Genomic DNA, 72,089 nt, shown 5'->3' on the forward strand with positions numbered 1-72,089 from the left:
ATTACCCATCTTGGTACTGCACAAGTTACCTCCTCATCAATATTCAATCGTTAAGTCCCAATAGCATTTGCCATATACCACTAAGTCAACTGCCCATAGACTTCCTTCCTCATTCATAAATATCACTTCTACACCTATTTGAATGATATAATATAATGTCACCATAACCCGATAATAAGATGCCTTTATCTTAATTCTTCAGCTTCCATATTCCATTAAAAAATTACTTTTATTATTATCAATCAAACATGACTCAAACCCAGTTGTGGGGTGGATCGACATATCATACATCTTTTGCAACAGCTAAGTCAATCATAGAGGTAGTAGTAAAACACAATCTTGTGCATCTGAAAGTTTTCCTTTCCTCACTTGAACCTTAAAACTAATCATTCCTTTAAGCTAAACGCATCACATATATAATACCCATATTTCTTCTCCAAATTAGGTGTAACAGCTAACTCTTTAAGTAATTAAATTATCACACCCATACATTGCTAGAGTCATTTCTACTAGTTGGTCACTATTTCCCTTAGAAGTCTACAACGTAGTCAAACTTACCGATCAATTCATGTTCCTTTAGCATTCACTTCATAAACAGAGTAGTCTCACAAAATCAACAAGCTTATAGCTCAAAATGACTCTTTATTATCCCCCTACCCCGATATATCAAGTGAACCTGCAAACACAACCTTTACAAAAAAAACAACTTATGATATTCCCACAAGATTCAATCATCCATAATAATGTTTTGCTCGATGAGCACATCCACCACTTGTGCTCGTCCTATAACTTAGGTTGATTCATTTGAATTCCCTTCATTCCACCATTGTTCTGTCGAGAAACTAAAGACTCTTCACACGTGCCCCAATACGAAGTCCTACTTCCTTATACCTTATCACAAAAGGTTATCTTTCATGCATATATACTTTCCAAACTTCTCTTCATAGCCTCATCAAGATTTTTCTTGCCTGATCAACTAATTCATCCAATATTTCCTTTGTTTCCAGAATATTTGTACATGTCTTATCTCATTGCATCTCAAGGACTCTTTATGTTATGCCTAAAGCTCTCAAGTGTATTCTTTAAAAACACAATACTTATCACTTGGTTAATTCGCTAACCATACCATTTAGAATCGTAAAATCTTTTCTCATCATTTGCTATACGTAATGCACTTCCTCAGCTTCCGCACAACTAAGTACTAAAACGTGGCTATCATGTAGTCATTTGCACCATCACTCCCATTTTCTAGGGGTATCACTGAACTAGAGAATCTGAATCACAACCCCACTCAATTGAATCTTAAAGTCATATCTACAATCTTGATCTCGCATACTTATCACAGTGACAAATCTCACACCAGACCGCGCGATGTTGCATACAGCTAGTTGTGTGCGAACCCGAGAACTTGACCTCACCATCAATGAGAGATTGTAACAATGGAGTTTAGACCTTAGCCGAATAACATACGCATGATAAGGAATGAAAGAATGAAATTTTCTAAGTGTCTCATAGACTATGAAGATAAGTACAGGCATCTCCGTATCGATCAGCAAGACTCTACTAGAAAATTCTCTTATACTTGTGAGACCGGTGAACCTAAAACTCTGATAGCAATTTGTCACAGCCAAATCCCAAAGCCGTAAAGGCACCTACACTCACTCGGTAGGCGAACCATCCACAACCGATTAAGTCAATTTTAACAAGTATATTATGCGGAAAGAATTAAATTAAAGTAATTTAAGAGTCATAAACTAAGTCTTATAATTATAAATATGCAGAATAAGTACAACCACCCAAAACCTGGTGTCACTATTACAAGAACCACTAAGAAACTGATACAATTCTGAGATAATAGTTAATACACTGTTTGAAACAAGGAGACAGGAATAAGTAAATGAATAAGAAGAAGAAGAAGAAGAAGAAGAACTCGGTGCCACGGATCAGCTAGCAGCTCACCCCGGATCCTCCAAGACAGGCTCCTCAACAATCGACGAAGCCTCAACCACATTAGTGCTAGGGACAGACTCTATACACCAAAAAATGTGCAGCAAGTGTAGAGTGAGTATGGGAAATCAACGTGCACTCAGCAGCATCATCGATCGATCCTAAACTAAAACGGAGACGAAGGTTGGTCTTCGAATACTACTTCCACACTTTGCCGCTGTTAGTCCACAATAATCTCAAGTTACAAGCCTAGGTAAAAGCTTCTATATCCTCAAGTCTTTTGAAATATCCAAATGAGCATTTAGAGGCAACAAACAACAATTCAAGTAAGTCATACAACAAGGAACCATTGAGATATCATGATATGAAAATTCTATGCAATGCAAGGCCTTTTCCATTTTCGGTACACACACGTTCAAACATCAATGAATCGTGACCCATGGGGACTCGTGAGGTCCATATACCTACCTGGAATTTCTAGATCTCCCAGATCACATCGGGTTTTAGCAATTTTAGGCTTCCACTCGGAATAGTTGGCCTCGTAAGCTCCAAATCACAATACTCAACCCTTAGGCTCACATTACCTATTATCTAGCCAATCTGGCTTATATCATCAACATCACTCAGTCCGGAACCATTTCCCATCGGACTTTACAGATGTATCCTCAAATGCACATGAGATACTATATAAAGCATGAATATGACATGCACAACCAGAAGAAATTAAGATATGCAATAAAGACTCAAATAAAAGACTTCATATCCCAATCACAAACATAAATCAATCTATGTTATTAACTAATGCCCAAAGCATGGCATTCAGACTGGACTATACAATTGAAATTACGCAAATACTCATCACATAGCGCTGATATCCGGTACAAATGCTAGTCACCTCACAAGTATCAGGTACCCCTTTTAGTTACCCTATTATACCTTCTCATTAGTACAATTTTAATCAACCATGTTGCTTTAATTAGAGTAAAAAAGGTCTCAACTTGCTTGATTTGAAGTCCCAAGCTCAAGCGATGACCACATATCCTTGCCCTTCTTCAAAGCCTCCTAACGATCTTAAACTATTCAAGTATGTAATCTACGTAAGTATACAAGTCCGTAGATACCCATATTGCTGTGATAATAATCCAGGTCCAAAAATGTTACCCAAAAAGTCAGTTTCGAGCCTCGAATGTCAAAACTGTAATTTCATTGAAAAAATCATGTTCAATATAGTTAAAATAGTACTCTAAGAGTTTAAACGAGTCCAATGGTACCCATATTACTATACTTTAATTTGGAACACATAAACAAAACCCAAAAAGGTAACCCTGAGCCCCCAAGGGCAAAACTTTAATTTTATTGCAAAATTGGTTTACCCATATCTTAATTAGTCTAAATCCAGAAAATCTATTGAAAAGCCATCATCTTGATCCTCAAATTCATGATTTACCACTTTACAACTTTTTGGTTCAAAACCCTAATTTCTACAATCCAAACACGGATATAAATGATAATTAACAAAAATAATCGTGTAAAAACACCAAAATAAAGGTTAGATCCTTATCCCCTTGTTGAGACGAGAACAACACCGTTAAAATCGCCTCAAAGGGAGCTCTAGAACTCAAAATATGCTCAAAATACTAAATATTCCAGACTACTCGATTTATACACTATCACGGCATTTTCCTTCATCGCGATCATGACTGACGCCAAGGGTCACGATCGGGAAGGCCAATCTTTTTTTTTTACACACCAGAAAACCAGTAGTGCATTTTTTTTAGTAAAATGGTCATATCTCCCTCATACGATGGCGAAACACGACGATTCTTATTGCTATAGTACCGAAATTATGATACGGCTCTAACGGTTCAATCGAACTACAAATAAAAGGTCGTTTGCTAAATATGATACTCTTTTTGCTCAAAACGACATCGAAACCAAAAACAAACACCATATAGCCCAAACCCATCCGAAACTCATCGAAATCTAACCAACATTTGTGGAAAGTCCAAAATCATCATACGAACCTACTCGAACTCTCAAAACATCCAAACGGGACTGTATTGACCTGATCTTGATCATGGTCACTCCCGAACCTCTCGGGAACTGAACTAATGACTGGACTAAGTTATAAATCACATTTCGGACCTAATAGAATCGATGAAACTTCGAAAAAGACTCATTTAACCCTGGTGTTGACTTTGGTCAAACTTCTTCATTTCTTAACTTAAGGATTTTCAAAATATCCTTTTCCTTACTAAAACACATCTGAAAGCGTTGAAAATCATGCCACCCATCCCCGCAAGTCATAAACATCAATAAGAAGCTAATGGAACCGACAAATTTACAATCCAGGTCTTATTTCTTTCCTTGACCATCTTTTCACCATAAGTAGGCATATTAAATACTAAAACTGACTTATTTGTCAAAAGCCAACCAAACGAACTCTAAAATTAGGTCTTTCAATTTCTACAGGTCACTAATAATAGTACAAATCTAGCGGAATCTTCATATTGCCAATCAGAGCACGTTTTCCGCAAACAATCAATTAATCCAAATAATTAATTATCGGGATTTTAAAAAATGAAACTTTTTCCTAAAGTGAACCAAATGACATCCGTTTGACTTCGAATTTTGCAAGCAGGTCAAAATATTTATTATAGAGCTTCTGGAATAGACAACACGCAAAACAAAGCATCAGTTCTCAAAACGACCGACCGGGTCGTTACATACCTACACCTAATCTGGTAGGCGAACAATAAACAAATTTTAAATCCTTTATTCAGTTAGTAAGCAGAAGGTAGAGTGAAGACGTCAAATAAGTCATAAATGTAGCTCATACTCATAAACTTCATAAAATAGCAAGTACACCCCCAAAATTAACTGGCATAGGTACAAGAGCCTCTAAGACATATATACAAAGTCTGAAAATATTTCAATACAACTGTCTTGGAATAGTAAGGACATAATGAAAGTAAAGATAGAATGGAGTCAGGTATTATGGATTAGCAAGGCAGGTCACCCCAAAATCTCCAACAAGAAACTCCTGAGATCAAGCGGTTCTGAATGCCCCATTGGTTCACACACGAATCTAAATCTGCATAGTAAAAGTGCACAAGTGTATCATGAGTATGGGGATCAATATGTACTAAGTTATATTGTTGACCGACCCTAATTGAAGTAATGACGAGGTTTGGTTCATGAAATACTTGTTGTCCACACTTCCATAATTATAAGCCTCTTCAAAAAAGTAATAAATGACCAATGATAGGATAACTCGACTGAAATAGTAAAATCTTAATTGACATATAAGAGAAAATATACACAAGATCATCTCAAGGTATGGTATGATGTTCAAACAAGATTCAACACGATAATATGGGAATACAATGCAATGAATCAATCACATCTACTCATAACCTTGAGCGCACACTCCAGGGGAGTAGGGTGCGTGATCCATTAGGGACAATCACGTTGTCCATGCGCCGCAGGGATGATCTCTACGTGCCAGTATAGACTGTCTCAACGTATCAAACTCACAACTACTAATTTAATCTCTGCATGTATGGTCTGAACGTGCTCATCTCCTGATCTTTCTCAATGCATACTCAATTACATTCCCATGTATGACATATCAACATCAATAAAAATACCATTAGCTAAACATGTCACCCTTTATATATTTAATTGTATATGAAGTCCATCATGGCAAAATTCATCATATCATATCTCCCACCATGTAAATTCGTTACATCATATTCTTTATGTATGAATGTCCGTATAGAAGCATGAATGCTAATCAATCATCTCAACTGGATCGTCAGGCCATAACCTTAGGAATCATCACAAAAGGTAAGACTTAATGCCATATAAAAGCATGAACGCCAAATACATGCACGGAGCATATACACTGTAAAAAAAACGCATTTAAGAAGCTTATTAATATAAATATTACGAGATATCCGGAGTGATATATAAACATGTGATCAATTATCATGAAATTCATCTTTCACTTCAATTAAAGCATGCTTCAGAATTTGACGATATCATCAAAATAGTCACATAAGTCATAACATAATTGACTAAGTACCCATAACATGGCATCAGTACCTTCATAAGTGTTCATCATCGTACGAATGTGGGATCCCACTGACTCTTACACTTGCTATCATTTAATTATAAAAAAACACCCTCCAATTAGAGTCTAAAAAGTCTTAAGTTGCCTTGATCCGAAGTACCAAAACAAACGAAATGACCTTCCTTTTCCTTAGTGCCTTTGAACGCTACCATTATGTTCAAATATGAGATCTACATGAGTATACGAGTCTATCAATATCCATATTATTATACAAAAGAATCATACTAAAAAGTCAACCCCGTGCCCCAGAGGTCAAATTTGGAAATTTATTTCCAAATTAAGTTACTCATACCCCAAGGATCTCATATATCGAATTTCAATCCAAAATGACGTCAAATCGACCTCCAAATTCATAAATTCCAATCTCTTAGATTTTAGGGCTAAAACCCCCCAAATCCCCAACCAAAACACGAATTAATTTACTAATAAATTAGTGTAATTAAGTGTAAATCCCAAAAGGTTAAATTCTTACCCCCGCGTTGAAATGAGAAGAACTCGGCGAATCAAATTCGAGCTCTATAACTCCAAATATGTTAAAATACCAAACAAAACACAGTCTGAAATTTTATATCAGCGATTTTCGCACCTGCGACCCATTTTTCGCACCTGTTTTCCTTGTTCCATTCCCACGGTACACCAACACCAATAATCATTTCCAACTTTAAAATGGACATAATTAGAAAATTCATTAGTACTCTCTTCTCATGCTCTCAATGTGTGATAGTTTTCCATGCGTTGTTGTGTCAATCATCATAAGAAAAGGGTGAGGAGCTCGGGGCTACCCTCAAAATCAACCTATGGAGAGACGTGGAAGTTCTATAAGTGGTAGCAAAGAAACAAGTTTACTCTGGAGCAACTAGGTGGTGGTGCTAATGACAGCAACCACCACTCCCAAGAATCAATTTTTGTGAACTAGTGGTATTAGACATGTGCAGGCAGCAAGTGGAAATCTCAAAGGGAAAGGGAAGGACAATGATGTGTAGAAAAGTTCCAAAACCCGAAGTTCAACTTCAATAGAACAGTGCCAAATTATGGGGTCGTCCAAATTAGTAGAACAAGGCCAGTTGAGCGTACATCAGGGGACCAAGGAGACTATATTGGTGAACCCTAGTCTAACTTTGGGAAAAAATGTAGAAAAAAATGGAACTGTTATAAGTCCATATCCCTACACTTGAGTAGGAGCCTTCAAGAATTGTATAGCAGCCATAGCCAGTACTAGTAAGTGTGAAGAATGAGACTAGAGTGGACAAGCTAGTTGAAGTTCATTGGGTAGATTTGTTTAAGAAGAGTCGATTGACAACAAATGGTATGTCTCTTTATTATTTTCCTCCTAATTTGGTGAATGGAAAAGCTCTAGTACAACATGATAAGACTGAAGTGGATAAATAAACAGAGAAATAGAATTGTGTTGCGATTGCATATGTCATTGGTGAGCTACCTTGTTATAACTATATCCACATAACAACAACATACCGGTGACATCTCACAAGTGAGGTCTGGGGAAGGTAGAGCATACACAGACCTTACCCCTACATTGGGAGGTAGAGAGCCTTTTTTCGATAGACCTTGTTATAACTACATGTGGAGGTATATTGATCGAACATGGACTGATATTGCTCAACCATATTTATACCTACATTGTTATACGCCGTATTTTATACGATGAGTTTCGTCATAAGATAGCCGACGTGAAGTTAGTAAGTGAGGTTGTTGTCAAGGTTATAAGAGATTCTACATAATTATTCTACATATGCGGGAGTTTAAGATATGCACAACAAGTATTGGGAAGTTTAGACCCAGAATGAACCAGAAAAACTGAGTGTAGCAGTTGAGCAACTTGACGGCTGCAAGTCGAAGAACCACGACAGACCGTCAACCTGCACCATCGAAAACTATCTGAGAATCAGAGGCTGCCGCCATTCGATGGTTGCGAGTCAACGGACCGTCGACTTTGCCGTCGAATTGCAGGCGGTGGAAATTTTTCTCTCTCCTATAAAAAAAGGGCCACCACTTGGTCATTTATTTTCACCCAAAAACAGAATCCTACAGACTATTCAAGGTCTCTCCACCTCCTCTACTCATCCATACACCTCCTAAGCAAATTTCAAGTGGAAGTCAAGCTTTGGAACCCTAAGTTAGTTCATGGATGATGATTATCCTTGCTCTTAGTTAAATTTTATGGTGGTTTTCGTTTGGAACAAGGTGGGCGAGTTAGGGTTCTTCAAGATTAAGGTATGTCCTATCTTTATTTCTTATATTGAGTTGATTTGGAGGTTAGTAAGTCATAAAGGTGAAGGAAATTGTGGTAGGAAAAGTTATGAGACATTGTGTTGTAGTTGCTGATTATGAATGAAATTTGGAAGGAAGTTATGGATTGTTTTAGGTGTAAATTGTATATAATTTCTTAAATATGGAATTGTTGACATTGTTGTTGGTATTGTAGATGTTGTTATTGTTGTTGGGAGTTGATTTGGAATTTAGTGGAAGTAGATGGAATAGGGGAAGTGCTGCCCAAATTTCATTAGCTCATTAGGTACACTAGTTTGAACTTAGGAGTGTTTCCAAGACTTAACCTTAGTATGAATCCTCTTGAATGTAGATTTGCGAGCATGGGAGAAGAACGTTAAGTAGTTAAAGAGGCGAAAAGGTATGTTAAGGCTAACCCTTTATTCCTTAAGGTATGATTCCTTTGTTGTGAACCTACACACGATATCCATAATATCCTTATTCCTAAAAATGCTAGAAGTTCATGATTCTCAAGGTTCTTATGATATTATTGATAAATGTTCTTCATGATGATGATGCGTTCATTTCTAGAGATACCGAAGCTTATAGTTCTTGATGTTCTCATGATATTACTGAGCTTGTTCCATGATTATTAATTTTATTCATCGTTGTTGATCTCACCTTGTGGTAGTTGTTCTTTCAAGGTGAGATATAGCGATGATGATGATTCCATAATAGAAATTGGAGATTTACTGACCTTACGTCACTCTGATAGATTTATAGCTTTTATTTGGGCTCTCATGCATGCTTTATATATATATATATATATATATATATATATATATATATATATATCTATTTTCTCACACCTAGCCGCGCTATAGTCGGCCGGGTATGACACGTAGATGTGCACACCACAGTAGTGGGTACGTTATGATGTTACCCCTGACACTGGATGCCCCAGATGTGGGATGATATGATATATGGATCGGGCTGCACGTTCCGTAGCACTAACACTTATATTATATATGTATGAAATATATATATATATATATATATATATATATATATATATATATATATATATATTTTAAAAAGCTAAGCATGAATGATATCCTCTTTAAGAGGCAATCAGATGTACAGGTTATTTCTCCTATCTCATGCTTCTTTCATACTTTTATTATGTTGTTATTCATGCCTTACATAATCAGTACATTATTCGTACTGACGTATTTTTTATTTATAGATACTACGTTCATGCCCGCAGGTAGGCAGGGAGACGGACCAGACCCCTAGGTTGCTTCATCAGCATTCGCACAGGAGTGCTCCATTTGTTTTGGAGCTACAGTTTAGCCGGTACTATTATTTTATGTACATATAGGCATGGTGGGGTCTTATCCCATCCCTATGATTCTATGCCTTTTGTGTAGAGGCTTGTAGTCGGATGTATATAGTTAGATGTTCTGTAGCCTCATCGGTTCATATTTTGTATATCATTTTTGGCAGCCTTGTCGGCTTGTACATATGGGCATAGTTGATGATGTTTATATAGACGCGCATATATTTAATGAACTTTTGTCTCTTCAGTTTGTGGTAACTATGAGTTAGCCATGTGGCCCACCTAGATATGATTATGAGAAGTATACCGAGAGGTGCTTGGTAGGTTAGCTCCGGGTGCCCGTCATGGCCCTCTGATTGGGTCGTGACAAAAGCGGTATCAGAGCAGTTTATCCTAGGGTATGTCTGCGAGCCGTGTCCAGTAGAGTATTTTTTATGGGTCTGAAGCGCGCCACATTTATAAACAGGAGGTTGTGGGGTATTTAGGAATAACTGACTGTTCCTTCTTATCTTAGATCATGCGATAGAGCCATGTTATCAAGATTCCCTTTTTCCAAACCGTGTGTTATGATTTTAGCTATGCTTGTGAAGAGGAAAGCTACAATGGCCCTGAAGGGAAAGTCAGCGGCAGGTAGGAGGACTGAGCGTGTACCGCCTACAGATATAGAAGAGGGTGAGTCCCAGAATGAGGTTCCAACTCGGTCCTCTCATACTCTGCCCACTCTAGAAGAGTTCTAGAGGGTTAAATGCACCTCCACCTGTATGGCAAGACTTTGTAGATGCTTTTCTCTGACACTATTTACCGCTAGAGGTTCGACGGGCTAGAGCTGATAGATTCTTGAACCTCAGACAAGGGAATATGAGTGCTTGGGAGTATAGCTTTTATTTTAATTCTTTGGCTAGGTATGCTCCCGCTATGGTAGCTGATATGGGAGTTCGCGTCTACTGGTTTGTGAATGGTTTGGGGCCACATTTGATTGATGATTGTTTAACGGCCTCACTTCAGTAAGGTATGTATATTTCTCGTATTCAGGCCCATGCCCAGAATCTTGAGGAGCGACAGCAGCAGCGGAAGAGTGAGCGTGAACATGATAGGGGTTATAGTAAGAGGGCTAGATCCTCAGGTGCTGTTAGTGAGTTTAGAGGAGGTCAGAGGTAGTAGTATTCCAGGCACTCAGGTCATTCAGCAGCTAGTGCACCTCCACGGTTTGCAGGAAAGATGTTTGATCGTCCTATTCATTCCGGACCAGGTCAGAGTTTCAGAGCCTCGGGTTCCCAGTTTAGAGGTGATTCAGGTCAGGTGAGACCACCCTTACCACGATATACTCAGTGTGGTAAGTTGCATACTGGACAGTGCCATTTAGGTATGGATGCTTGTTATGCCTGCGGTCAGCCAGGCCATATGATGTGTGATTGTCCCTCGAGAGGTGGTAGAGGTATAGTTTAGCCTACAGGGTCCCTAGTCGGTTCTTCGTCATCCGTACGCCCTCTGGGGCAGAGTTCACAGACACCGGCAGGCCGTGGTAGAGGTAGAGGGGGAGCATCTAGTTCAAGCGGTCCTCAGAACAGTATTTATGCACTGGCTGGGTGACAGGATCTTGAGTCTTCTCCCGATGTTTTTACAGGTATATTATCAGTATCTTCTCATGACGTATATACATTAATTAATCCAGGGTCTACATTATTGTGTGTTACTCCTTATATTGCCGGTCGGATTGGGGTTAAACCTGAGTCGATTAAACCTTTTGATGTATCTACACTCGTTGGTGACCCGGTTGTAGGTAGTAGGGTATATAGAAATTGTGTGGTTATAGTTTGTGATCGTCGTATCATGGCAGATCTGATTGAGCTGAATATGATAGATTTTGATGTCATCATGGGTATGGATTGGTTGGCTTCCTGTTATGGAAATGTTGATTGTAGGAGAAAAATGGTTCGTTTCCAGTTTCCAGGAGAATCGGTTCTAGAATAGAAAGGTAATACAGCGTCTCCGAGTGGTAGGTTTATTTCCTATCCCAAGGCAAGAAAGATGATTTCTAAGGGGTGTATTTATCATCTAGTCCGGGTTCAGGATACGGAAGCGAAGCCACACACTCTTCAATCTGTTCTAGCTGTGAATAGGTTTCCAGATGTGTTTTCGGACGAACTTCCAGGTCTTTCACCAGAACGGGAGATTGATTTTACCATTGATGTGTTACCGGATACTAAGCCAATATTTATTCCTCCTTATAGAATGGCTCCTGCAGAATTAAGGGAGTTGAAGGAGCAGTTGAAGGATTTGCTCGAGAAAGGCTTTATCAGGCCTAGTTCGTCGCCGTGGGGAGCACCGGTGTTGTTTGTAACAACGAAAGTTGGATCCTTTCGAATGTGTATCGATTACAGACAGTTGAATAAGGTGACGATCAAGAACAAGAATCCACTTCCAAGAATCGATGATTTATTTGATCAGTTGCAGGGTGCCAAATGGTTCTCAAAGATAGATTTGAGATCAGGGTACCACCAGGTGAGAGTCAGGGAGAAAGACATTCCGAAGACGGCCTTTAGAACCAGATATGGTTAGTTTGAATTCTGTATGATGTCGTTCGGGTTAACGAATGCTCCAGCGGTATTTATGGATTTTATGAACAGTGTATTCAGGCCTTTCTTAGATTCATTTGTGATTGTATTCATCGATGATATTCTGGTGTAATCTCGATCCGAGGCAGAGCATGCAGATAATTTACATGTTGTCCTTAGAATTCTTCAGGCTCGGAAGCTATATGCAAAGTTCTCAAAATGTGAGTTTTGGTTGAATTCGATAACTTTTCTAAGGAATATTATTTCAGCTGACCGTATTCGGGTGGATACCCAGACGATTGAAGCAGTGAAGACTTGGCGAAGACCTACAACACCTACTGAAGTTCGTAGTTTTCTGGGTTTGGCAGGTTATTACAAAAGATTTGTAGAAGGCTTTTCTTCCATTTCAACACCACTGACGAAGTTGACTCAGAAAGCAGCTAAGTTTCAGTGGACAGACGCTTGCGAGTGCAGTTTCCAGGAGTTGAAGAATAGATTGACTTCGGCCCCGGTTCTGACACTTCCAAAAGGATCGGAGGGCTATGTTATTTATTGTGATGCCTCAGGCGTTGGACTAGGTTGTGTATTGATGCAACACGGTAAGGTCATTGCTTATGCTTCAAGACAATTGCAGAAATATAAGAAAAACTACCCAACCCATGATCTAGAGTTGGCTGCAGTGATTCATGCATTAAAGATGTTGAGGCACTATTTGTATGGCGTCCATGTTGACATCTATACAGACCATAAGAGTCTCCAGTATATTTTCAAGCAGAAGGAGTTGAATTTGTAGTAAAGGCAATGGTTGGAGCTATTGAAAGATTATGATGTTAGTATCTTATATTATCCTGGAAAGGCGAATGTGGTAGTTGATGCTCTTAGCCGCAAATTCATGGGTAGTTATGTGATGTACAGCTAGAGAAAAGGGAGCTAGCTCATGAGCTCTAGCAGTTAGCTAGCCTAGGAGTCCGATTATTGGATTCGGGCGATACAGGAGTCACTATCCAGGATTCAACTGTCTCGTCTTTATTAGTTGAGGTGAAAAAACGCCAGTATGAGGATCCCATGTTAGTTCATTATCGAGATACAATCCCTCAGAAGAAGAAGTCATCATATGAGATTTCTGCAGATGGATTTCTCAGGTACCAAGGCAGGCTGTGTATCCCTGATGTCGCCGGGTTACGCCGCCAGATTTGGGAGAAACCCGTTGTTCCCGTTATTCTGTTCATTCGGGAGCGACGAAGATGTATCATGATATTAAGTCAATTTATTGGTGGGATGGAATGGAAAAAGACATAGCAGAGTTCGTAGCTCAATGTCCTAACTGTCAGCAGGTCAAGATTGAACATCAGAAGCTTAGTGGATTGTTACAAGCTATAGAGATTCCGACTTAGCAATGGGAAGTGATTAATATGGATTTCATTATAGGCTTGCCTCGTTCTCAGCGTAAGTATGATTCTGTACGGGTAATTGTGGATAGACTTACAAAGTCAGCTCATTTTCTGCCTGTTAGAACTACGTACTCAGCTGAAGATTCTGCAAAGTTTTATATCAAGGAGATAGTACGACTCCATGCTATTCTGGTAGCCATTATCTCCGATAGATGTGCGCAGTTTAGAGCTAACTTTTGGAAGTCCTTTCAATAGGGTTTGGGGACTCAAGTGAGTCTTAGGACAACATTTCACCCCAGACTGATGGACAAGCTGAGTGTACTATTCAGACCCTCAAAGATTTGTTAAGAGCTTGTGTGTTAGACTTCGGAGGCAACTGGGATGATCATTTACCACTTATTGAGTTTGCATACAACAATAGTTATCATTCCAGTATTCAGATAGCCCCGTATGAAGCTTTATATGCGCGAAAGTGTAGATCACCAATTGGATGGTTCGAAGTGGGGGGAGACTAAATTAGTAGGGCCAGATTTGATCCAGTAAGCAGTGGAGAAAGTTAAGCTTATTTAGGACCGATTGTTGACATCCCAAAGTCGGCAAAAGTCTTATGCAGACAATCGCTAACGAGATTTAGAATTCCAAGTCAATGACGGGGTATTCTTAAAGGTGTCACCGATAAAAGGCGTTATGAGATTTGGTAGGAAGCGTAAGCTTATCCCTCGATACATTGGACCCTACAGGATTGTACGAAAATCGGGTTAGGTAGCCTATGAGTTAGATCTACCTCCAGACTTAGATACAGTTCACCCAGTTTTCCATGTATCAATGCTCCGCAAGTGTATTTGAGATCCTTCCAGAGTTGTACCTGTAGATGATGTTTAGGTTACCGAGCAATTATCTTATGAAAAGGTTCCCATTCCTATCCTAGATAGATTAGCTTGGAGATTAAGGACCTAAGATGTAGCTTCAGTTAAAGTTTTATGGAGAAACAGGAATAAGGAAGAAATGACTTGGGAAGCTAAAGAAAATATGAAGTCCAGGTATCCACACTTGTTTCCACTGCTAGAGGAGGTTCAGACAGAGACACCATTGTCTTCAGGTACGTAATGCTTTCTTTTTTTGTGATTTCTTGGTCGTGTGTGTCACGATCCAAACCGACGAGTCATGACGAGTGTCTGAACTTTAGCGACCAAACACCCTAAACAAGTATCTGAACCATACTGAACGTCAAGGGCCCATAAATGGCATAAACTGATCTAAAACAAAGGGGAACATCAAAACTCTGTACAATCTATATAGACACATACATACTGAAGAATAGTGCCAGCCAGCTGGCCGCTACATATACTGTACACAAAAGAATGGGAGCCGACAAGGCTACATCATCTAACTAATATATACAACTGTCTACAGACCTTTACTGGAATGAAAGCTGTAGAAAGGACGGGATAGGGCCCCATCATACCCATATGCATGTATATCCAAAAAGGCTAGCATACCAAAATAAATTGCAACTCCGGATCAATGGAGCGCACTGACCACTGCTAGATAGAAGTCCTACTAAGCTGGACCACCTGTCGGTCTGCCTGAACCTGCGAGCATGAACGCAGCCCCCCAAGCAACGGGGATTCAGTACGGATAATGTACTGTGTACGAAAGGCGTAAGAACAATCATGCACATATAAGAATCATGAATAAAATATGAACTCATAAGCTGATGTAACTGTCTGTATGTATTTGTATGAACTAGTAGCTGTATATATCAGCATAAACCTGTATAGCTGACTATGCCTCTGTGGGCGCACAATATGCGTTCTCTCAATGATAATCATGCTCATATATATAAATATAGGTCATAGCGCTGAGGAACGTTCAGCCCAATCCATATCCCATATAATAGTAATGCCGAGGAACGTACGACCCGATCCATATATCATATAATAATAATGCCAAGGAACGTACAGCCCTATCCATATATCATATAATAATAATGTCGAGGAACGTACGACCCGATCCATATATCATATAATAATGTCGAGGAGTGTACGGCCAGATCCATACATCATATAATAGTAATGCCGAGGAACGTACGGCCCGATCCATATATCATCATTAAGGTGCACCAGCTGATCAGGTGGTAAATGCGTATATAACGCCTATCTATTTTCCATACCCCATATACACATAATACTTGCGTATATAATGCCTTCTGGTCACGGGTCTATATATACATACATGAATGTAATGCATGAATAACTGTATACATAAAACTGGACCCATGAACAGAAGGAGCAATCATAAACGGGGTACATGAATCATCAAAGACTGAAGTACTCCTAATGATTCTAAGAGTAGAGTAATATGGAAGCTCGCTTACTCATTTGTCGGTTCATATTGTAAGATCATACCAAAAGAAGGAAATGATAGCCTTAACATACCTTGAAGTATACCCAATTGTCCAACTTCTACCTCTCGAACTTGCAAGTCTATAATTAAGATAACATAGGCCTTAATTAGACTATTTTCCTCGCTTACTAACCATTTTTTAATACATATAGAGCTTAACGAATTATGGACAACATTTCCCTTGTAAGCTCACCAGCCCTTCGACTTCCCATTCAATCGAACATCAACCACAATACCCACAACACAATGACAACACATACATATATATCCAAATATACTTAAACCCCTTTCCAGTCATTTCTCAAATTAACCCCAAATCACTATATTACCCTTCATCAACTTACCACCTCCATACGTATCCTCTCTTTACTTAAAATCACTAAAACTATTGATAATAAACTCAAATACAAGGGTACAAATCATTTACATACCTTGAGGGGTCTAATATTCCAAGGATAAACTTCAACTCCAACTCCCGAAGCTTCACAACCTTGAAGAAACCTTAGAATCAACCTTCTTCTTTACAAGCTTGGGTTTACGAGGGTTCGGATCTTGCCAAAACTCCACTAATATGGTATAAAATGTTGGGAGAGAAAATATTAGAGTTTTCTATGACTTTGAATGGAGGAAAATGAGAAATAAGTAGTGGGTCTTATATTTATACTAGGATATAAAAAGGCTACAGCAGTGCGGTTCGACGACCTGTACCTGCAGATGCAAGGCTATGGAACCCTGTCGACGCTGCACAACGACGGTTCATCGACCATGTCGATGACCCGTCAACGATGACTGGTGTCTGCAGCTTTTCTCAAGGTCAGCTCAGATCGCGTCGATTCGATTCGTTCAACTTCTAAATCTGTAAATTGCCAGGAATACCTACTGGTACCTTTGTACACGGGGTAAGACACTTTATATCTCCAAAACTCGGACACGAGTTTCAATTCCGAGGGTATACCCGACTATGAAACCGTAGGTTCAGCTATGATGAGAACGGGAGGCGTAACAGTGTGGGGCGATTATTATTGTTGTTGTTATTGTAGCCCTGTGAGACATTATATATTTTGGGTTGTTGTGACAGGATGGCAGTGGTACAGTAACGGGGGAAACTCTGGCAAATTTTTTGTAAAATCCCTAAGATTTTAACATTCGAGGACGAATGTTCTTAAGGGGGGAGAACGTTATACCCCGTATTTTGTACGCTGAGTTTAGTCGTAAGATAGCCAACGTGAAGTTAGTAAGTGAGGCTATGGTCAAGGTTATAATATATTCTACATGACTATTCCACGTATGCGGGAGTTTAGGTTATGCACAACAAGTATCGAGAAGATTAGAGGCAGAACGAACCAGAAAATCTTAGTATAGTAACTGAGCAACTCAACAGCTACGAGTCAATAGACCGTCGACAGGTTGACGAACCGTCAACCTGCACTGTCGAACAACTCTCTGAGAATCAGAGGCTGCCATCATTCGACGGTTGCTAGTCAACGAACCGTCGACCTTGCCGTCGAATTGCAGGCGGTGAAATTTTTTCTCTCTCCTAAAAATAAAATAGCCCACGACTTGGGTCATTTATTTTCATCCAAAAACAAAATCCTCTAGACTCTTCAAGGTCTCTCCACCTCCTCTACTCATCCATACACATCCTAAGCAAATTTCAAGTGGAAATCAAGCTTTGGAACCCTAAGTTAGTTCATGGATGATGATGATCCTTGCTCTTAGTTAAATTTATGGTGGTTTTGGTTTGGAACAAGGCGGGTGAGTTAGGGTTCTTCAAGATTAAGATATGTCCTCTCTTTATTTCTTATATTGAGTTGATTTGGTGTTTAGTATGTTATAAAGATGAAGGAAATTGTGGTAGGAAAAGTTATGAGACATATGTTATAGTTGTTGATTATGAATGAAATTTGGAAGGAAGTTATGGATTGTTTTAGGTGTAAATTGTATATAATTTCTTAAATATGGAATTGTTGACATTTTTGTTGGTATTGTAGATGCTGTTATTGTTGTTGGGAGTTGATTTAGAATTTTGTGGAAGTAGATGGAATAGGGGAAGTGTTGCCCAAATTTCGTTAGCTCATTAGTTACTCTAGTTTGAACTTAGGAGTGTTTCCAAGACTTAACCTCAGTATGAATCCTCTTGAATGTAGATTTGCGAGCATGGGAGCAAAACGTTAAGTAGTTAAGGAGGCTAAAAGGTATGTTAAGGCTAACCCTTTCTTTCTTAAGGCATGATTCCTTTGTTGTGAACCTACACACGATATCCATAATATCCTTATTCCTAAAAATGCTAGAAGTTCATGATTCTCAAGGTTCTTATGATATTATTGATAAATGTTCTTCATGATGATGATGCGTTTATTTCTAGAGATACCGAAGCTTATAGTTCTTGATGTTCTCATGATATTACTGAGCTTGTTCCATGATTATTGATTTTATTCATTGTTGTTGATCTCACCTTATGGCAGTTGTTCTTCCAAGGTGAGATATAGCGATGATGATGATTCCATAATAGAAATCAGAGATTTACCTACCTTACGTCACTTTGAGCCGCGCTATAGTCGACCGGGTACGACACGTAGATATGCACACCACTGCAGTGGGTACGTTATGATGTTACCCCGGACACAGGATGCCCCAGACACGGGATGATATGATTTATGGATTGGGCTGCACATTCTGCAGCACTAACACTTATATTACATATGTATGAAAAATGTTTTTTTTTTTTTTTTTTAGAAAAAAAAAGCTAAGCATGTATGATATCCACCCTAAGAGGCAATCAGATGTACAAGCTATTTTTCCTATCTCATGCTTCTTTCATACTTTTATTATGTTGTTATTCATGCCTTACATACTCAGTACATTATTCGTACTGACGTTCTTTTTGTTTATGGACGCTGCGTTCATGCCCCCAGGTAGGCAGGGAGACAGACCAGACCCCTAGGTTGCTTCATCAGCGTTCGCACAAGAGCTCTCCATTTGTTCTGGAGCTACAGTTTAATCAGTACTATTCTTTTGTGTACATATGGGCATGGAGGGGCCCTGTCCCGTCCCTATGATTTTATGCATTTCACGTTGAGGTTCGTAGACAGATGTATATAGTTAGATGTTTTGTAGCCTCATCGGTTCATATTTTGTATATCATTTTTGGCAGCCTTGTCGGTTGTACATATGGGCGTAGTTGATGATGTTTATATAGACACGCATATATTTAATGAACTTATGTCTCTTCAGTTTGATGTAATTATGAGTTAGCCATGTGGCCTACCTATATATGACTATAAGAAGTATGCCGAGTGGTGCTCGTTAGGTTAGCTCTGGGTGCTCATCATGGCCCTCCAGTTGGGTCGTGACATGCATGATGGTGTGTACTATGTGATTAAATTTCAGAGTAAGGAGAATTTGAATGAGATAATGTTCTCAGGACCTCATATCGTTAATAATCGACCCATTATGATAAAAAAAAATAGACAACACACTTTGATTTCCATAAGGAGTTTATGACTGAAGTTCCTTTATGGGTGACTTTTCCCAACTTGCCCATGAACTATTGGAGCTGTGACTTATTGCTAGGATTGCCAGTGCAGTATACAACCTATATTTGTTGTTGCATATACAGCAAAGCAGGCTATGATCTCTTGTGTTAGGGTATTGGTTGAGGTCAATAGTACTACATAACTATCAGAGGAGGTGATAGTAATGGATCCAAATGGTAGACAATTTGAACAAAAAGTGTGGTTTGATTGGAAGCCTGATTACTGCCCAGAGTGCCTTAAAATTAGGCGTATTTGTGAACTAAAGCCGGTGATATAATAGAAGCCCATACCACCAAACCTAAGAAACAGAAAATAAGAAGGTAGCTAAGCTTGTGTAGAAATGGGTGAAGGGAACTACAAATGAAGCTTCCGCTAGCATGACTGTGGCACAGCCTGTTGCAAGTGAGAATGGTGATAAATAAGTAAAAGACTTAACAGTGGGCTCAAAAGGAACTAGCTCAGGACATTGTTGACAGGCCTAATACTTATGTAGAGGGTCGAGTAAGTCTTGATAGAAAGAAAAGCTCATGATCAAATAGTGGGGTTGAGTTTGGAGGATTTTCTAGTCCTCAAGCCCACACCTATAAAGAAGGGATTGGGTGCACTGAGGATATGAAGTGCATAGGTTAAAACATACTGCCCACAGATAGAGGCAGGACCCCAAAACATCATTGAATTGGTTAGTATGGAATGTAAGGGGGTGAATAAAGAGTATAAGCAGAAGGAAGTGAAACAATATTTGAAGTATGAACATATCCATCTAGCTGCTTTAGTAGAGAGAAGAGTTAAAGAACACAAAGCTCTTAAAATCATACAACATATTGCTCCTGGATAGATGACCTTTAATATTTAGGATCATGCTATAAATGGAAGTTTTTGGATCTTTTGGGACACTAGACTAATTGACTTGCAAATACTTCAAACTGGAGCTCAATATATCCATTTCTTAGTCAGAAAAAGAGGTGATGGTATGGAATAGGAATTCATTACAGTATATGGTTATAATAAAATGGAGCAGAGGGAAGAGCTTTGGGCTGGTATTCATAATATAGTCTATAGGAATGAGTAGACCATCGATAGTTGGAGGAGACTTCAATTATGTTTTGAATCGACAAGATAAGATATTTGGTAACCTTGTGTCTCAGTAGAAATTAGAGATTTTGCTGAATGTGTTGAAGCAACACACCTCACAAAACATCTATGGAAAGGAGACTTCTATACTTGGTGCAACAAACAAGACGTACTGATAGAATTTACAGCAGGATTGATAGGATATTTGGTAATGATGATTGGTTGATGAATTGGAATCATGTTATTACTGAATATAGCTTGTCAAATGTTTCAGACCACCCTCTCATGATACTGGTAATTAAATCAGTGACATGGATTGTTCAAAGCTCCTTCAGGGTTTTCAACATTTAGGAAGCACATAAAGACTTTGGGACACTTGTTACTAACTGAAAGAGATTAATTCCATGATTATTCTCATTGATTGAGTTGGTAAATATACCATAGTTACAATGTCCTATTAGGATACAAACTATACTAACCTAAAATAGAAGATTTACAAAATATTTTTTTACTACATATTTACACTATTTATCACACCCCCGCAGTCGAAACGGGAGATTTACGAATGCTGAGACTGTCCCGAAAATCCTAAAATAAGACCTGTGGCAGTCCTTTAGTGAAAATATCGGCAAGCTGATATCGGGACTGAACATGAAGGACACGGACGTGGCTGTGCGCCACCTTTTCACGATCAAAATGTATATCCATCTCAATGTGCTTGGTGCGCTGATGTTGGACTGGATTTCCTGACAGGTAAATGGCACTGACATTATCACAATAAACTAAAGTAGCCTTAGGGATCGGACAATGTAGTTCCAAGAGGAGGTTACGTATCCAGCATGATTCAGAGACAACATTAGCAACCCCCCTATATTCTGCTTTCGCACTAGAGCGGGAAAGAGTAGGTTGGCGCTTAGATGACCAGGATATCAAATTATCTCCCAAAAACACGTAATAACCCGACGTCGAGCGTCTAGTGTCTGGACATCCCCACCAATCAGCATCAATGTATGAAACCAAATCAGTAACTGAAGATGAGTAGAGATGCAAACCATGATCAAGAGTACCCTGAATATACCGAATAATCTGCTTAAGAGCAAGCATATGCGTATCTCGTAGAGCATGCATATGAAGACAAATCTGCTGTACGGCATAAGAAATATCCGGTCTGGTGAAGGTAAGATACTGAAGAGCACCTGCAAGGCTCCAGAAATGAGTGGGATTGTCACACAGATCGCCAGAAGAGGCACTGACCTTCGGTTTAGTGTCAACCAGAGTGGAAGAAGGCTTACACGAGGACATTCCTGCACGTTCAATAATGTCCGTAGCATAACTTCGTTGTGATAGAAACATACCACCCTTGTGACGGGTCACCGCAATGCCAAGAAAATAGTTCAAAGGACCTAAGTCCTTCATAGCAAATTCTGAGCCAAAAAGGCCCATAATAGAACAGCGGAGAGCATCTGAAGAAGCAGTAAGAATAATATCATCCACATATAGTAAAATGTAAGCCAGGTGGTGCCCTTTGCGATAGATGAACACGGAGTGGTCAGACCTGCTATTAGCAAAACCAATGGAAGAAACAAAGTCAGCAAATCTTTTATACCAAGCTCTCGGTGCCTGTTTAAGCCCATATAAGGACTTGTGCAACAAACACACATAATCGGGACGAGATGGGTCTCTAAAACCCATAGGCTGATGCATATAAACCGTCTCCTTGAGCTCGCCATGAAGAAATGTATTTTTGACATCCAACTGATGAATGGGCCAATGTTTAGATAGAGCTAGACTTAAGACAGTGCGGATCGTTGCTGGCTTGACGACCGGACTGAAAGTCTCACCACAATAAATGCCAACCTACTGTGTTTTGCCATCACCTACAAGACGGGCTTTATGCCTCTCAAAATCACCATTAGACTTTTCTTTATGAGTAAAAATCCACATAGACCGAATAACATTCACATTAGGTGGACGGGGTACCAAATCCCACGTCTTATTTTTAATAAGAGCATCATATTCATCATCCATGGCCAATTTCCAATTCGGGTCACGTAGCGCATCCAACGGTTTACGAGGTATGGGGGACTTGGTAACCGCCGCATGTAGATTAAATGGGTGCTTGGGTTTGAAAATCCCGCGCTGACTACGAGTGACCATGCGAGTGTGGGTATTGGGCTGGACAGGTGGAGAAATGGTCGAGCTTTGCGGGGTGGTGGCAAGCTGGTGGGGGAGAGGGGCGGACTGGTCCTGCGTAGAGGACGATGGAGGCTGCTGCCCAGGTGGGGAGGGGTCGGCGTGGTCCTGAGTCACGGGCAGCGACGGAGGGGGACAGGGCAGCGGTGGAGGGCTGGTGGCTATATGATGGATCAAGTAAGGAGATAGGCCATCATCAAGGAAATCATAAGAGGTGGGAGCCGGAATATGGATTTTGGAAAATGGAAATTGAGTCTCATCAAATAAAACGTGATGACAGATAATGATTTTATTTGAGGATAAACCAAAACATTTGTAGCCACGATGGTTTGGTGGATATCCCAAAAAGACACATGGAGTTGACCGAGGGTGCAACTTGTGAATAGTAGTAGACGGAAAAAGGGGATAACATAAACACCCAAAGACTTGGAGATGAGAATAAGATGGTTTCCGTTGGTAAAGGACCTCTAAAGGTGATTTGTAACCCAATAGCTTACTTGGTAAAATATTAATGAGATACGTCGCCATTTGCAATGCATGATGCCAAAAAGACGGAGGAATGGAGGCATGAGCAAGAAGAGTCCGGATGACATTATTTAGTGAACGAATTTTTCTTTCTGCTTTCCCATTTTGAGAGGATGTATGAGGACACGAAAGACGGAAAGACATCCCATTGGACGCACAAAATTTTCCGAATTGACTATTAGTATATTCCCTCCCATTATCACATTGGACATTCTTGATAGGACGTTCAAATTGAGTAAGAATATGGGTCTTCAAAATTCATGAATTTTGAGTAAACATCAGATTTTCTAGCCAAAGGGAAAGTCCACAAATAGTTGGTAAAATCATCCAAAAATAGAACATAATAACGATGGCCCATAGAACTCAAAATTGGAGAAGTCCACAAATCACTATGAATAATGTCAAATGGAAACAAAGTTTTGGAAATAGAACTAGCAAATGGCAACTTAACGTGTTTACCAAGAACGCAAGAATGACAAATACTAGATGACCTAGAACTATTACATTCAATGCTTTTATTATGCCTAAGAAAATCCAAAATAGAAGCTCCCGGGTGGCCTAAACGATCATGCCAACGTGTATAAGACAAGGCAGCAAAGTTGACGGTGAATTGGTGGGATATTTGAAGGTGGACAATGGATAAAGAGCACCCCTACTATGACATCTCATGAGAGCCATCCCCGTCCGAAAATCCTTCACAGAAAACCCATAAGGATCAAATTCAACACTTACATAGTTATCAGTAGTAAATTTACGAACCGATATTAAATTCTTTATGAGTTTTGGTGCATGAAGGACATTGTTTAACAATAAAGGAGGGTTCGGGGGAGGCAATTTAGCATGACCACAACCTCGAATTGGAATTGAATTACCATTACCAACAACAATGCCAGTATTACGATTGCTCAAATTAAAATAAGACGAGAGAGTACCTTTTGTGGATGTCATATGGGACGTGGCGCCGGTATCCATATACCAATTCGGATCGAGTTGGTTCAACGTCATCGTGTGCATGGCCGATTCAATTTCAGTCGGAGTCCATTGCGTCGGTGGGCCCGCGGCTGCATACGCCTGCTGCTGTGGTCGCGAGCCCAAAATTCCAGGTTGGGCCAGAGACCTCTGGCCAGACGAAGAAGATGGCGGCTGCCACTGCTGTTGTGGCCGAGCCCACTGCATGGTAGGATACGGGCAAGGGGGAGCCCACTGAGGCATCCATCCCCACTGCCACGGTTGTTATACCCCGTATTTTCGCATATTCGGAAAACTTGAAATAATTTTGACTTGTGAGAAATAAAGTCACATGTTGAATTTATTTAATATAGATGTAGTTCATGAAAAATATTGATGTGGAAATACGGAGGAAGGCCAAGGGAAAAATTGGAATTTTGGAAATTAGTTTCGGGAATTTCAAAATAGGCCCCTAACTAATTGGGCTAGAAAAGTTCAAAAAAAAAAAAACAAGGCCCAATTGTAGAGGGGTGGCCGGCCCCTTAATGGGCCAAGGCCCATGTGTGGGTTTTAATTTGTGGACTTAAAAGATGACTAAGTCATCTTCAAGTCATAGAAGGATCAAGAAACTTGAGCAAAAAATAAGACCACCCCATTTTCGGCCATGGCCATGGAAATTTAGCTACTTTAAATCTTGTCCAAAAAATTATTTTCTTGTGGTATTTCTACTAATTCAAGGACCCTCTACAACGTGGTGTAGTTATTTCGGAAGATAGACCGCTTGTTTCGTCGAATTAACACCTTGGTCAAGTGAAGAAGTTGGAAGAAAAAGGTAAGATTTTGCTCCTTTTACTTTGGGAGAAATATATATATGTGTTGTAGAATGTGGAAAGGAATGTAAAGTATAAAAATTGTGTGTTATAGGTATGTGGGTATGGTGGCCGAAAATGGCATTAGTGGAAAGGGATAATTAAAATTTTATTTGTTATGTTAATTGTGATGTAGTGGTCTTGTGGGGTAAATAGAAGAATGCTAGCCAAAAATTTGTAAGAAGAATGGTTGTTAAATGGTTGTAGGAAGATTAGTGAATTTATGATAAATTTATGTAATTATGAAAATGAATTGTTAAGGTGCAAATTATGATTATTCTTGAGGAAATTGGAAGATGAAAATGTGTTATGAATATTTATGTCAAAGATTAGAGGTTTCGGATGAATTATGGTTTCAGTGAGATTTTTATATATTTTGTAAACACTTTGTAGAATGATGCGAAATGCTTCCGAATTATGTTAGAATGATCTTGAATTAGTGAATGAATATGGAAATGTTGATGTTGGATTGGAGGTGCGAAGTTAGATTAGAAGTTGTTGCACTATATAGAAAAGAATACTATTCATGCTAGAATGTGTTTTGATTCGATTGTTGATGTTGTTGGTATGGTTGTTGATATTTTGGCCGAGCTGAGTTCTCGGGGATGCTATATGTATAGGGGAGATGCTGCCCAAATTTTTGTAGGCAAATATAAGTTAAAATTGAATTCTTGAAGGCTTGTAATTGATATTTGGTAATTGTGACCAATTGTAGATTTTGGAAGAAACGGGAATTGAGTTTGGAGAGGCGTAAGGAACGAATAAGGTATGTAAAGCTGTCCCTTTCCTTCTCTTGGCATGTCCTAGGTGTACTAGGTTTGGATTTGAGCCTCGGGGAATATTCTGTTCATAGAAATCCGAGTTTGAAAATGTCCCTTTTTCATTCAATAGAATGGAATCCTATATGCATGTTTTGTTGAAAGAATTGTGTAAGCTTTCACAAATTGCCTAGAAAGTTAGGAAATTGCCCTAGGACCTCCATGGGTGACTCTATAGGCTTAATGTACGTAATTTGAGCCCATCGCTTCAGTTGACCCGAGGTGGGCCCACTATTCCCGATTTCACCCTTATTGTATTTTTAACTTGTCTTCGAGCGATTTTAAAGGAAACTTCTTAACTACTCTTCTAACTACTAAATGACACTTATCTTAAATATTCTATTGAGCCTTGTAAACTATTTTGGAATATGGAAATGACCCCAGGAAGGTTATTATCACATAACCTATTTTGACATCCGAAATACACGCACTATGACCATCGTGCGGTTTTATTAATAAGATTGTTATTCGAGATACTTCATCGAGTCCTTGTAAAATGTACTATGTTTTATACTGCATTAGTTTCTCACTACTCCACTCGTGGATGCCTCAATGTTTCCTTCACTGAGCCCGGGCCAGGATATGTTGTCATGCATATTTCTCTGCATTGTTCGCCGCGCCCCGATGTGAGGGGGCAGGTATGACCGGTACATGGGTTCTGGAGTTATGCTGTGCCATGTACCTATATTCTGATATGTGATGATCTGATATGATATGGCCATTGTTATGTTATGACATGTTATGATATGCTACGGAGCTATACCCTACTCTGGAGTTATGCTGTGTTGTGGTGCCAGTAACGGGGTGGCGACCACGTTCTGTTCACCGAGCCCCTTAACGGGGCCGGATATGGCATATGTCTTTGCATACATTGTTCATGTTTTGAAAATACGCATTTTGGACATATTGGACACCATCCTCATTTTCTGTACATTTTATTCCGATTATGATTTCATTACTGTATCCTATGCTTTACATATTCAGTACATATTCCGTACTGACCCCCTTTCTCCGGGGGCTGCGTTTCATGCCACGCAGGTACTGATGCCCGTTTTGCTGACCCGCCCGCTTAGGCTTCTACTCTGCTATCTTGGAGTGCTCTCTTGTTCGAAGCCTACATTTTGGTATAGACCTTTCTGTTGTACATATGTATATATTATTCAGGGGTATGACGGGGCCCTGTCCCGTCTTATGTTTCTGTTGCTATCTGTAGAGGTCTGTAGACATACATGTGGGTTGTGTATATGTTTTGGGTTGCTATGTCTTATGATAGCCTTATCGGCTTCCACGCGCCATATCTGTTTATCTGCGATAATTAGTAATGCCTTTCGACGTTTATATCTGTATATTCTGTTTATATGCTAGTTTGGGTTATTGGGTACGTACGGGTGTCCAGCACGGACACTAGTCGCGGCCCACGGGGTTGGGTCGTGACAACGGTGAGGAGGGCTGTTGCCACTACTGTTGGTCACCTGAGGGGCGTCCTCCACGGTGTCGGCTGCCACTGCCGCCGCCCGAACCACGGCCACCGCCGTTATTATTCCCGCCGCTAGAGCCACGGTTTTTGTTGTTATTTTTGCCCCGATGATGGTGAGAACGACCAGAATTTTCCAGAGGAGAAGATTCATCAAACTCACGTTTCGAATTAGCCACCATAGCCGCGGGCGAGTCATCGTGCGTTTTAGCCAACGCCTTTTCCTCAAGGCACAAACTTGACCGAGCTTCGGAGAATGATGGAAGAGTCTTACTTTGGCGGATGTAGGTACCCACATTCTTGTATGCCTCGGTGAGTCCAGCCACCAGTTGGAGAACGAGGCGGTTGTCGGTCACCGGAGCCCCCACATTCTTAAGTTAATCGACCAAGGTCTTGAGACGTTGGCCATACGCCGAAGCGTTTGGAAAATCCCGCATCTTGACATGAGAGAAATCATGTTCCAATGCAACGACACGGGAGTTTTTGTTGTCTTGAAAATTATTACGGAGGCGATCCCAGGCCTCCTTTGCCGATAGGTCTTCTTCGATGATCGTATGCAATAAGTCAGTGGAGATGGTTGCATACACCCATTGAAGTACCGTGGCATCCAAAGTGGACCACAACTCCTTTTCGTCGTCGGTGGTAGGAGCCTTCTCCTTTCCGGTCGGCAGAATGTGGGAAAGGACACGGTGAGACCGGGCATGAAGTTTGAATAATTCGGCCCAAGCCGAATAATGATCCGTTTCCATCTCAAGAATGATTGGGGTGTGATTCTTGATGTTGGAGACAGCCAAAGCAGGATGGAACTTGGTGTCTGCCATTGATGGAATGCAAGAAAGTGGACGGAAATCGAAGAAGAAGAAGACGTCAGAAAAGGGAGTATAGGACGTCGGAGAATTAGGGCAGCGGAAGAGAAGGAAAAGAAACCCTAGTATCTGATACCATGAAAGAGATTAATTCCGTGATTATTCTCATTGATTGAGTTGGTAAATATACCATAGTTACAATGTCCTATTAGGATACAAACTATACTAACCTAAAATAGAAGATTTACAAAATATTCTTTTACTACATATTTACACTATTTATCACTAACAGATGGCACAAGAGAAGTAAGGAGAGGTCAATGAAACTAGTTTGGGACAAGCTGAAGCTACTTAAGCGTGTCTCAAGAATTTGAAGAATGTTGAATACAAGCAAGACACTCAGAAGATTGATAAACAAACAGCTAAATTAAAAGCAGTACATGAGTAGATGAGATTGCAATATGATGATGATCTAATGCACAAGGAAAAAGCAATTATAGTGAAACTAGTAAAATGGAGTCTCAATGAAGAAAGCATCATGAAACAGAAATCTAGAGTTAATTGGGTCAGACTTGGAGATGAAAACACAGCATACTTTTCATTTGTCATGAAGGAGAAATCATAAAGAAAACAGCTATTGGAATTCACATCTCTCACTTAGGTGAAATCAGTAGATAGCAATTTAAGAAGAAATAGTCCAATTCTATAAAGGACCCATGGGTGATATGCTACATCTCTACAGCAATGAATAAGATTAGCATGTGTAATGGTCCAAAGTTTAACCACGAGAAACAACTAGCTCTTTGTGCAAAGGTAACAGAGGTGCAAATTGTGAAAGGTTTGAAAGCTATATGAGTTGATAAAGCTCCTGGACTTTATGGTTCAACTCATTCTTTTTTAATCATACTTGGTCAATTATCAAAGATGATGTTGTTGCTGCAGTGAAGGACTTCTTTCTTACTGGGAAAATGTATAGACATGTGAATTGTACTACTATAACACTAATCCCAAAAATGCTAATCCTACAAATGTAAAGGAGTACGTACCAATAACATATTGTACAAACTCATCTCCAAGGTACTAGCTGGAAGGATGCGGAAGGTCATTTCCAGTATCATATGTGAAGCTCAGGCTGAATTTATTTCAGGAAAGAAAATTGCTGATAATATCCTACTAGCATAAGGAATGGTTCAAGCTTATAACTGAAAACACATCCCCAAGATGTATGTTGAAATAGATCTACAGAAAGCATATCTTAGTGTTGAATAGGTGTATTTGAGGCAGGTCTTAGAAGAATTGGGATTTACTAGAAAAATTATAGCCTGAGTTAGGGAATGTGTACGAACAATCAACTATTCCGTATTAATTAATGGGGATCCAATGGAACCATTTGATGCGGCAAGAGGGTTGGGATAAGGTGATCTGATGTCTCCATACCTTTTTGCTATTGCAATGGAGTATTTGAGTAGGAGTTTCACCTGAAGCAAAAAAACAATAAGAAACGCCAAGTGTGCTAAATTGGGGATTACTCATTTGAGTTTTGTAGATGACTTACTATTGTTTGCTAGAGGGGACACTACATCAATTCAAGAACTCATTGCCTGGTTTTGTACATTTCTCGCTTGAAAGCAAACTTGGATAAAAGTTCAGTGTACTCGAGTGTCACAAAAGGTTAAAGACAACATTATTGGGCAGTTGGGCTACGTGCTAGAGTGATTACCATTCAAGTATCTGTGAATCCCTTTAGCAACTAGAAAACTTACTCTAATCATATGGCAATCTCTTATAGACACAAGATTATCAAGTGAGTTTCTTCCTGGACTGCAGAGAGCGCTGGAACATTGCAACTAGCCCAGACACTGCTATTTGATATCCAAGTATACTGGTCCCAACTTTTCCTCCTGCCTAGTAAAGTAGTAAAGACTATTGAAGCTTATTGTAGAAGTTTATATGTGGTCTAGAATTAATAGCATTACTAAGAGGGTACACTACAAAAAAATGCTTAAATTGCGGCGGTCTAATAGCGGGGGTCAGCTACAACCCCCGCAAATTTCATTAAATAGCGGGGGTTTACATGTCCGTCACAAATAAAAGAAACTAGCGGGGGTTTGGAACCTCCACCATCTGGGAAAAAAATAGCGCGAACTTTTCCCTCACTTTTTTTTTGGGTTGGCTCTTTTTTCTCTGAAACAAAAGTAAAAAAAAATCCTCACTTCTTTTCTCAAAACCCTCTGTGTCTCAAACCTCCCTCTCTCACTACTTTTTATTCCACAGGGATTGAAGGCATTGCTCTCTCATAATACTCCTCTTTCCTCGTTTCTTCTTATAAAAATTTGACAAGTGAAGGTTTAAAAGTGTGCTGATTAAATAGAAGGTTGAAAGTGCAGAATTAAGTTGTGATTCATCATGAGCATAAGCTGAAGTTTTTGATCTCAAAGGTAAATTTTTGCTCAAAATTATCAATATTCTCAACATTCTACAAACAAAAGGGCACGCAACTTTTAGCTCAAATTTCTCAAAATTGATTTTTTTGTGTGAATTTTTCTAATGTAGATCTTTTCCACATAATTTGTAGATCGTTTCCTTGAAGAGCCCAGTTCTTTAGCAAGGAAAGAATTTCTTCCTCAATCAACAGGTATCTCTTCAATTATTTCTACAAATGGGTCTTTCATCTTTCCCATTTTTGGGTTTATGTAATCTGCAATTATTTTTACAAATGGGTCCCCTTGAACGTGTTTGATTATTTGTGTCAATGAGTTGAATTTTCATACTACAGTATTAATGTGTTGATTTTGAAATGTAAGTTTAATTATTTCAAGAAAAAAACCAGTTTTTTGGGTTATTTATGTTTGAATGAGTTAAAATTTTATTAGTGTGATGATTTTGAAATGTAAGTTGTTTTTGCTTCATGTCTGAATGACTTTTGGTAAATGGTTGTGGTTCGTCCTTCTTGATATCTTTTTCAGTATATATTTCTTGCTCTTTAGTGTAATTCAAAAAGTAAATTTAGTTTTTAAACTGCAATTAATCCATATGAAAATGCGATTAGTTAATGAATATGATGATGAAATTAGGGTTAATGAATATGATGATGAAATTAGTGACGATTAGGAAATAGGATGATGGTTTTGATAGAGTTGCTAAGAGGAGTGGGAGAAATACAGAGGTTGAAAACTACAGAGGTGTGAAGAAACGGGACACGAGTATGGCAAGGACTTCGCTGAGATTGCAGAAACGTGTGTCACATTGAATGTGTTTGATTGTTTGTATCAATGAATGAAATCTCTAGTACAGGATTAGTGTGATGACTTTGCAATGTTAGTTGGTAATCTTCATAAAATGATTGAAAGTTCTACCATAATAAGAAACAATCCAGATTTGCTTTTATGTTTGATGTTTTTACCATGTATTCAGCGGTTACATTCTGAAGCTTGGTGCACAATTATTATTAACAGCGGTTACACCATGTTTTTGCAATCATTTGTCGTATGAAATGTTAGTCACAAATTTGAGTTTGGCTCAACTATGAGCATACACATCACTGCCATTTCCTGAAGCGGAGTTCATACAAAATTTATAAGGAAGCTAGAAGATACCATTTGGATAAAGATATATACATTAAATTCTATACTCTCTTGCTTTCATCTAACAAAACTGAAAGCAGTTTGATGATGTTAGTCGTTTGTTGAAATAGTTTTAGTTGTAAGTCGAATATTGTGTTTAGCGGTTTGATGATGTTGGTTAGCATTTACACATTAGGAGAATAAGATAGATTAAAATAGGTAGAATAATTGCAAGTATTTATTTAATTTGCTGATTTGTCTCAAATCTTTCAGTACTTCGTGAAAACCTCAGTAATTTTTTCTTAAGGTGTTTGGTTATGTATGTTCTCTGTTAGAATTCACTATTTTTTCATTTTCTATTATGTTCACTTATGCTAATAGGCAACTCATTTTCTTTCTCATGAATTCTTATAGGTGATATTGTTGCACACTAATCTAATATTTTTAATGGATAAATCTTGGATTGGAATGCCAAGGAACAAACCAGAGTATGTGATTGGTTTGAATCAATTTCTGAATTTTGCATTTAACAATGCAGCTATAGGAGATAAAATAAAATGTCCATGTCCTAAATGTGGTTCTAGGAAGTGGCAGACCAGAAAAATAGTGTTTAATCATTTGATTGACAAGCCGTTCCCTAAAAACTATGTCACTTGGTTTATGCACGGGGAAATGAATGTATTGCATAATTCCAGAAATAGAGAGGTCACTCAAGATGTACCACCCACTGAAAATCCTGTAGAATTATTGATTAATGAAGCATTTGGGGGCTTAAGGCATGAGGGTGTTGATGTAGGTCCGTCACAAGTGGTGGGAGAAGAAGAAATGTTACATGATATTCCTGCTTCAAATAACAAAGATTTGTTTGAGTTGCTTGGAGATGGACGTCAAGAATTGTATGAAGGGTCTAAGTACTCAAAGTTGGAATTTTTATTAAAGCTTTATCACATAAAGTGTTTGTCTGGGTTAAGTGACAAGGGAATGACTATGATACTAGATCTACTCAAAGATGCATTTAAATTTGCAAAGATTCCTAATTCTTTTTATGAGGCCAAGAAAACCATCAAGAAGTTGTGTCTTGATTATATCAAGATAGATGTTTGTCCAAATGATTGCATGTTGTACTGGGAAGATGATGTTAATGCAGAAACATGCAAGTATTGTCACACTTCTAGATGGAAGCCCGAGAATGAGAGCAATAAAGATCATGCACCTACTACAAGTAAGAAACAAAAGAAGAAAAGAAAAAAGCCTGCAAAAATTTTGCGCTACTTTCCATGAAAACCAAGATTACAAAGATTATTCATGTGCTCTAAGATTGCTGAGCATATGAGCTGGCATGCGGAGGATAGTAACAAAGATGGAACCATAAGACATCCTAGAGATGGTGAGGCATGAAAGAGGTTTAATACAACCTTTCCTGAATTTGCTTCTGATCCTCGAAATGTTCGATTAGGTCTAGCTAGTGATGGTTTCAATCCTTTTGGGACAATGAGTACTAATTATAGCATTTGGCCTGTGGTTTTGGTTCCATATAACCTTCCTCCTTGGTTGTGTATGAAACAACCAAATTTCATCCTCTCAATGATCATTCTAGGTCCACGTACGGCAGGGAATAACATAGATGTATACCTACAACCCCTTATTAAGGAGTTGAATGAGTTATGGAGGGAAGGTGTAGACACTTTTGATTCATCAAAGGATGAAATGTTTAGAATGCGAGCAGCTCTTATGTGGACAATCAGTGATTTTCCTGGACTTGATATCTTATCTGGTTGGAACACACATACTAGTCTTGCGTGCCCCTCTTGTAATTTTGACGCAGAACCTTGTCGACTTCGTCATAGTAGAAAGTGGTGTTTTATTGGCCATCGTCGGTTTTTGGGAAGAAATCATAAATTTAGACTGATGAGGCATCGTTTTGATGGGAATGTCGAAGAAAGGACCCCTCCAAAGAAGTTATCAGGGTCAGACATCTTGCAACAAGTGAAAGATATCAGTGTCACATTTGGAAGACAAGCAGAATTGAGTGGTAAAAGGAAACGAAATGGGAAAGGGAGTGTTGGAGAAGGTGCAACTCAACAATGGAGAAAAAAAAGCATATTCTTCGATCTTCCATATTGGGAGTTTAACTCGTTGCGCCATAATTTAGATGTTATGCATATTGAAAAAAATGTGTTTGACAATATTATATACTCTTTGCTAAATGATAAAGAAAAATCAAAGGATCATGTTAAGGCTCGAAGAGATCTACAAGATATGGGTATAAGGCATGATCTTTGGCCGGATGAGAATGATGAATGTAGGCTTGGTGCATTTACAATTCCAAAGGAAAAGAAAGTGACCTTCCTCAAGACTTTAAAGAATATCTCTGTGCCAGATGGTTATTCAAGTAATATATCTCGTTGTGTTTATTTGGATCAGAAAAGGATCTTTGGACTAAAAAGTCATGATTGTCACATCCTTATGGAACAATTGTTACCTATAGCAATTCGCAATGTGCTTCCAAACCAGGTTGTTGCCACTTTGGTAGAGCTTTCCTCTTTTTTTAGGCATCTTTGTTTGAAAAGCTTAACCCTCGCAGACCTTGAAAAGCTGCAAAATCGAATTGTGGAAACTTTGTGCCATCTAGAGATGTTGTTCCCTCCATCATTTTTTGCTGTAATGGTTCATCTAACTATTCATCTAGTGGATGAAGTAATACAAGGTGGCCCGGTGCATTATCGATGGATGTATTTTGTTGAAAGGTAAAATATTTCTTATTCAAAATATTTTAATCGATCTTGTAATAGTATTTCAATGTAAATGCTTCTTCTAACACCTTATTATTTTGGTTATAGATTGTTAGGTCATTTAAAGTCCCTTGTAGGGAACAGATCACAACCAGAAGGTTCCATAGCTGAAGGCTACATAGTTGAAGAAGCTCTAACTTTTTGTTCTCGTTATTTTGAGGGAATTGAGTCAAGGTTAAATCGACCTAAACATGTAAATGATGAACCAAATTGTAATGAGGCTTCTGAAAAGTCATCTATGTTCCCCCAACAAGGTAAACCTGTTGGAGGCTCCACAACAGAACCATTGACTCTTTTGGAGAAAACACAAGCTCATCGATATGTGTTACTTAATTGCGCAACAGTGAAGCCATTTGTTGAGTAAGAAATTTAAATTGATTAGATTTATAAGAAACATTTAGAATAATTGGATTTAAATTGATTCATATAACACCTTTGTAGTGAATTTAGACATCACATCAGAAGAAGTAGAGGCCGAAAACTTTCACCAACAGAGGTAGAGAGGAGAGTTAGTAAAGAGTTCGCTGATTGGTTTCCTAAGAGAGTAAGTGAATATTATTAGAATGTTTCCTGATTGGTTTCATAAGCTTTCTTGTATCAATTTATATTTCTAACAGAAATGTGTTGTCTATTTAGATAATGAATCCGGATATAGCAGACACTATCTCCGATGATATGAAGTTCTTAGCACAAGGTCCGGCACAAGATGCAAGAAGATTCAGTGCTTATAACATTAATGGATTCAAATTTCGGACTTTGTCTAGAGAACAAGGATTAAAAACTCAAAATAGCGGAGTCTTTCTTGTCTCTGACACTTCTTGTGTTGCATCTAGTGCAGATAGGTATGCAAGACAAGCAGACCTGCCATATTACGGGAGGTTGGAAGATATTATTGAGCTTAATTACTATGGCCGATTCAGGGTTGTTCTCTTCAAATGTCAGTGGGCTGACACTACTCGAAACAGAGGGTTCAAATCAGATGTTTGGAAGTTTAATTGTGTCAACTTCTCTAAATTGATTCACACTGGTGATCGTGAGGATGACGATCCATATATTGAAGCATCACAAGCAAATATGGTTTATTATGTTGATGATGAAACTGATAAATGATGGAGTGTGGCAGTACATCTAAAGCCAAGAGATTTGTTTGACATGGGAGAGGTTGATGAAGAGGAAATATACGAGAATGAACCATATCGACAACAAGAATTTGGACAATTTTTTGATGTTGATTACGAGAATATCCAAATTGCAATAGAGGAGCATATGACTGAATAGATATATCATTACTTTTTTAGTTCCCTTCGTCACCTTTTTTTCCCGCTTGATTAGGAAAGTTTCGTTAGTGTTTTTTCCAGAACTTACTATCTTTTGGTTAATAAAGTTATCTTTATTCTTTATGGAATTTTTGAGTTGCTTGTTACTTGGGTTCTGCACAGGATTTAGAAAGTGTTTGACCAGCTGTTATATTGTGGATCTTACTATGTTCAAACATTTCTTTGAAAGTTCACTTTTTAACCATATTGGTTTCTTATTTTGATCTAGCTCAATTGCTATGGTGCACCTTTTTGATATAATTCTTGATCTTTCTCATTTATTACTATTTTCGGGAGCTATATTCAATCTTGACGTTTTGCTGTGGATCTGCTTACTAACTTCATTGCTTCCTGCTGTAGGATTTCTTATTGAATTGTAGATATGCCAAGGTTCAAGCGTTTGCAGAAGAAGCAAAATTCAGTTCAGTCAGTATCTCAACCAGTTGCTGAATCAGGACCTTCTTTTCTTCAATCAACGCCATGCCTGCCAACGCATCCGACCATGTCAGTTCGGGCAACAACACATCTGGCCCCATCATTTCAGCCTACATCACAGGAGACTCCAACACCTCAGCCGGTATCACAACCGTCTCGATCAGTTCACTCAATATCCCATCCCGCTCCGATGGATCAGGCAGCACCACAGCCGGCTTCAGCAGTTCACCCAGCATCACAGCCATCTCGGTCAGTTCACTCGACATCAAATTTGGCTTCGACAGATCAGGACTCACCACAGCCAGCTCTGTCAGTTCACTCGACATCACATTTGGCTTCGACAGATCAGGACTCACCACAGCCAGCTCCAACAGTTCAGGCCGCATCCAAAAAACGTTCTAGGTCGCATTGGATTGTAGACGCAATAGGTAAATACTTTTGACTATCAATACATATTCAACAGTCCCTTCTAAGTTGTTGTTAATCTCTTTCATGGCTTCAACTGATCTGTGTTCTTATTATAGATTCAGAAGAAAATATCAGGAAACTTAGAGTGAAAGTTAATGAAGTGATCAATTTAACGTGTGAAGAACGTATTGTGGTTGATTTTGATTACTTGGATGAACCATTTGGAGATGGGCGCGGCCTTCTTTCACGCTTTTGTGGAATTTTGGCGTGTGACTGCTCTTTATTTCCAATCAACTTTGAGAAATGGTTAAGTTTACCTATTTCATACTTCAACCGCGTCTTCGATCAAATTATAAAGGTATAAGCTCTATATTATTACAACTATATCACTGTTTCTTTTTTGGTGAGAAGCACAACTATATCAAATTATAAAGGTATAAGCTAACCAATGTTTTATTCTTGAAGCCTAAGTTCTTCTTTAGGACAACCGAGTCAGTTGCAATGGGACATATCTATAAATCTATTGGAAAGAAGTGGGCTGCAAATAAAAATAACTTGTGGAGGACACATGAAGACCTGCTTAAAAGTAAAACTGAGATTATTGAAAGTGTGCCGGATGGGATTCCACGTGATCAATGGATTTCTTTTGTTGATTACCAATATAAAGATTCAACAAAGGTACTTATGTAACTGCTTATACTACTCTTTCTAATTATATAATTATTTGTTTTTCTAATTGAGTTTCAAGTATATTTTTATAAGGCAATGCGTTTAAGAAATGCTGAAAATCGAAAGAAACAGACTATACCACACACAGGCGGCTCCAAAGCGAATGCTACGAGAAGGGCTGAAATGGTGAGTAAATTAACTTACTATGTAATTATTTTTATGTAGTAAATAATTCTTATTTGATTTTTATCTACAGATGGCTCAGACTGGACAAAGGCCTGGACGAGCACAAATATACCTTGCTACTCATAAGAATCAAGATGGAGTATATGTTAATGAAGCAGCAAAAGAAATATGCGTAAGTTTCTGTGAATTCTCAGCTTACCTCAACAAACAAATCATGAGGATTAGGAAGTAGGGCAGATAACTGAAGCGAGCTAATACTGATTTTTGTACTGAAAAACTGATCGGTTGTCATCTGATTGAAGTTTTTTGTTCAAGGTCTATAAGCATAAGCTATAGATATGAATATTAATAACCTGGAGTAGTATTAATATAGCAATATGATGTGATTCCATGCTCTCTGTTTCATTGTTTGAAGTTATTTTTTTCAAATTTGTCCTTAGAATTCCATATCTTTGCTTTGTATCCTAAGTCCAAGTAATCAAGTTAAAGTTTTTCCATCTTATGGGATAAAAATTAATGAGCTCACATAGTCTCCTTCATATTTAAAAGCCATGTCTCTTAAGTTCTGTCTTCTTTAATTTCAGGCATTCCTATTGGTTTATTTGTGACAACGAGTTTTGTATGTGTAGGAAAAAATTGAGTTAGCTTTAAGCCAAAGCACCATAGACGAGTCTCAAATTTCGCGAAATGATGTCGTCGGCAAGGTGCTAGGAGAAGAGCACTCTGGGAGGGTGAGGTGCTTGGGATTAGGACCTGTCCCCAGTAAAGTTTTTAAACAAGCAAGACCTCGTTTCAGTGGTATAAGTGCTTCAATCAGTGAAGGTTCATGTTCGTCCCAATGTCAACAGAACCATAAGCAAATGATGAATGCTCAGGAAAAAATGATGAATGCTTTCAAGGCATATATGATAATGAAAGAAGGGACGATACCAGAACAGTTTGCGGGGTTCTTTGCTTCTTCTTCGGCGGTTTCTCCTACAACAGTAAGTAAAGTTCTTCATTTATTTTTCATTTAATTGGTCTGAAATTTTTTGGATTTGATTTCTCTTTCAAAAATGACGAGACTGCTGTTGCTGTTGCTGTTGCTGTTACTGTATGTTTGTTTATTTTGTGTCCGGAAAAATAGTATCGGCATTCAGATGATCCAATTGTAATATGATGGTCCTTTCCTATCCACTGTTGGGATGTATGATTCAATTGTGTACAATCCTTTCTCAATGCCTGCTTAAGGAAATCAAGTTTTTAGTGATTAAAAAAAAAAAAGGGATACTTCTCTTTGTGTCAATGAAGTCTGGTTTGTTGTGTAATAAATTGAAGCTGCATAAGAAACAAGCAAACAGAGAGTAAAATTTTAGAATTTTGGTAATTTAGTATTCGGTACGGTATTCAGGTGTAAAATTTCAGAAATATGGTATTCAGTTTCGGGTTCGGTACGAGATATTAATACCGTTTGGTATTTACCGAATACCGAATTATTTATTTAATAAAGGTCCATCCCTAATTGTAAAGCAAAATACTTAAGCATCTTGAGACGAAACCAAGGCTCACAAGCTTTGACACCCAAATGGATTAAAAGAACACCTGAGCAAGTGGTGCAATATTTAGAAGATGATAGAAATGTTCATTTGTATGGGAAACATGTAGTTGCTGCTATTAAGAGAGTAAGGAGTCTTTAAGGTAAAGCTGAAGGGTCATATGCTATGAGAGAAGTGATCGGGAGTTTTGTTACTAAGCTCAGTTTTAGAGAAATGTGTGTTGTGCTTAAAGAACAGAGGGGTTGGAGACAAGTTAGAGATTTTTTTGCTTGGATGAAATTACAGGTGAGTTTGTTATTGGTGCTTTAAACTTTTACATTAAGCTAGATAAACCCCAGTTACATCATACTTGATATTGGTGTTATGATTGGATAACAGTGTGAAAATTTTCAGTATATCTGATGGTAGTTTTGAATTTTGAGAGGCTTGTGCAGCTTTCATGTGCTATATCTGTTGTTAATTTGTCTCCTTTTAACACGATTGCATTTTTCAATATATTATATGATGGAATTTGAATGTTTAAGGTGTTAATTTGACTGCTATCATTTTTGCTTGTGCTCGTGGTCTGATTGATTAATGCTCAGATGGTGCATATGCTTGGCCATTATGTCTCGTTAACCCCTTATTAATGTGCTTGTTCTCTTTTACTTAGTCTCTTACAGTGATCTAGTAAGGTGTTTTTCACTGGATTAGTTCAAGCCCAGATTCTCCTCTCGTTTCGGTTCTTCATAAGGTGTTTCATTTGGAAAAGAATCAGAATGCTGCTGATGATTATCATGGAGCCTTTCTTGTATTGCTGCTAGCTATCTGCTTCTTACATTAGTGGAGCTGAGATCTTTGAAGTTATTTGTCTAGTACCTGTGCTTGAATGAATGAGCTTGTATATTATGCTATATGCTTGAATATTTTAAAGTTTGTAGCTTTATTCTCTACTATGTTTTATTTTCTACTGTATGAGCAGTTGGATTTCCAAATCAAACTTGAATAAAAAGTTGTGGTGTTATCAGGATAGTAGCTAACTCTATTTCTATGTTTTTCATTATGCAGCCAAGTGATGCGGCTAGTGGATCCCTTTCGCCCATGGATGCAAGAAGATCATTCGGTGATAGTAATCCTAGTGACAACCGTTGATTTCATTGTATTGTTTGGTAGGAACGGATGTTAGAACGCTGGAGTGAATGTATTGTGTTTAAATTTAGTTTTTGAGTGATCTGATAATGCTACTTAAATTTTTAGTTTAAAAAACTAATGGTACTTTATGATAACATTTGTGATTTTACGATATGTTATCGATATCTCTTAAAGTTTTAACGTTTTTTTGCTTTGATTATGATTTCCAGCTTAATTAGTGATTTTGTGATCGATAATATATAAATTAAAAAATTCAATGAATTGCTGGGGGATATGAGACTGCCAGGACCTTTAAATATAAGCTAATTTAAAAAAAAATATATATGTATTGCGGAGGTTCTAAACCGCCGCAATCTGTAATTGAGAATTATTTTTTAAAAGATTAAATTTTAAAATTACGGGGGTCAACTGTCGTAAAATAACCGCCGCAAATTAGTTCTGGCGGTCAGCAAAAAACCGCCGCTAATTGATTGCGACAGCTGTTATTGTGGGGGTTTTGGCAACTGCCGCAACAACACATTGCGGGGGCTTTAAACCGCCGCAAACCTTAAAAATAACCCCCGCAATTTAAGCGTTTTTTTGTAGTGGTAGTGGTGCCATGGGGCAAGGTTTGTATTCCTAAATCCATTGGTGGATAGAACATTACCAACGTGTAACTTTGGAATAGATTACCCACAACAAAGACACATTAGGATCTTACACACAAGCAGGACAAGTTGTGGATAAAATGGATACATAAATATTGCATCAAACAATATCAGGTGCAGACTATGGAGACACCTAAACAGACTTGTTGGATTACAAGAAAGATTGTTGAAGCTAGAGACACTTGGGAGCCAATGCAATATACACATTTGGAAGAGAAAGGAATGATCACAAGGATTTATCTACTGCTACTGGGTGCTAGAATCAGAGTGTCATGAAAATGCCTGGCCTTTAGTAATTCTGCTAGACTTAAGGCGGTGTTTACCATGCTGTTGTGCCTTCAAGATAAGACGATGACTAAAGATAGAATGAGTAATTGAGTGTCCAGGTGAAACCAAAATGTGTCCTATGCTAAGATGCATGCGAATGACACTAGAGATCATTTATTCATACACTGTCCATCCACTAAATGGATAGAATTTTAACATGCATGCAGAAACTGGTATTGCCAGATTCAGGGATCAACATTTACTATGGCTATCAGAAGTGCAAAAGGGAAAACTCAAGAAACAAAGGTGTTCAGGATAGTTTATGCAGAAACAATTTATACATATGGATGGAAAGGAATACGAGAAGTTTTGAGCAGAAGATAGATACAGTGGATAAAATTGCTAGATATATTACGTTTTAATGTAATGTGAGAGCTCCTGCTGGTGTGTAAAGTCTGGTGCAGTCTTGGTTCATGTAGGTATTGGCTAACAATATGTAATAGATAGCTAAGATAGTACTGGTTATGTGGTGGAAGTGGACGTAGGTCTATTTTATTTTTGACTTAGCTGACTGTGATAGTTAGCATGCTTTGTAATTCTCATTCAGGTGATTAATACTACTTAGCATGAAAATGAAAAATGTTATAAACTGCTTGTACATATTGTCCGCTTTGGCGCACCTCACGGCTTTAAAACACGTATACAAGTAAAGGCTTCAGGCCCAGCTTATAAGCACGCACACAATCCCGTGTGCGAGCGATGTGGGAACTTCAAGTTCACAACACACCCCCTCATCGCGAGCATCGTGCTGATAACGTGTTATAAACTGCTTGTACATATTGTCCGCTTTGGCGCACCTCACGGCTTTAAAACGCGTATACAAGTAAAGGCTTCAGGCCCAGCTTATAAGCACGCACACAATCCCGTGTGCGAGCGATATGGGAACTTCAAGTTCACAACAAAAAAGAATTTTACTGATTTCATTTTTAGTATCAAACTCAGTTTTCTCTAAAAAAAAATTAAAAATTTATCTAGGGCGGGTTTATGCGGGGCGGGTTGAAAACAAAACAAAACATTTCTACACGAGGCGCGTTTGTGTCTTCGTGGGTTTATCCGGGTTTGTCCCGCAACCACCCTGCCCTGCCCCATTTGCCATCCCTATACCTCATAAGTAAAACTTCATGTTTTCACCTTTTTCTTTCATATGTATGCATCTGTGCATGTATATCTCCTTGTGGGGAGTCCAAAACTATTTGTATGTGTCACGGAAAAATTGTTTCTACGTGCATTTAATTTATGTTGATTAAGTGACATGAAATTTTTATAAGTACTTGTGATTGTATAAATTTCACATTTAATGCTGTATACATATAAAAAAAACTCTAATTAAATATTTTCATATTTGTTATAGAACTTATATTTTGTTGTCTTAAATTTAAGTGATTTAAGATAAGTGCTCCTTAAATAATTGATTGTGTTAGATTTATTGAATGGTAGAATTTGGATGATGATTTCGAATATAGTGAACTTTCGATTCCGAATTTAATGTGAAATAAATTTTAATATAATTATCTATTGTAAGGATTAGTATGTATACGAATTTTAATCTAAAAAAATGTACATACAAGTCAAATAGTTTATACTTTGTAATCAATATGTCAAGTGCTACGAGAATATTATTCTCCGATCTTAACATAAGTGAAAGATAATGACGTAATTAATATCCACTATGTCCTATAAGAGCAAAAGGCTCTTAAGGCTTTAGATGTGTCTATGATGCCTCATAATGTATACTTTTTGTATTTTGGCACATACGAAATATGATACTGGTTATTCCTACTATGATTTTAGTATACTGGATATTATTTATAACTCCAATAAGAATATCTATTTGTGCTTATTTGTGTCAAGTGTTGATGCAAGTATATAACATGCTAGACTTGGCCTTAGTGGTTAACATCGAAAGAATCATTTAGCCAAACAAGGTTTGCTTGGTGCTATAGACAAGGTAGATTTGTCTACTTATTTATATTTTCTAGCCAAAAAATAAATAGAAAATCATTTAGAAAAGGTAATGTGTTGATGCTCTATGGCAATTTATTGCATGTAATATCAATGAGTCAAACAAATGCAGTTCTGTTTAAGTTTCTAATGTTATTCCATATGAGTTGTGGAAAAGCATAACCTTATTTTAGTTTTTTTTTCAACTCTTGAATTTGGGCTACTTTTGTGCATAATTTTTTCCCCACATGAAAAATTAGGTCCAAGGGGAAGAACATGTATCTTTCTATGATTCTTTGTACAATTCAAGAGCTATGTGGTCATAGGTGAAGAACACAATAGCAAGATAACTAAAATTTAATCACGTGACGTTGCATTTTTAGAGAATGTGTTTTACTAAGTAGGGTGAGATAGGTAGTTGACTTGTGTCTTTACGAAATTACAAATTAAATTGCTTCCGCTATATATACCCGAATGGATTTGGGTGGATTCAATTGGCAATAATGGATATGTTCCTATCACACCAATATACTATCATTAAAATCCATTTAATGATGTTGGTCCCAGTGGGAGTAACTAACTAATTGATAATCATTTTGTCAATCTCAACCTCGACGCACAATTCATCCATGCATTCCTTGTCATCGATTTGAGATTGAAGGGGAAGCATAAATAGTTTCTCTACACGAAGAAAATAGCCACATTGTGAAGTAGGCTCTTATATACCCTATTAAAAAAGAGTTAAGCAATGAACTATGACATGGAGTTGATGAATCAAACCAATTGTTGGTATTGATTGATCTAGATGTAAAACCCTAAAGCTAGTGAGAGTAAGTGGGGTTCTCAAACTCTAGCAGAAGGCTTATGGTATATTGAAAGATATTGGTGAAGCATCATAAATTATTGACTTGACTTTAGGATTCAAAGATCAATCCATTAACACTCATACTTCAAGAGGCGAATTTTAAGTGGAAGGATGTGTCCTCAGACTCAACTAAACAATAGTACTAGAAAGTAGTTAAGATGACACAAAAGTATCTTAAAGGTATAGTAGGATGTTCCTTGTCCTGTCAAGAAATTGAGAAGGAAATTTAGATGAAAGAACATCTAAATCTGAGTATGTTCTTCTTGCTATTGAGAATATAAAATATATTGATATTAAGTGTAATTTTGGGTCAGACATAATTGTACATAGAGAAGTGAACATGAAGTACATCTCTACGCAACACTTGCTAGTAGACCTATTAACAAAATCAATAGCATCTGTTGATTATAAAATATATGATATCGTTGCGTTTGCATAGTACTGATGTTTTTATATTTTCTAATACTTCACGCTCAAGTGCATTTTGAGATAAAAGTTAGTTAATGCCTAAATTATTCATTTTTGTTGTTTCATATACATGAGATGTTTTTTATAATTAGAAGATAAATTTCAAGTTCAATTATGTCGGGCAGACAAAAAGACTAGCCTATTCACACAGGTAATCGTCTCGGTTGTCTAAGTAATATATAGAGATGAGACAATTATAAATCAATTATTGTCAGAAGTGATGATATAAGAGAGCTTAAAATTTATAATAATAATGTCGTTTTTTGTATTTAATCATATGTGATTAAAATGAATTCGTATGTTCTTAATGCCAGATGTGAGTTCTGATGAATAAAAAAATAGAGTAGATTTCTAAACTCAAAGTTAGACATGAGTTATCTCAACTATCATTTGCACAATATTTTATTTGCAAAAGACCTCTGCTCCATGATAAAGTATTCAATATTATGATTCATGTTTCGTACTATGTACACATAGGATGACCTATAAGGGTGATACAAGCATAATTCTACTTGTTATCGTGTGAAGGCCTGAAAATTATTAGTAATTTATCTTTGTATCCTCATGACTTTGACCAGTTTCTCGACATTCAATTTAGTGTTCGCTATCTTAAGGTGTTGCCAATAGATCATGAATGATTCGATCTAGCAGCATATTTCTAGAAAAATATATCAGATTGAGATTGAGAGATTCATTAGATAAGGATGTCACAACCCAAATTACGGATCGTGGGGGCACCTACCTTATCCCTCCTGATAGGCGAACCCTTCTCAACCAACCCACCATAAATCCATCCAACAAGCAAATCATAGGTGAAAATGAACAATAAGAAAGGAATATAAATGACACTTGATTGTTTAAATAAAATTTCCCAAAACTGGGTCTAGACTTGTACAAGAGCCTCTACAATACAGGGGAATAAACTAAAATGAAATAATACAGTTTCTGTTTTTAGAATGAAAATATACAGAAACTTGGGAAGACATCCGCTCTCCAGCTAACCAAAACATCGAACACTGACCTGAAACACATCTACACCCCGAAAGGAGTATAGCAAGAGTAGTATCAGTACACCACAAATTGATCCGTATCATAGGCCGACTAAGATTAGTTCCATACAAATACATAATCAACCAAGATAAATAGACAAGTAGAGTCATACACACATAAATGAATCCTAACTACAATAGAACATCCACAACAGAGTATTCCAAATTTCCATCTAATACTACAACACAGAAATGATAATGCAAATAGGTGACTAATAAAATAATAGTCAGTCATAACCTAAGGTGAAATTCCTAAACCATCAGTCTTCCAAGTCTTGATGCCGAACCCGAACCGAGGTGGGGTCACTAAGCCATAATCTCATCAAAACAAATAAGCAGGTTATAAGACAAACAAGTAGGCACCACAAAACACAACAACATCAACAACCATAAATCCACAAACGAATCATATGAATATGATGATGCCCAAAGCAATGCAACCAATGATAAGCAACTCCACCGTAACCACATGCTAAGGGAATTGTTCGCACAACAGTCATGACCCGTGGGGGACCCATGATGTCCATGTACAAATCATTCCAGAACTGACCGCGGATCACGAGCCACAACTAGGCCACATCCTCACTCCCTGTCAAATGTACCTTATATATGTGTGTGTGTATACCACAATGAATCTCAAGATATGGTTTAGGTATAGAATCCAATATGTAGCACCACTCCAATGTAAGCATGACCAATCAATAATGTCAATGCTAAGGAAGTGCAAGTCACAATGCTATAAGCCATATCAAGTCTCAAATAAATCAACTCAACGGTAGCATGAAACATATAAGCTATCTCAGTCAACATGAAGATTATATATATATCAACCCCTTCTTTCCAATAAGACAACGAATACACCTCATGGTTTAATATGTAAAGTAACGGCGACAAGCTCACATAATCAGAAGTCATACCAACCTAGGTAATATCCAACCAGATTCCGTGTCTGACCTAATCATGATTTCTCCCGTCAATTCTACTACATATATGACTCAGTAATCAAAGTCTAACTCAAGTAAATCGTAACCTACCTCGAATGCCGAGCAGGAGCCACGAACTACTCCACATAAGTCTTCTATAGCCAAAAGCATCAATGATGATAGTATTCTAACAACATCATTTACTAAGTAAGTAAAAAACAAATCGGAGGAGAATCGATTTGGGAAAAGTAAATTTAAATACCTCTAACGAGACACGAGGGTAAAACAGGAAATTAAGGGTGGAATGCACTACCCAATACCACACTGGTCATAATCCTTATAAGAAGTTCTGATCTCAATAGGTTCCTTAATTTCAATATTTAGGCAAAAACCCCCAATTAAGAAGAACCTCAATTGATGGAGTGATTTTACGAAATAAAATGAAGACTCAAACCTAGAATCTATCAACCCAAGGATTAAGTAAAAGGAATCAGTAGTTAACTTAACTCGATTTGTTTCAAAAGAACTAATGACCTACTCTAGTATTCACAACCCACCTTCCCTAACATCAACCATGGGACTAACAATGGAGGCTCACTGGAAAAGAAACATAAGAAGAATGGAAGGTAACTTACCCAACCTCCAAGGAATCATAATGTCCTTTGAAAATGCTCCCCAAACAACTCTAGAATAGGTGAGGGGTGAAAATGAGGTCTAATCCCGAAATGGGAAATAAATACTAGGTTTGACTCAACGGTTAGAGATGCACCATGGCTAGAACGCAATGGCGGAACTACTACCGCTGTGGAGGGTTCATTTAAAACCCACAGTGCTTGCCATGGCGGACGAGCTCTCGCCATGGCTAGCTCGCCACTGCGCTTCTTCTACCGCTATGGCGGTAGGACAGAACTCGAGCTAATCAAATAGTAAACAAGCAGGGATTTCTCTCTGACTCAGTTTAAGGTAAAAATTCAACTAGAAGCTTGTGTGAAAAATCACCGGTACTAGCCCTTACAAGGATTGTCTTTGGGGGATGGTCCGGAAATACCCATAACGACCAAACGGGTCGTTACATCAGATACCAATTAAACAACCGTTCATCCTCAAATAGAGAGGAACTGATAGGTGGTTAGCTAGCCGATATGCATACACAGAGGAACAACACACTCTCAGAGGTGAAAACCTTAGGAGAATTACGGTTCAAGAGATAAATAATCATGGTGCATGTTATTGGTATGTCAAGAAACGTTTAAGGCATTCAAGTGTCAGAAGCGGTAGTTCCGACGGAATGGTGAATTCCCCAAGGATCGCAGTGTCGTAGATTACCCTCAACTGCCATCCTCGGTTTGCTAGAAGCTCGCGCGTTTACAGTGGTCACTGATTGATATTAAGTAACTTCCGCTAGTCTTAGTCACAGTCTGAATCACAAAGCGAGGTAGTGTCGTAGGTCTGACTGACTCGCTCGAGAGGAATAAAAATTAAGATAAGGTGTAATATCAATAAGGCGGACTAAGTATCACTTGCAGGGACAACATAGATAAGTTCGCCATAGGGGAACATTCAAGCATCGTGGCAGACCCGCTGTGGCGTAACAATGACCGCTATGGCGATTCATTGAAAGAGAATAATAGGGCTCACCGTGGCGATCCATAAACTCGCCATGGCTGACGCGCCATGGCGACACACTTTCATCGTGGCGGAAATCAGGAAAATCAGTTATATATATATATATATATATATATATATATATATATATATATATATATATATATATAGGGTCTTCTCCTTCTCCTCACCCACTTTTCAAATTCCTCCCCACTATTTGAAAATTGGGTGTTAATTATTGTAAATAAAGACTCCCTACTGAGTAATGCACTAGATTTGCTTGAAATTTGAGACGAAAACATGAAGAACAAGGGGTGGATATTCATGGTGGTTGAGGTGGATCCTTTTACAAATTTTGGGTTCTTTGTTGCTTGAAACCATGTTCTACGAAGTATAATAACCATGCATGCTTGAATGTGAGATGATCTAGGAGAAATACACTGATTTTGGGTCCAAAATAGTGGGAACCTTTCTGAAAATTTACTGGGTTGAAGAAGGATTCGCCATGGCGGTACCCACCTACTATAGCGATCCCGCCACAACAAAAACACGAGTGTCGTAGCGATAGGGATAGGAAAATGGAACTGTCCCCATGGTGGATAACTTCGCTCTACGGCGGCTCTCAGCCCGCTATGGCGGAACCTTCACAGCTTTGCCCAAACTAGTAGCTCCTAACTGGTCGGGCTGTGAGGATTTTTGTCGGATTCTTCTGCTTGATAGACATAAATAAAATGTAGGACGTAGAAAAATCATCGAAACTAATTTATGTTGCCGATGCAGGTATCCATTGGTAATTATGGGCCAACATGAAGAAGGAAACGTTGCCTAAGGATAAGGAAATGTTGGCAGAGATGGCGATTCGAGATACAATACATTCCGTTTCATGGATCCGGAGTGCGAGAGCTGATATTACAATGACTTATATACCAAGACACTATTGTGTGAATGGGGCCTAAAAATGGACAAGGTGGAGGAGCGAGCCCCGAAGTTCTTTGCACGATTGAATGAAATAGGGTGGAATTGCTTCATTGATGCCCAAACAAGCCAATGAGAGGTGGGTTAGGGAGTTCTATGCTAATTTGCACTGGGTAAATTTGTCTGCTCCGAACCCCGTGATCAAAATTCGAGGGAAGATGGTGAAAATTGAGGCTGAGGAAATCAATGCTTACTACAATTTGACAGATCACCCCCGCGGAGGCTATGAAGGGTAAGGACGTTTGTGGTAATGGTGTTTGGCTAGTTTCCAAGTTAGTTGCGGAGGAACATAGGGGGCAAGTTGAATGGGTGAATAAGAAACAGGGATCACAAATGCTCATTTCACTGCTGAAGCCAAAAGGTGGTTGAATATCATTGCTCGCCGGATGAGGCCTTCTGGCAATACTTCAGCGGTTACTTATACTCGGGCTCGGATGATATCTTGTATTCTGGATGGCGTTCTGGTGAACGTGGGTTATCATATTGTGCGGGAGTGGAAGGAGTATGCAGCAAAACCGAGTTCGAGTCTGATTTTTCCTTCCTTGATCACTGCTTTATGCCAGAGAGCGGGTGTCCTTGGTGCTGATGCTGATGAGATGGTCGATCCTGACACTTCTTTCAACCTTTGAGGACTACAGGTGTCGGTTTTACTGTCCATAGCAAGAAGAAGAGGAAGACTGAGTTGAGCCTAGGAGAGGGTGAGAGTGGTGTTGCCGCCTCGCAGTCGCAGAGGCCTTTCGAAGAGCTGAACTCGCATATGATTGAAGTTAAGAGTTTGATTTTTGGGCTTGCCACCCGCTACTGAGGCTGGTCCATCACGGACTACTGCGGGTTACTTCACTCGGGACAATATAAAAGAATATTTAGAATTCCAAAAGGCAATGAAGACTATAGTCTCCACTCTAGAGAAGGCCTATGCTTCCCTAGACAAGGCTCATAGGGCACTCCGTCTAGACCTTAATAAGGAAAAGAAGAAGCGAAAGTCGCATGGTAAGTTGATGATTCAGATTTGGAGTGTTGTCAAGGGAATCTTTTCAAAGATATCTCTGGGTATGCGGCTTCCAGTCGAGGACAGGGATGATGATGAGCGGTACACCTTCTTGAGCGAGCCAGAGGGTGATGAGAGTGTCGGTGGCGCTAGCAGATCGGGCTCGAGTGATGAGGCTATCAGTCGCAAGCAAGAGTAGGGGGCTCTTTCAATAGATGATCTAGCTCATGTCGGACTTTTATTTCAGTCTTTGGATGCTTTGGTGTTTTCTTGGATTTTTAAACATTTTAGATACTTTTTTTTCATTTTGGTTGTTGTGTTTGGTTTTCTTTTGGATATTTCCATTAGTTGATGACATCGTGCCCTTGCCAGGCTTGGTTTTTATGCTGATGTTTTTGGAATGTTGGTACACTGTTTTGCTTAATGTTGGTGCCAAAATAGGCCGGAGAGCAATCGGGTAGAATGTCACTGGTTTTCTGCCTAGTGATTCGCCATGGCGTATAGATTTTTCACCGTGGCGGTTGTGCTACAGCGAACAAGATTGCGCTATGGCAGAGTCTGAGAAAAATTCGAGGACCGCTATGGCGGAAGTTCTCCCGCCATAGCAATAGTGTGGCAATCCCTTCTCGCCGTGGCGAGATTCACAGAAGCCAGAATTCTGCTAAGTATCAAATACTTCCAACATGACAAAATTCACTTAGTCTAATATAAATACACAATAAAATGTGCGCATCCCAACAAAACACGACACTCTAGATACCAATTGGAATTGACTAGATACTAATTGGATTCAACTCGATATCAATTTGAAGAAAGTGCACGATGGGAATAAAAGAGGTGGAAACTTCCGAAATGCCTGATAGCCTCTCGTGAATGGGTATGGACGTCCACGGGACTTTACTAGACATTGATCTTGTACTTGTGAGACCGGTAACCTAGGGATCTAATACCAACTGTCACGACCCAAATTACGGATCGTGCGGTAACGTACGTTACCCCCGATAGGCGAACCCTTCTAAACCAACCAACCGCAAATCCGTCCAACAAGTAAATAATAGGTGAAAATGAACAATAAGAAAGGAATATAAATGACACTTGATAATTTAAATAAAAGTTCCCAAAATCGGATCTAGACTTGTACAAGAGCCTATACAATACTAGGGAATAAACCAAAATGAAATAATACAGTTTATGTTTTTAGAATGAAAATATACAAAAACTTTGGAAGACATCTGCTACTTCATTTAATAAAACATCGAGCAATGACTTGAAACTTATCTACACCCAGAAAGAAGTGTAGCAAAAGTAGTGTCAGTACACCACACGTGCTAGTAAGTATCATAGGCCGACTAAGATTAGTTCACGCATACAAGTACAGAATCAATCAAGATAAACAGACAAGTACAGTCGTACACACGCAAATGAATCCTAACTACAATAGAACATCCACAACCGAGTATTCTAAATTTCCATCTAATACTACAACACAGAAATGATAACAGAAATAGGTGACTAACAAAATAACAACCAATCATAACCTAAGGTGAAGCTCCCAAACTATCAGTGTTCCAAGTCTTGATAAATAATAACAGATAATGATTCCCATGCCCAACCCGAACCTAGAAAGGGTCACTAAGCTATAATCTCATCCAAACAAATAAGCAGGTTATAAGATAAACAAGTAGGCACCACAAAATGTAGCAACCCAACAACATCAATAGCCACAAATCCATAAACGAATCACAGGAATAAGATGATTCCCAATGCAATGCAACCAATGATAAGTAACTCCACCGTACACACATGCTAAGGGCATTGTTCGCACAATAGTCATGACCCGCGGGGGACCTATAGTGTACATGTACCACTCGCTCTGAAACTGACCGCGGATCAGGAGCCACAACTAGGCCACATCCTTGCCCCCCCCCCCCCCCCCCCCAAATGTGCCTTATATATATGTGTATGTGTATTCCACAATGAATCTCAAGATATGGTTCAGGTCTGGAACCCAATATGTAGCACCACTCTAATGTAAGCATGGCCAATCAATAATGTCAATGCAAAGTAAGTGCAAGTCACAATGCCATAAGCCATAACAAGTCTCAAATAAATCAACTCAATGGTACCGCGAAACATATAAGCTACAACCTAGGTAATATCCAACTAGGATATATGTCCGAAGACATAATCATGCTTTCTCCCATCAATTCTACTACATATACGATTCACGAATCAAAGTCTAACTCAAGTAAACCGTAACCTACCTCGAATGCCGAACAGAAGCCACGACCTATTCCACACGAGCCTTCTGTAGCCAAAAGCCTCAACGACGATAGTAGTCTAACGACATCATTTACTAAGTAAGTAAGAGATAAAAACACCCATTAATCAGACGAGAATCGATTCGGGAAAAGTAAAACTAAATACCCAAAACACCCCTAAAGAGACACGAGGGTAAAACGGGAAATTAAGGGTAGAAATACACTACCCAATACCACACTAGTAATAATCCTTACTTATAAGAAGTTCTAATCTCAATATGTTCCTTAATTTCAATATTTAGGCCAAAACCCCCAATTTACAAGAACCTCAATTCATGGAGTGATTTTAGGAAATAAAATGAAGACTCAAACCTAGAATCTATTAACCCAAAGATTAAGAAAAAGGAATCGGTAGTTAACTTAAATCCATTTGATTCATAAGAACTAATGACCTACTCTAGGGTTCACAACCCACCTTTCCCAACATCATCCATGGGACTAACAATGGAGGCTCACTAGAAAAGAAACATAAGAAGAATGGAAGGGAACTTACCCCACTTCAAAGGAATAATAAAGTCCTTTGAAAATGCTCGCCAACCAGCTCTAGAATAAGTAAGGGGTGACAACGAGGTCCAATACCAAAATGGGAAATAAATACTAGGTCTGACTCAGCGGTTACCACCGTAGTGGAAAGAGATGCTCCATGATGGAACGCTATAGCTACCGCTGTGGTGGGTTCATTTAAAACCCGCAGTGCTCGCTATGGCCGACGAGCTCTCGCCATTGCACTTCTTTTACCGTTATGGCGGTAGAACAGAACTTGAACTTGAACTAATCAAATAGTAAACAAGCAGAGATTTCTCTCCGACTCGGTTCAAGGTAAAATTCCACTAGAAGCTTGTGTGAAAAATCATCGATACTAGCCCTTACAAGGATTGTCTTTTTGGAAGGTTTCGAAAATACCCGTATTGACCAAACGGGTCCTTACGAAGGAAGATCATTGGAGTTTTATCATATTAATTGTGTTCATTAGTCAACCTTTTATGTTTTTCTTTGAGACAAGAAGATAATGATGAACTCAAATTACGACAAAAAGGATGTTGGGATGTGAATGTGATGAATGATCTAGGGTACTACATACTTTAATTTACTTCAAGATCCATTATTGATATACTATATATTCCTATGAGATGTGTCACGCCTCGAACTAGGGCCTGGACGTAACACGGTACCCGGTGCCTGACTACATGTGACTGAGTCAACCAAGTGGCTGACTGAATCAATATGTGATATTATAACATATTGAGAGCGGGAAATAAACTAACACGTGCTGATATACTGAAGTCTAAATGATATAAATCAAAATGCGAAAATGCTAATATAAGTCTGAACCATAAACTGTAGCCAACATGGCTTAGCATGAAAAGCTTGCCACACTATCTAACTATCACTCAAGTCTATGAAGCTTCTAATGAAGTACTGAAAACACCGACTGTTGCCGGGACAAGGCCTGGCATATTTGACTGTTTGTAAGTACTAAAACACTGTAAAATAATGATAATGCCCCAAAAGTGTCACGACCCAAATAGCCGTGAGTGGCACCCACACTAATTCACCTAGTGGGCGAACCAATCCCCTTAACCAACCATCTAACCATTACCAATTACTTAGCCATCTTTAGACATATCAAAAATATAAGCAAAGTAATAATCATTCAAACGTCTAGTCATACCATAAATAATTAACAAATGCAGAATTCTAACTATTACAACCCTAAAATTCGAAAGTCATCGTACAGATACTCTAAAACATAAATGTCTAAAGAATGAACAACTGTATGAAATAAACATAAATGTCTGAGGCAAAATAGACATCTAAAATAAGAAAGATCTTTAGGAGGCCTGCCCATGGATAGGAGCTCACCCTCAAATATGTCAAAAACTAGCCTCATGCTAAATATGAGGTCTGGTAGACATCTCTGGATCACAATCTGCACTCAAAAGAATGCAGTAAGGTAGTATCAGTACAAACACAATGTACCGATATATATCATGACGACTAAGATTAGTATCATGCATAAAATCACGAAATCAATAAAATAGACAGATAGGCACAACAACACATAACCACAAGAAATTATCAACAAGAATCATACCACTGAATTAAGATTAGCCCATACGACCAACAATTAATAAAGGTAACTTAAATCATGTAATCACCAACACAGCAGTATCTCACGAATTATCTTACTCTGGCACATATTCGTACACACATGCTAAATGGTAATGTTTGTCCAATTAGCCATGACCTGCAGGGGACCCATGGTGTTCATGTAACGCTCACTCCGAAACTGACCTCGGATCATGAGCCCATAACTAGACCACATCCTCACCCCCTGTCAATGTGCCCTTTCATAATTATATTATCTTTCTCATTATAATGTATTTCCATTCCACAATAAGTTAAGGAATGTGAACAATCAATAAGTCAATATAAAGGAACCATGTCACAAGTCATATCAGGACTCACGAATCAATAGCATGAATAAGGGATTACTTCAAGTCAACAAGAAGGGTATTCATTAACTCCTTCTTTATCATTTCATAATAGTTAATCACAAAATAAGTCAACCAATATCAATTAAGGAATCTCCAACCACACTTTATGTATGAAGTCCTAGTTATGCTTCTCCTATAAATTTCACAACATATACAATCAACTAATCAAAGTCTAACTTAAGTAGACTTTAACCTACCTCAAAGTAGAACTGGGACAATGCAATCACTCCGCAATAGCTTTCCCCTTTCGCAACGCTTCCGAACATTCAAAGTCTAGAAATATAGTGCTACATGAGTATTCAAATCATCTATTCAATCAATAAAACAATTGGGGAAAATAACCCAACTACTTCTACCCTTTTCAAATGGGTGAAATATCACTAAGTGTGAATTCATACTAGTTGTAACGACCTGTTTGGTCGTTATAGTGTTTTGACCCATTTAACCTTGTTGACCCTTTCCCCAAGTCCTGTTAGTATGATCTATGACTTATTGAAGTCATTGGGTTGGTTTCCGCAAGGTTCGAGTGTAAATTGAGTCACTGATGGAGAAGCTAGTTAAGTTAGCAAGTTAGAGTTGACCACGGTCAACGTCGGATTAGGATGACCCTGTGTCAATATTTTGAAAGTTCCAACATGTTAATATGATGATTTTGAGCTTGTACACAAGTTTTGGTGAGGTTCCGAAGAGATTCAGATGGGTTTGGGATTTGTCGTGCTCTTATTCGATATTTTCGCCGTAGGTCTGTGGATAGAAATGGCTCCAGATTGACCAAATGACCTTTGTTTTGAGTGATGTTTGAACCATTAGATCCGTATCAAAATTACGAACCCATAGCGAAAATAATCATCGTGTTTCACCTCTGTATGAGGGAGTTATACCCGTTTTCATTCGGGCTGTTCCAACTGGCCGCTAGCAGCAACCAAAGGGCCGCCATAGCGGGACTGCTGCAGTGACCGATGGGGGCAGAATTTCCTCTTTTTATACTCCAACTCATAACCATTACCCCCAAGACCCCAAAGTTGTTTTTCAAGAGAGAAAGAGGCAAAATTCATTACATTCTTTGGTGAAAGCATCTTGTAGGGTAAGTCCCCATCTTTATTTGTTCCTTTTCCTTTCTTCTTCAAGTTCCGAGATTATTTTAAGAGGTCCATCAATGGTGGGTGAAAATCCTAGAACCCTAGAATTAGTAAACCCTTAAATAATTGGTGGGTTGTTGATTTTATTGTTGATTAATCACCTAGAAGTATAAATTATCACTTTCTAGGAAGAGAATTTGATTTCTTATGGTTGGAATTGCATGTTGAGACTTAGGGTTCCAATAAAAATGGAAGTTTTGTTCTAAAATCTATTGGAAAGGGTAAAATTGATTAGAAACCCATGGATTGAAAGTTAATGATTGTACAGATAGAAGTTACGATAAATTCACCATTAAATGATAGTTTCATCCATTGAAAAGGGTAGAAGTAAGTGGGTTTTCTTCCCCAAATTGTCGTTGTTGCTCAAATACTTGGTTTGTTGCTTACTTAGCATCATATTATTAGACTTTGACCATTCTGAGGCGCTTCGGAAATAGAAGGCTCGTGCGGAGTAGTTCGTGGCTCCTGTTCTGCATTCGAGGTAGGTTATGTATATTGAATGCCTATTGTGATATAATGATAACCATTGACTGAGTTAAATTGTGGATTAATGACTCTACCTAGGGGCGGAACTTGGACTTGAGCTTATGATGTGAGATTATAGAGACTAGACAGACTTGTGGTTTAGAAGCTTCATCTTAGGTTGTGACTCTGTTATGGGATATTCTGTTACTTGGATTTGAGTTTTAAGTGCCAATCTGTTTATCTTGCTGATTTTATACTTATATGCGTGAACTAATCTTAGTCGGCCTATGATGCTTACCGGTACATAGTGTTTGTACTGATACTACCTTGCTGCACCCTTTTTGAGTGGAAATTATGTTCCAGAGATTTCATCCAGATTACATCTCTGGCTTGAAGCTAGTTTGCTCGATCAGATTCTAGGGTGAGCTTCTATCCATCCCATGCCACCTGAAGATCTCTCTTTCCAGATGTCTACTTTCATTCAGACATTATTTGTTATATTTGAGATATACTTCATTCTTTAGACATTGTTGGTTAGAGTCCTTGTACGATGACTTTAAGATTTTGGGGTTGTAATAGTTAGACTTCCGCACTTATTTTATCTATTAATTATAACTTGTTTATATTTATGCATTCATTCACTTATCTATTGACTGTTAATAAATGATTAAAGAAATTGAAATTAGCTAATGATTAATGGGTTAACGGGTAAGGGTTCACCTACTAGTGATAATAAGGTAGGTGCCCGCACGATCGGTAATTAGGGTCGTGACACTAGTATTGATCCCAATAATCATATTCTATCCGTTCATGGGTTTTCTAATCGTTTCAACCCTTTTACAAGCAGGTTTTATGCTAAAGTTACAATCTTAATGAAACCCTAAGTCTCAATACATCATTCCCATCATGTAATAATCAAATTCTTATCCTAGGAAGTGATAATCTATGCTCCTAGATGATTAAACAGCTATAAAATCAGTAACCCATTCATTTATTCAAGGATTTGTTGTTTCTAAGGTTCTATCCTTTCATTTACCATTAGAGACCCTTTAGCTAATCATGAAACCTAACACTGTGATGGAATGAAAAAGATGAAGGGTTAAGACTTACCTCTCAAGAGTGTTTTAGATCTAGCCTTAGAATTTAGTCACGGGAGTTCTTGGAAACTGTTTTGGAGTTGTGTGGGGAATGGGTCCGGAATAAAGAATATAAAACACATATTCTACATCGCGTCGACCGCTGCAGCGATCTCGTTGTAGCGGGAACCACCCCTCCCCCCTTCCCCTGTTATGGCGGACCTCATTAATCCCTGGATCGCTACGGCGACGAGCCTGGTACTGCTACGATGGACCCACTACAGCGGTCCTCACTGGCTGCAGCTATCCATTTTGACTAGTAGCTCGGTTTTTCCACCGGTTTTTCACCAAAAAAATCCCAACACTAGTCTGAGGCCCTACAGACGCAAACAAAACATGCACATATACATAAAAAAAACACGCTACAGACTCACTCGTAGCCTCGGAATTCCCAACGGAGGTATAGTTTTCTAAGTCACCCCCCCCCCCCCCCATAACGACCTAGCGAGTCATTATAGAAACACTGGGGCTCACGAATAAGCAAATACTGGAAATATTAGAGAGCATATTCATCGTCCTATAAATTGTTACCTACATAGCAAGATGCAGGCCCTGGGTAAAAGGGACGTCAGTACATTTGAATTGCACTGGTGTGTAAAGCAACTGAAGGAAAGAATTGTAAGTACTGAAACTGAAATTGAAACTGAAACTGATAACTGTAACGACTCGTCCGGTTGTTATTTAATACTTCGCAAACCCGTACCCAATCTAGGCCTACGACCTTAGAAGATAAGCTCTATGAGGTGTTTAAATGATTAATAATGGGAAAAATTAATTTCGAAAAGAGTTAAAAATTGTGGGCCGGGCAGAAGTTGGTCCACCGCAGCGGTACCACTGTAGCGATCCTGACGTCCACCGCAGCGGACGTCACAGACCAGAATGTGCGTTTTTCCATACTTAGTTTTATATTTCACCCTTTTTTTATCAAAAGACCCTCCAAGGCTGCTATTAGGTTTTATATAAAGAAAACCCCTTGACACCAAGAAAAAGAGGCTTCTCCAACATTCTCCATATATTTCAGTTCAACTATCATCTCTTGCGGATTTTGAATAAATGCTAGAAGGGTGGATACTTTTTGGAAGTTCGAATAGTTGTTCGTCATCGAGATAGGTTACGGTTTACTTGAGTTAGACTTTGATTAGCGAGCCGTATATATGTATAGAATTGACGGGAGAAGGTATGATTAAGTCTTCGGACACGGAGTTTGGATAGATATACTCATTATTTAATGGAAGTTGTACATATATAGTAATTAGGATAACAACGAGTGTATAAATGGATACTAAGTTCTAAGTTTTGTTAATGTCTGCGTATTATGGCTTTGGGAGAGATCACTTGTCGCTATTGAGGAAGGTCACCCCGTAGGTTAGCATAATTATTCCACGGTACATTTAATTTTCGAATTGAATTGTTGAGTTATTTGCAATATTCATACATCTGTCAATTCTTGTCAATAAAATGGGTTGCATGGGTGAGTTGAAGTGAAGGCATAATAGCGTACGCTCGTCAAGGTCATATTTTATGACATTGGTTCATTCATTAGCATCGTTCCATATATTTGCGTGTGATTATGGAACAAGGCATGGAGTGGAAAGTCTGAGTAAGCATATGTTGTGTTATCCGGTGTTTATGGCCTAGTTGGGTTGAATATGAGGTACTACTTGATTAGCAATCATTGGAAGTGATGCGAAGATAAGTACATTTACATACATGAAAAGGCGCATTTGACCAGGGGTGAGGATGTGGCCTTGAGTGTGGCTCGGGTCCGAGGAGTGACTCCGAAACGAGGGTACATGAACACCATGGGTCCCCTGCAGGTCATGACTACTGGGCAATGACACCAGTTAGCATGTATGTACAATGTGTGTTTGGTCATTGTACCGCATTGCATTTCATACCTTCATATCCTCATATTTACATAATGTCATTCTATCACATTTACATTGTGCATCTCCTGTAATTGTGTTATACCATCTGAGGGGTTCTGATCATTCATAAAGGTTTTGGCGTAAGAAGGAATTATTAAATTTCGGAGTTCTGCATTTAGTCTGATGGATTTAGAGAGTTCCAGTGTTTGGTGGAAGTGTGATATGTATGTTTCGTGGATGCATCATATCTTAGCGAGTAAACCGGATAGAAAGCTCTAAGACTAATAATCAAGAAGTATACGATAGTGTAATTGAGGGGATAAGACTTAATTATTTATCTCTAAGGGAAATACGAAATAGGACTACACTTTGTCTAGTTGGGTAGCTGGTGCTATTGTGGTAATAAGGGAATCGGAAAGTCCGGAGTTAGAGAGGTGAGTTTATACCCGCGTAGTTGTCTATATTGGGAGTATTGGGGGCGTACGTGGCCTTGTCTGTTTATCTTATTAATTTTATATTGTGTTGCGTGAACTAATCTTAGCCGGCCTATGATGCTTACCAGTACGTGTGGTGTACTGATACTACTCTTGCTACATCCTTTTTGGGTGTAGATGTGTTGCAGGTTATAAGTTAAAGTTTCTCTTAGTGGATCACCGGACATCTTCCTATAGCCTTGCTCATCTCATTCCAGGCAGCGACTGTGTCGTTTATTGTGTTTTATCCTTGTGTAATAGGAGCTCTTGTACCTGTCTAGACTAGATACAGGGGATTTCAGTTTTTTTGTATTAATAATAGTCATTATGAGTATTTACTTTTGAATTGTGATCATTAAGTATTTTGTTTTAACAAAATTGTTTGAATATTTGGTTGGTTGGTAAGGGTTCGCCTACTACGTAGTAATATGGTAGGTGCCCGCATGGCCCGTAATTTGGGTCGTGACAATAACTTAAGTGACCAAAAGAAGTAAAGATAAGAATACTTCCTGTTCTGAATATGGAATCACCTGTTTAATTGAAATCATACTCTGTGGCCTCAGGCCCAAGTATACGTATACATAAACTGTGGCATTAGGCCCAAAATACCGGAGTTCAACATCAAACAATCTATATAAAAGAACTGAAAATCGTGTTGAAAAGTACAACACTGACTTACTGAGCAGTGACTCACTCAGACATGTAATCATGAACTGATCATGAGACTTGAAACTTTAACTATTTATAAACGTGCTAAGTATTCTAGACTGAGACTCATGGGTAAAAAACACATGTCTGTATTGATTATGTACTGAGTTCGCAATATTTAGAATGATAATCATGAACAACTACGAAACTATATTCTCAAAGGATAGAAGTTCTGAACTTTTCATGAACTAGGGAAAATTTCTATGCCTGATGCAATTCGTAATAATCATGAAGAATGATGCATGGGGAAGATTAATAAAATTCTCACACATAGATAGTTAGCCGTACATACCTGTGAACGCTCCAAGTCCAACGAACTAGTTTACTGTACTGACGAAGAACGCCCAAACGCTATCTTGAATCACTTGGGAAGAATTACATTGGAAATCCAACGTTTTGTTTAAGAATCATGTCTTTAGTTCTAGATTGATTAAGAATCGAAGAGGTGTTCTTACTTTGATGTCGGGGTTTGAAAGGAGAGAAAAATCATCCTTGAGGGGCTTTCTACGAAGTTGGAATGTCTAATAAATGAAATTTCAAGTTAAGTGTTGAATTTATAGCATGAGGCATTTGGACCATCTGGCTCGCCAAGAGAGCCCCAAATCAAGGGGTGACCTCGCTATGGGCCTCGCTCAGCGAGCTCTATGGCGAGGTCCTACCACTCTTTAAGCTTCGCTGAGCGAGCTCACCGGGCCAAAATGGACTTAGCCGGTTTTTTTTCCACTTTTGGACCCTATACCTCGCTGAGCGAGGGCTATGGCGAGCTCCTTCCTCACTCTGGAGCTTGATGGGTGAGCTCCCCTGCCTACTTCATACTTAGCCAAAATTTTGCGTTTTTGACTTGTCGATAGCGTTCAATAAAATGGGCATACCTCCTAGTACATAGTTCTGTTTGAGCTCCACGGTGTATGGATGGAAAGGTATTTCAAAGGGCTGCAACTTTTATGTTTTGAGTTTTCTCAAATTCCAAATGGATTTTCAATAGATTATGTTGGAAGACATACTTATTGAAAACTTAGTCGAATCTTATGCACCTCACTATCCGTCTTGATTTCAAAATGACTATTTCCACCCAAACTCATCTTGATGGGACTTCATACATCTAAAATATCACATTAATACTCATTTAACACATCCACACCTAATCCGAATTTACGGAGTGTTATATTATCTTCCTCTTGGGATCATTCGTCCTCAAATGATTTTCTGGGCTATAAGTGTGACTAACTGTGAGATAACTGTGAGACTCTATGGAAACTTCGACAGAGTTTATTCTGTAATTAAGCTACCTAAAACTGACTAGCTGAGACACGTGATCACTGAATTAACAAGAACACATGCATAGTGAACAAAATGAATACATGATTACTGAACTGAATGACTATTGAACTGACCGAATACTGAAAGACATGGAGATTATAATTTAAGGTCTGGATGAAGAGGTTAGTTACCTTCAACATTTTCTACTTGCTCTTCGAAGAGATGGGGATACTTGGACTTCATATCATCTTCATCTTCCCACGTAGCCTCTTCAACCATTTGATTTCTCCATAGTACTTTTACTGAAGCCATCTCCTTAGTTCTCAGCTTGTGAACCTGACGATCAAGGATAACCACTGGAATTTCCTCGTAAGACAAGCTATCTTTAACTCCCGTGATCTCTGTAGGAACAACTAGAGACAGGTCTCCCATGAACTTCTTCAACATAGACACGTGAAATACTGGGTGCACGGCAGCCAATTCTCATGGCAACTCTAACTCATAAGCTACTTCCAAAACGACTATTTCCGCCAAAACTCATCCCGATGGGATTTCACATGTCTAAAATGTCACATTAATACTCATTTAATACATCACACCTAATCCGAATTTACGGAGTGTTACAAGATGTATAGCAATAAAGCTCTCGAAGTATGAACTAGTCACACAGTCTAGTCGTTGTGTATGAAAGTTACAGAATAGTAAGTAAATATACATGAGTAATATATTATTATTATTATTAAATAAATAAAGGGAAAGACAATTGTTAGGAATTTTCTTAAACAGTTGTAACCTTTCAGGATTGTAGGAATATATGAACGTTTCTGTTGAAGAAACGTAACGCTTCTTTTCCTCTAACGCCTAAAATATAAAAGCTCTCTTCTTTGTGGTAAAGAACTTCTGTGGAAGATTCCTGAGTTGTTCATGAAGCAATCTTCTTCTCTATAACTCGGGTACATCATAGATTGTGAATATTTCAATGTAATTTGTGTTCTATAAACATGTGATTACATTGAGGACTAGTAAAACAAATATTGGAGAATCTTGAGAGAACTGTGTGTTTTACGTTGGATTAATATTTCCTTCACAGAGAACTCAACATCACGAATGAACTAACTCAGCACTTCATTTTCAGTTTCATTCAATATTGAGGTATGAGATTTTTGCACATACTTAGATCTTTCGAGAACATAGCGACTACCATCGGGGCGGCTCAATATGATTGGTGGCCTAAAGCCAACTTTAACGGGAGACCTTATTTTTTCTGCTTAATATTTTTTAAAAGAAATATTAACCTATAAATCTGTTATAGGTAAAATTTAGGTCTCATCCTCTCTTAACTAGAGCTCTCAAGTTCGAGCCTTATAATAAAAAATATCTTGAAAATATCTTGCTAAGGAGCACTTCCCTCTCTAATTGATCTTGTGTGTCTCGAAATCGAGCTAATCGGAAAATTCAATACAGATAGCTACCATGAGATGGAAAAAACAAAAAAATGGGGCCTTCAAAATTTTGGGGCATAAAGCCTCAACTTTAGTGACTTGGCCCTCTCGGCCCTGACTGCCATTGTCGTCTTTATTCGAAGTTAGGAAGAACAAAACAACATAATGACAAAACTAAGGCATAAGTTTCATTTAGTTCAATAACAACGCTAGAATAATACTCCATCCGACCATTTTTACTTATCCATGTTTGATTTGGCACACCCCTTAAGAAACAAAAAATAAAATGACAAATTAACTTTATCACCACTAATTATTATGAATCATCTAAATAATTGAAATAAATCAAACATACTTTAAAAGTTATGCAGCCACTACCAATTTCGTGAAGTTTCCAACTCAATAATTAATAATAAGGGTAAAATAAGTTTTCTAACCCGGACAAATAATAATAGACATCTATGTTTAGTATACTCATTACAAAAAAATGGGTAATTTGTGGAGGTTGAAAGTTGCTATTTGCGGAGGTTTTAACGCTAGTTGCTAGAAGAGGCTAAAACCTTCGCAAATTGCAATTTTCAACCTCCATAAATTACTCATTTTTTTGTAGTGACTAGACAAGTAAAAATGAACGGAGGGAGTATTTAGATAAGAAGAAACTAAAATCAACATTAAACAAATGAGGTTTCTTACTCCACAAAGTTACAATGTGAGAAAATGACACTTACATATACTAGGCTAGAGGTGTTTAGGTAGAATATACTACTATATTAGTGTAATAATGTACATTAATCAATGAACGGAGACAGCAAACTGAAGCACATATAGGTACAGTATGTTGGCAATAAAGAGTTCGAATTACGTATGATACACGTGAAACGTATATTTCTGAGAACATATAAATTTTACGTGTTCCCTTTTTTTACTTATAATAATAGCCCAACAACTCTTGTTGAAAGCCATAAGAAATTAAGTGGAGTCAAATAAAATCTTTGCTGGTTTCATCACATCTTTACAATTTCAATGAAAAAGAAAAGAAAAGGGAACACTCTCTCTTATAGAACTAGAGCTTTGGCACACGATTGGTCTTCTCAAATTAATATGACCTCATGGTTATTAACACAAAGGAGACATCTGCACTTAATTACCTCTAGTTTATGCTTGTGGGATGACAAGACTTTGTAGTCAATTATCAAAATATGAACAAAAGAAATGCTCAAATCTTGTGCGTTACTTTTCATATAAAAATAAAACTTTCTTATCTTGTTTTCCCAACTGTTATGCCCAGCATTTTTGGAATAGAAATATTCTAGAGACATATCGTACGATTACTAGTTGATGCTTTCTGTTTCAACATAAATAAAAAACGTAATCTACATTTCCCATTTCATGGCTAAATTTCTTAGGCAGTGACATCATAATAACAGCTAATTGACATTGAAATATGGTGACTTTGACAGTTAATCGCTACCTATTTTACATTTTATGATCAATAACTGGCTTTACAGAGAGGACACGCAAACTGAATTACTACTATCTGTTTAGCTACTATTTCATTCTCATTACTAACATGCCACAATTGGGAGGATAAGGAAAAAATATCACTGCTTGATGGAGCAACATATTCCTTTTGTTGCTTTCGAGCTAGTTTATGCACATCCCAACTATTTCTCTTTCATTGGATAATAGCGAGTAATTATGTCCACAAAAAATAAAAAGAAAAAAAGAACCACATGCACCTAGTGTATTTGGTCTCTTGAGATACAAACTCTCAGTCTCTCCCATGATTTTCATCCACTGTTAGGTGACAATGACACTTTAAATGATAAAACTATAATTATTCAATAATAATGATTGACTTGAATATCTATTAGTAATTTGATCTATTTGGACATGGTTTTACATTTTATAACTATGTTTAGACCTTTTAATATCTCAAGGCTTAATGCTTCGTTTGCCAGGAATTTCTTTGATAATAGTTTTGTTGGTTGCATTAATAGCTTATTGGATGATGAATGACTCATTATCATGGTAAGTTTACATGAATATTTTTATTTAGATGTTCATTTTTGTGAAAAGAAAAAACAACTCAACTATAGGGTCAAAGCAAAACCAATTAATCCGAAACTGATTGTGATTTTTTGAATAAAAAATAGAAAATTCAAATCGAAGTTTTCGTATCCAATTCGATGCTCAAACCCGCACTCCAATTTGAAACGGCAGAAAATAATCGACGCTCTTTCATGACCATCTAATCAATTTATTTTCATCTTAAAGTATTTATTAATGTCCGTTGACACTACTTTTGATTCTAATTTATAATTTAAAGGTCCATAAAGCAAATGATAATTCAATGTCAATTTATCCAGTCCGTATCTTGTAGTTAATTAATGTAACTAACCAATTCTAAAATTGTTCAAGGTTTAGAGTACTTGGCTCCATGAAATCTTAAATGTAATGTACGATCTAAGGTTGTGGTTGAAAACCGTTTGGATATTGCAAATACTCAGATATCATGAATAAATTGCAGTTTCTATTATTAAATATCTAAAAAGATGTGTTTTGCAATCTTTGGGTTTCGCGTGGTTACTTCATGTTAAGATATATATAAATTGATATTAGATAGTGGTTAGGATGATTATAAAAAGGTCATCACTGGGAACCCAAAAAGAAAATTATAGTCATCATCAGCCATCAATGTTATTCATTTAATGCAATGAAATGACAATATAATTTAGTAAAAATAGTCATATCATAAGGGGTAAGCCATGAAAAATTGTAGCAGCCTCATCATCAGATGAACTATCAGATCGGCTTTGTAATACCACAACAGAAAAAAGAAAAACAATATCTAAATCTGGACAAGAAAATTACAGCCAGTATTGGTATAGATTTTCTTTTCAGATAAAACTGTGAAACATAGGAAAAAAATTAAAAGGAGGTAAGCATATATCCCCAATATTGTTTTCCTTTTTTCTTCTTCTTTTATATATAATATATACGAATTTTCTTACGAGCTAACCGATGCACATGGCAAGATAATTGGAAAACTTCCATATTTTTAATTCTAAAACGTTACACGTTAATAATTACGATGTCATTAATTATTCTTTTGCGGTTATACTGAGTTGATATCCATATTTTGTTGAAGGTTAGGCAGGAAATCTTGAAGCTTGAAGATCATTAGTAGAAGTTGGTTAAAAGAAAATAACAAGAAAGTCTTTCTTAATCGCTACGTACTTTTTAAATGGGAAAGGCATAAGAACGCCTGAGCTATGACAAAATTATCAGTTACACCCCCCCCCCCCCCCCCCCGCCCCACACACACACAAATGATGATATAATCTCCATCAAAGTTCTTACTTTTTTATAATTGAACAAAAACGAGTCTAAATGGGTATACTTAGTCATGGAGCATTCTGTTTTTTATTCAACACACTTCCACTGTAGTGTCCGAGTAGATACTATTACTTTCTCTCGAAACATAGTACTATTATTGATTAGATCATCGGATCTTTTATTTCTCTTGAGATTTCTTCATTGTTCAGTTAAGAAGATGAAGTATCGGCCCTCTTTGAGACTTAAAGTGTGCTGACGATAAATTGGAATAAGTATGTTATGTGCCAAAAGAGGCTATGGACTAGTGTTATAACACGTGACCATAATAATGAGTATATGGAAATATGAAAAACATGATTATTATTTAAGTAAACGGAGAACAAAAAATTGATTATGTGTGTAATTGGTTAAATATTGGAATAAAGTGGTAGACTCAGGAATTAATTAGGATTAATTGGATATGAGATTTTGGTGGACTTACACGTGGCAACCTGAAGGAAAAGTGTTGGTAACTAGGTAGTATTAGTTGTGTATTATTTACAGCCCTGATGTGCCGTGAAATTATGGCACATCTAATGCTTTTTAACTCTAAGTTTTACTTGTTTTCGAGTAAGTTTGTTTTAGTTTGATGTGTTTTGTGTATGGTGCAGGTATTTCTAAGTTAGAATGCAAGGCAAGGTGAAAACGAGGGATTTTTGATATTCAGTACTGGTTTTGCACAAAGTACGGACCGTCTTCATGTCGACGGTCCGTCTTCTTGGTCGTCGATATGCAAGGAAAGTCCTACAGCTCAAGAAGGTTGATGATATGCAGTGCTTGCAGATGGACGGACCATCAACATGTTTGACAGTCCGTCGATTCGCACCGTAGATATACATTCTGCAGAAAAGAGAGAAGTGTCAGACCGTCAATATGCACCATTAACATGATCGACGGTCCATCGATGTACATTGACAATTGAAGTTCTGCAGCTTGATTTGTGTCATCAAATCGTAAATATGCATCGTCAACATGTCGACAGTACCGTCAAAGTACAAAGATGATCCGTCGACTTGAAGGCCGACTTGAAACTGGATTGGGATTAATTATACCGACTTTGACTAGTATAAATACCTGATAGGGTTTTATTTTTCAAGGAGGTTTTTATTTTTCAGACTTGTGTTGGGACAATATTGTTTTTAGTAGTTTTCAAAGTTTTCCAGACAATCACATTCGTTCAGCTTTCAGTTTTATTCGTAAGTTTCAATAACAATTTCAATTATGAAATCTTCAATTTTTTATTGTTTATTCATTGCCATGAGTAGCTAAACATCTTTACTAAGGTTGTGAACCCAAGGATAGGTGTTTTGTGATTGGGGATTATGATTGATATACGCATAATGGATTGCTAGGGTTTATTTGTTCTTCGTTTTAATCATATAGTTAGTGGTTGCAAACATTAGCTAACGCCATAAACTTTTGTTTATTTGGGAAAATAACTAGGGTTTGGTAAGAACAAATAACAAGAACTCAAGGCTTTAAACCTTGTTTAATAAATTCACTTAGGAATAAGAGGAATCTACTTGGCATAATTAACTTTTCTTTGTGCATACTTTCTTATCTTTGGGTAAAGCATAAAAAGAAATAATCTTTTCTTATTGGGAAATAGTCTAGATTCACATAGAGGCTAAGTGCATTCATACAACGATCCATTAGAAGTATATCAAGATCAAGACCCATGATCATACACTTTATCTGATGGGAACATAACCTTGGTTCTTTTTACCCATCTATTTACAACTCAATTACTAGTCACTTTAAATTAGTCCACAAACCAAAACTCTTATAAAACCTTTTTTTTTTCTGGAATACACCAAGACCGCAAGATTAGTATAATACTCGTTTAGTAATTTTTTCACACCATATTCCCTGTGGTATTCGACCCCAACCTAGTTGGGTTACTATAGTTGACATCGTCCGCTTTATGTTATTAACTAGTGTAATTTGAGCGTAAATTTTGGCGCTGTTTGTTGGGGAGTATGGTTTTGAAATTACTAAATAGTGTTTACTCGTCTTAAAGTCTTTGTCCTATTCCAACACACCCTGTTGATACCTTGTAAAGTAGATGCTCATGGCAGACGACACACTCCAGTCGAGAACGTTTTTGGTGATGAGCCAAATATGAAGGAAGACTTTGCATCTGCAATAGTTCATCCTAGGGTGACTGCTACTACTATTAAGTTTGAAACATCCCTCTATCATATGCTCAAACAAGAGGGATACTTTCGGAATGCAATCGATGATGATCCTCACCAGCATATAATAAACTTTTTGGAGGTATGTTCTCATCATATCCAAAGAGGTGTGCCTCAAGAAGATATTCGGATGAAAATCTTCAAATATTCATTAACCGTAGATGCGAGAAAATGGTTCACAAAGCTGCCTCGAAACTCTATTGCTACATGAGATGAGATAGTCAAAGTGTTTCTAAGGAAGTAGTATCCCCCCCGAGTAAAAGAACTAAGATTCATGATCAGGTTTATGAGTTCAAACAACGTCATGGAGAGCAACCTTTTTAAGCTTGAGAGAGGTACAAAGAATATTTGGATAGGAGTCCAAACCATGGTTTCCCAGATCATATTCTGAAGGAGAAGTTCTACAGAGGGTTGGATCCTATGACTCAAGCAATAGCCAATAATGTTGCTGGTGAGTGTTTCATGAATAAGTCCTATACTAGGATTATTGATATACTTGATTGATTAACTACACACAATCAACCATGGCATTTGAGTAATTCTGATGGTTTATCACTTGGGACACCATTGATCCAAAATATTATGAAGGATAGCCAGGAGACGTAGCAGACATTGGCAGAACTGGCCACTAATATCTCTTTACTGACGAAGAGGTTTGATGAGAGGGAGGTGAAGCAAGTAAACGTTTGTGAAGATATCTAAGGCATGCCACCGGGAATGTACCAAGTCCAAAAGGGTCTATATCAAGAGGGTCCCCCTCCACCAGTTGAAAATGTTCGCTATGCAGACTACAGCAAAAAGGGATATTCCTGGGCCAATTCAAAGATACTGGGGACCTCAACAAGTGCAAGGTGCATACAACAACAACCAAGGGAACTACAATAACAACTATGGTGGATCGAACCAAGGTAGATACCATAACAATAATGGTAACTTTGGAAACAGAAGTTCCAACCCTTACATTCCACCAAAAGGGCAGTCTAATGATCAAGACAGATTGAGGTTGGAGTCAATGCTTGAAAAAGTATCGGTAAGTCAAACAAATACTGAAGAGACATTATCTGGGCTATCAAAGATAGTGGTTTCTCACTCAGCGGCTATTTAAAACCTTGAACAGCAAATGTGTGGCCTTTCTAGAGAGCAGCATCCTACTAAAAAGAGAGGACTTCCTAGTGATACTATTCCAAACCCTAAGAATGGAGGTGGTGGTGTGCAGCGTTCCTTTGCTATTAGCACGAGAATTGGTAAAATACTTTAAAGTACTGACAAGAAAGTGGTTGATCTAGATCCAGTTAATGAGGAAGAGGAGGTGCAGTCTGATGTGCCTAATGTGGATGATGAGGTCCGTGTTGAAGAGAAAGTTACTGATATTCCAGATGTTGTTGCTGATACTAGTAAACAGACAATAAAAGGGGCTCCTCACCCTTTGACTCAGATGTACAAAGCAAAACCTCCCTTTCCTCTGAGGTTGGCAAAGAAGAATGATGATGCTAAGTGTCAAAAGTTCTATGATTAGTTGAAGCAATTAACGGTAAATTTTCCATTCTTAGATGCTGTGAAAGAGATGCCCGAATTTGCTAAGTTTGTGAAAGACCTACTTATGAAGAAGAGGGCTTTTCAACATGAGACAGTAAATTTAACTCACCGCGTGAGTTCGATTATTGTTTCTACCATAGTTAAAAAAAAAAGGGAGATCTAGGGGCATTTACCATTCTGTATAATATTGAGCATCATGCTTTCGCTCGTGCTTTATGTGATAATGGGGCGAGTATCAATTTAATGCCTCTTGCTATTTACAAGCAATCCGAATTGGGAATGCCTAGACCGACTTCTATGCGATTACAAATGGCGGATAGATCCATCAAGAAGCCAGTTAGGGTTGTAGATGATGTCTCGGTACAAGTGGGTAAGTTCATGTGGCCTGCTGATTTCGTTATTCTAGATTATGCAGTTGATAAAGCTATTCCCATCATCCTGGGAAGACCCTTCCTTGCTATGGGCAGAGCGCTTATGGACTCTGAAAAGAACGAAATCAAGTTCCAAGTGAATAATGAAGAGGTGACTTTCCAAGCAAGTAAGGGGATGCAGTTGCCAATTGCTTATGAGAATATCTCGGTTATTGATTCGTTTGATGGGATTGATGATGCTGTCGAACAAAAAATGGAAGAAGAAAGTTTGGGAGAAGCTTTTGTTGCTGTTCTAGTAAAATTTGATGCTGATGACATGGAAGGCTACTGGAAACTATAAATGCGCTTGAGGGTCGGGGTTCTCACACTTACCACCCAAGAAAGCTTGATCTTGACCTTGCAAATAGAATCACTCCACCAGCTAAGCCTTCTATTGTTGAGCCACCAAAGCTTGAGCTTAAACAACTCCCATCACACTTGAGGTATGAGTTCCTTAGTCCGAAGAAGACATTGCCTGTGATTGTTTCAGCATTACTGACTGAGGAACAAATTGAGCGATTATTGGAGATTTTGGGCGAGTATAGGTGTGTTATTGGTTGGACCATAGCAGACATTCAGGGTATTCCTTTTGGTATTTGTGAGCATCAAATTCAACTAGAGGAGAACAACAAGCCGAGTGTTGAACATCAGCGGAGATTGAACCAAAACATGCAAGAGGTTCTGAAAAAGGAGATGATAAAGTGGTTATATAATAGGGTAGTGTATTTGATTGCAGACAGCAAGTGGGTGAGTCCAGTGTTATACCCCATTTTAACCGAGTTAAAGTAGGAGTACAACATATTGGTGATTCCTATTTATTTTGTTTTAAAGAGTCGCCACCTAATTAATTTAACGGTGAATTAGGACACCTAGAGGTTAACTAAGGCAAAGTTAAAACTAAACCTCAATTAATAGTCTGCTTAACCAGTATGATTCTAGGTAAGGGCTCTATATTATCCTAAAGGGAAGGGGTTAGGCATCCTTTAGAATCCGTTAACTTACGATTATCCGACCAAACTTAGGTTAATTAGTATAGACTAAACGCAAATATAATATTAAGAAAATAATTTGTAAATTATTGCTAAGGTTTTAAAAGAAGAAAAATGTAATAATGTTATCTAAAACAAGACTTGGCAAAAAATAATAGTTTGCATAAAAGCTGTCTTTAAATACCATTTAAAGTAAGATTTATAAATAC

The 72,089-nt window shown here is 38.1% G+C and overlaps 2 protein-coding genes across 3 annotated transcripts; both read left to right on the top strand.

The window, feature by feature from the left end:
• Positions 1-28,983: 28,983 nt before the first annotated feature.
• LOC132612901 (uncharacterized) lies at positions 28,984-35,704 on the top strand. The gene is made up of 7 exons (XM_060326975.1): positions 28,984-29,077; positions 30,815-30,874; positions 32,341-33,024; positions 33,259-34,549; positions 34,643-34,954; positions 35,036-35,138; positions 35,231-35,704. The coding sequence occupies exons 1-7, from the start codon at positions 28,984-28,986 to the stop codon at positions 35,702-35,704; spliced, it is 3,018 nt and encodes a 1,005-aa protein (XP_060182958.1).
• On the top strand, positions 30,485-40,427 carry LOC132614618 (uncharacterized). Of its 2 annotated transcripts, XM_060329113.1 has the most exons (9): positions 30,485-30,677; positions 30,815-30,874; positions 36,271-36,773; positions 36,870-37,111; positions 37,219-37,431; positions 37,516-37,608; positions 37,679-37,780; positions 38,238-38,591; positions 40,191-40,427. In XM_060329113.1, the coding sequence occupies exons 3-9, from the start codon at positions 36,293-36,295 to the stop codon at positions 40,272-40,274; spliced, it is 1,569 nt and encodes a 522-aa protein (XP_060185096.1). In that variant the 5' UTR covers positions 30,485-30,677; positions 30,815-30,874; positions 36,271-36,292; the 3' UTR covers positions 40,275-40,427. The 2 variants fall into 2 exon arrangements, with proteins under 2 accessions (XP_060185096.1, XP_060185097.1); XM_060329114.1 differs by lacking the exons at positions 30,485-30,677; positions 30,815-30,874 and having other exon boundaries at positions 36,146-36,773.
• Positions 40,428-72,089: the final 31,662 nt, after the last annotated feature.

Source organism: Lycium barbarum, chromosome 10, assembly GCF_019175385.1.
Source record: "Lycium barbarum isolate Lr01 chromosome 10, ASM1917538v2, whole genome shotgun sequence".
In the NCBI taxonomy this organism is placed as follows: domain Eukaryota; kingdom Viridiplantae; phylum Streptophyta; class Magnoliopsida; order Solanales; family Solanaceae; genus Lycium; species Lycium barbarum.

What these genes read in the sequence shown, in the direction of transcription:
- LOC132614618 (XM_060329113.1), top strand. Translation starts at nt 36,293, where the DNA reads ATGCCAAGGTTCAAGCGTTTGCAGAAGAAGCAAAATTCAGTTCAGTCA. An exon ending in AAGCAGCAAAAGAAATATGC is followed by an intron (nt 37,781 to 38,237) that starts GTAAGTTTCTGT and finishes TTGTATGTGTAG; the next exon opens with GAAAAAATTGAGTTAGCTTT. An exon ending in CGGCGGTTTCTCCTACAACA is followed by an intron (nt 38,592 to 40,190) that starts GTAAGTAAAGTT and finishes TTCATTATGCAG; the next exon opens with CCAAGTGATGCGGCTAGTGG.
- LOC132612901 (XM_060326975.1), top strand. Translation starts at nt 28,984, where the DNA reads ATGAATAAGATTAGCATGTGTAATGGTCCAAAGTTTAACCACGAGAAA. An exon ending in TGGATGTATTTTGTTGAAAG is followed by an intron (nt 34,550 to 34,642) that starts GTAAAATATTTC and finishes TTTTGGTTATAG; the next exon opens with ATTGTTAGGTCATTTAAAGT. An exon ending in ACAGTGAAGCCATTTGTTGA is followed by an intron (nt 34,955 to 35,035) that starts GTAAGAAATTTA and finishes ACACCTTTGTAG; the next exon opens with TGAATTTAGACATCACATCA.